The sequence below is a fragment of the Terrapene carolina genome, unplaced genomic scaffold (genome assembly GCF_002925995.2).
Source record: "Terrapene carolina triunguis isolate 2854851 unplaced genomic scaffold, T_m_triunguis-2.0 Scaffold33452, whole genome shotgun sequence".
Taxonomy (NCBI): domain Eukaryota; kingdom Metazoa; phylum Chordata; order Testudines; family Emydidae; genus Terrapene; species Terrapene triunguis.
In genome coordinates this window covers 98,272-159,009 of record NW_020697803.1, presented here as the reverse complement: position 1 = coordinate 159,009, position 60,738 = coordinate 98,272, and the positions used below count along the sequence as shown (strand labels likewise).

The following is a 60,738-nucleotide window of genomic DNA, read 5'->3' as shown; positions in this document are numbered from 1 at the left end:
TCTCTGTACACAGAGAGCTGTTACCCTTCCCTTCATAGTTATGACACCCCTATAGCCTGGAGGACTCCTGTCTACCCAACCCTCTGGCCTCTTAGTTCTATGACCCCTGGAAGCTTCTCACCCCTCCCTCTCTGCAGCACCAGGGATGGGAGGGGAGGGTGAAGAACTCCTAGGGGTGCAGGAGGAGAAAAGGGGCCCTGAGGGGCAGATGTGGGGGCTGTGGGGTCACCATTGGTGGAGGGGCTGGGGGCAGAAGTGATGTGGGGTTGGGTGGGCAGAATTAATGTGGGGCTGGGGACAGGCATATGTGGGGTGGCAGGGACACAGAATTAATTGGGATTTGGTGTTTTGGGAAGAAGCGGGAAGCTCCGCACCAGTCGGGAGCCTGGGAGAAGGAGACCCAGGGACTGGGGAGTGTGCATTCATCCCAATATCCAGTAGAAATGAGTGACTAGCGTAGACACTTCCTACAGCGATAGAAGGGGTTTTTCCATCAATGCAGTAAATCCACCTCTAGGAGAGGCAGTAGCTAGGGTAACAAAGAATTCCTTTGACCTATCTGCGTCTACATCAGGGGTTAGATCAACCCAACTACATCACACAGGGTGTGAAAGTTTTCACAGCTCTAAACGATGTAGCTAGGCTGACCTAAGTTGTAGGGGTAGACCAGGTCTCAGGAAGAATAATAGTATGTCTACACTACAGTTTCTACTACAGCAGAGCTACAGTGCTACAGCTGTGTCGCTGAAGTGCCATAGTGTAGATGCATCCGGAAGTGTTTTTTCCATTGCTCTAGTTAATCCTCCTTTCTGAGAGGTTGTAGCCAGCTCACTGGAAGAATTCCATTGTCTGCACCGGGGGTTAGGTTGATCTAGCTGTGGCACTCAGAGCACACAATGTTTCACAGCCCTGAATAATGTCACCAGCTTTATCTAAGTGTTAAGTGTAGAGCAGGACTAAGAGGGGTTTCCCTCGCGCTAGCTGAAAACACAGGGGCTGAGGGATTGGCTGGCAGCTTGGTGTACGTGAGGCAGAAAGCCAAGAGAAGCAGTCGTGAGTGTGATCATGGTAGGACACTGAGAGACAGAACTTTCTTCAGGCACAGGATTCCCTGGAAAGGCAGATGTGGAGTTCTGAGTAAGGAAACTGCCGGCTTCTATTAGTTTCTACCGTGTTCAGGACACAGACATAGAATCATAGACTATCAGGGTTGGAAGGGACCTCAGGAGGTCATCTAGTCCAACCCCCTGCTCAAAGCAGGACTAATCCCCAACTAAATCATCCCAGCCAGGGCTTTGTCAAGCCTGACCTTAAAAACCTCTAAGGAAGGAGATTCCACCACCTCCCTAGGTAACCCATTCCAGTGCTTCACCACCCTTCTAGTGAAGAAGTCTTTCCTAATATCCAACCTAAACCTCCCCCACTGCAACTTGAGACCATTATTCCTTGTTCTGTCATCTGGTACCACTGAGAACAGTCTAGATCCATCCTCTTTGGAACCCCCTTTCAGGTAGTTGACAGCAGCTATCAAATCCCCCCTCATTCTTCTCTTCTGCAGACTAAACAATCCCAGTTCCCTCAGCCTCTCCTCATAAGTCATGTGCCCCAGCCCCCTGATCATTATTGTTGCCCTCTGCTGGACTCTTTCCAATTTTTCCACATTCTTCTTGTAGTGTGGGGCCCAAAACTGGACACAGTACTCCAGATGAGGCCTCACCAATCTCAAACAGAGGGGAATGATCATATCCCTCTATCTGCTGGCAATGCTCCTACTTATACAGCCCAAAATGCCATTAGCCTTCTTGGCAACAAGGGCACACTGCTGACTCATATCCAGCTTCTCGTCCACTGTAACCCTAGGTTCTTTTCTGCAGAACTGCTACCGAGCCACTCGGTCCCTAGTCTGTAGCAGTGCATGGGATTCTTCCGTCCTAAGTGCAGGACTCTGCACTTGTCCTTATTGAACCTCATCAGATTTGTTTTGTCCCAATCCTCTAATTTGTCAGCCTCTCTAGCCTCACACACACTAGTCTCTATGAAGGGTCGGCAACCTTTCAGAACTGGTGTGCCGAGTCTTAATTTATTCACTCTAATTTAAGGTTTCGCGTGCCAGTAATACATTTTAACAGTTTTAGAAGGTCTCTTTCTATAAGTCTATAATATACAACTAAACTATTGTTGTATGTAAAGTAAATAAGGGTTTTAAAATGTTTAAGAAGCTTCATTTAAAATTAAATTAAAATGCAGAGCCCCCTGGACCAGTGGCCAGGACCTGGGCAGTGTGAGTGCCACTGAAAATCAGCTCGTGTGCTGCCTTCGGCACGCGTGCCATAGGTTGCCTACCCCTGCTCTATGACCTCTCCCCGTGGACTTTCTATCATGCCGCATCTATGATCTGGAGGTTGCTTCTGGTCTCAACTCTGCACCGTCTGGACTGTCAAACTGTAGAGAGCAATGAGTGAGTGAGGTAGAGAAGCCGATCTAATCACTGACCAGGCATTGTGCAGCCTGTTTGTCACGGTCCTCTGTGAGCCAGGAGGACTCTGGGGATCCTGGGTCAGACAGTGCCACTGAGACATCGGGGGGAACAGCCCACTGGGAATGGAAAAATGGACTTCTCTAGCCACAATCATCCTAGCCCCTATGGCCTGGAGGACTCCTGTCTACCCAACCCTCTGGCCTCTTAGCTCTATGACCCCTGGAAGCTTCTCACCCCTCCCTTCCTGCAGCACCAGGGATGGGAGGGGAGGGTGAAGAACTCCTAGGGGTGCAGGAGGAGAAAAGGGGCCCTGAGGGGCAGATGTGGGGGCTGCAGGGTCACAATTGGTGGAGGGGCTGGGGGCAGAAGTGATGTGGGGTTGAGGGGCAGAATTAAAGTGGGGCTGGGGACAGGCATATGTGGGGTGGCAGGGACACAGAATTAATTGGGATTTGGTGTTTTGGGAAGAAGCGGGAAGCTCCGCACCAGTCGGGAGCCTGGGAGAAGGAGACCCAGGGACTGGGGAGTGTGCATTCATCCCAATATCCAGTAGAAATGAGTGACTAGTGTAGACACTTACTACATCGATAGAAAGGTTTTTTTCATCAATGCAGTAAATCCACCTCTAGGAGAGGCAGTAGTTAGGGCAACAAAGAATTCTTCCCTTGACCTACCTGCATCTACATCAGGGATTAGATCGACCTAACTACGTCACACCGGCTGTGAATGTTTTCACAGCTCACAGCAATCTAGCTAGGCTGACCTAAGTTGTAGGGGTAGACCAGGTCTCAGGAAGAATAATAGTATGTCTACACTACAGTTGCTACTACATCAGAGCTACAGCGCTACAGCTGTGTCACTGACGTGCCATAGTGTAGATGCATCCTGCATTGACAAAAGTGTTTTTTCCATTGCTCTAGTTAATCCCCCTTTCTGAGAGGGCGTAGCCAGATCACCGGAAGAATTCCATCATCTACATTGGGTTGATCTAGCTGTGGCACTCAGGGTACACAATGTTTCACAGCCCTGAATAATATCACTGTTAGGATATAGATATTCAGGCCTGTCTGTAAAGGCCTATACTTTAAGAATTTAGGTATGTTTATCACTTAGCTAGTTATAGAGGTATAAAAGAAAGAATCAAAATCAAAATGTCTGCCTGTATAAGGCCTTTTCTCACTGTGACAGACTGAGGCTCTGTTCTTAGGCTAAGGCCTTTGGCTAAGCAGCAGAGGCAGCCATAAGCTGGGAAGCGAACGGTCACATCCTTATATTCCAAACTAGTCACATTGAAATAAGGTGCTATTGGGCTGTTAGGAATACAATCCTGTCCTGATAATGCCCATCACCTCCAGAGAAAGGGAAGAGCCTAGAAGATTTAAAGGAAACTTAGTTTGATAGCATCCTGTCTGGCAAGAACTCACTTATCTATAGCAGGGGTGTAAAATCCTCATTTCTTTGTTGTTCTATCATTGGAGTCTCCACTTCCCTATTGTTTGTCTGTATAATCTCTGTCTGGTTCTGTGATTGTTTCTGTCTGTAATTTTGTTGGGTGTAAACCAATTAAGGCGGTGGGATATAATTGGTTAGATAGTCATGTTACAATATGGTAGGATTGGTTGGTTAAATTTCAGTAAAATGATTGGTTAAAATATAGCTAAGCAGAACTCAAGTTTTACTAGTCTGCAGCCAATCAGGAAGTAAAGGGGGGGGGGGGGGAAAAGGAACAGGGGATGGGGGGGGGTGAATTGGAATCATGTTTTACTAAGGGGGGGGGGAATGGGAACAGGGAATGGGAACAGGAACACAGGCAAGGCTCTGTGGTGTCAGAGCTGGGAAGGGGGACACTAAGGAAGAAATTGGAATCATGCTTGCTGGAAGTTCAGCCCAATAAACATCGAATTGTTGGACTTCGGGTATTGTTACTCTCTGTTCAAGTTAGAAGGACCAGGGAAGTAAGTGGGTGAAGGAATAAGCCCCCTAACAGTCACCAGGTTGATCTAAGTGTTAAGTGTAGAGCAGGACTAACAGGGGTTTCCCTGGAGCTAGCTGAAAACACAGGGGGCTGAGGGGTTAGCTGGCAGCTTGGTGTGCGTGAGGTAGAAAGCCAAAAGAAGCAGTCGTGAGTGTGATCATGGTAGGAAACTGAGAGACAGAACTTGCTTCAGGCACAGGGTTCCCTGGGAAGGCCGATGTGGAGTTCTGAGTAAGGAAACTGCCGGCTTCTATTAGTTTCTACTGTGTTCAGGACACAGACATGTGTGGATGTTCTTTGTAAATAATAAAGGTTGCACCCAAGAAATACCTGACTCCTATAATCAGTTTCTCCTGCCAATGAAAGAATCTAGCAAGGCCCCAAACACTGGGTAACTGCTGAGGTCAAAGGAGCAATGGTGCAACCCGGGTCAGAATCTAGACCTATGGCCGCAAATGTGTTGGTGAGAAATATTTGCTGGGCGCTCCAGCAGCAAAGAGCCTGTGCAGAGGAGCAGATTGCTGCTCATTGTGGACTTCAGCATGTCCAGCTTTGTGTGCCGAGCAGGCCCCATTGTCCCTTCTCTCTGAGCTGACACCTCTCCCCAGAGTCCGGCAAAACCCAAACTATGATCTCTGGCTTGTATTTCCCCCCAGCAGACCCAGTCCCCACAGTGATTATGGGCTCAGTATTGGCCCAGGGAGAAAAAACGACTGGAAGAGACTGGGGCAGCTGGAATGGGGTGGGGGTGGGGAATGGGTAGGATTGTTACTTTCCATTCTGCATTTGGTGTTTTACAAAGTTTAAACCTAAAATCTTCCCAGGTCTTAGCTGGCATTTTGAAGGGGCTGGTCTGTAACCTTTAGATTGTAACATCATAAAGCTTAGAGGATTTACCATGAAATCACCCTTCAGCTCAAGAGTTGCTCTGGATTAATAAGTTGCTGCCATTTTCATGCCTTGTCACTAGCACACGCCAGCTGCCTCTGACCTCAACCCAGGGAGTCCCTCTAGCCTGGCTGGTCCCAGGCGGGTGGTTAGATGTTCAGCAAGACACAGCCAGGCCAAGGCTCCTCTGCACACACATTGTCACTGAAATAACTCAAGAGGGTTTAGTTCCCACCTATTGTTGTTTCAGTACAAGTCTATGTGTGGCTGTGGGTGCCCTCATTGTGTATTAATATAACCCTTCTGCCAAGGGGAGCTGGCAGCAGCCAGGGCTTGGTTCAATATCTAGGGGTTCCTTTTCAACAGTACAACACAGAACCGGCTTGAGCCCCCACCCAGTAACCATGGAAAATTACACACCACCTCCAGGCACCTCTAGTGGCAATATTTCCCCTCTTGCAAGCACAGAGTCCGAGTGTATTAAAGAAACTTTTAATGAAAGGAAGGAAGTAACCCAGCATTAATTTGGGAAAACGCCACAAGCAGGATTCATAAACATAAAACCATGAGCAAACACCCACCTCAGAGTTCATTGGGCAGTGTCCTTTTGCTCAGGTTTCTAAGTCCAGCAACCAAAAGTGCCTTTAACATACCTCTCCTTCTCCCCCTGCCACACTCACAGTAAAGACCCAGAGTTCAGTGGTGCATCTCCAGAGTGCACCTCCCACCCTGGCGGGGGGGAAGGCAGTACACCTTGCTCGCGCTGCTGTCCAGGCATTTGCTCTGGCACTGGCTGACCTGCCAGCAGTTCACCACTCTACTAGCCACTTCTCCAGCCGCTCAGCCAGCTGTCCGCTCGCCACCCCACCTTCTCCGGGAGGTCTTGAGGTCTTACCACTTAGCACAGCTCTCAGTTATTTCAGCTGTTAGTGGGGCAGCCTCATTATTGGCATAGACAGGGCAATCTATTGTATCAGAGACAGTGTCCCAAAGCAGGCCTAATGCTTAGGCCTGGTTATCTGTGATTTCAGTTTTGTTGGTGTGCAACCAGGCACACCCTGGAGTCTCAATCAGCTTTGTTATTATACAGTAGAGAAAGAAAAGATCAAATAGTGTCTAGGGTCTACATCAAAAGGCACAAGTACCTATCCTAACCCTCTCTCAGCTGCACTGGACTTTGGCACCCACATCTCCTGCCCAGCGAGTGCAGTTTAGTTGAGGGTGAGTCCCTCAATCAGGGTATGCCAAGCACAGTTCTGCTGCCCTTGATTCACACAACAAGGAGAACAACCCTTTACTACCTGCCCCACTAACAAAGTGAGTGGTGATCCAACACCAGCCAAAAGTGACCATTTTGGCAAGGCAGCCCCATCATGCTGAGCACCTAGGCAGGGTGGGTGTGTCCACGCAAACAAGGGCAGTTCCTGAAGTCCTCTTCCCCAGCTCATCACTAGGTGTCAGGGGAGAGCTCATTCAGACCCTACTTACATTAAGAATGTCCTAGTTTGATTGAGGGCACATCTACACAGCACCTGGGAGGTGTGATTCCCAGCTCGGGTACATGTACACATGCTGACACTGCTGGAGCGAACACACTACCAAAAGCAGTGAAGTTGCTGCAGCAAGGGGGCAGTATGGGCTAAACACTGGAGTTCAATCCAGCCCGAACCTGTCTAGACATGTACTGTGTAGACAGACCCTGAGTTTAAGCTTTTGTGTTCTTGTTTGTTTGTTTCCATTCTGCTTCTGTGCTGCTGATATGAGGCAAGACCCATTATCAGAAAAACCATTTTTGATGCAGAGAGAATGGAAGCCAAGAGATCCCAGCTGTCATAGCCACAGTGACTCCTGTACGGGAAATCCAAGAGGAAACCAAATGTCCCATCTGCCTGGAGAATATCTCATGGACTCAGCGACCACACACTGTGGGCACAACTTCTGCCGAGGCTGCATCACTCAGTACTGTGAGACATGGACAAAGGGGTGCTGCCCCAGCTGCAGAGCTCTGATCCAGAAAGGGGATCTCTGAAATAAGGAGTGGGGACAGGGCATGCTCGGTGGATGAGGCAGAAAGAGGTGGGGAAAAGAAGCGGAAGGGGTGGAGTGGGGGTGGAAAGATGTGGGGACCTAAAGAAAGGGGTGGAGTGGGGGCAGGGCCTGGGGCTTGGGGGTCCATGAAAAATTTTAAATCAAAATGGGGGTCCTTGGGTTTCTAAAGTTTGAGAACCGCTGACTTAGAACATGATAGCCCCATGGTGAGCTATGAGAGGAGATGAAAGTGCTTGGCAGAACTAGATAATCTATGTGGGTTTTGTTGGAAAATTGGGGTTTTGGTTAAACTAATATTTTCACAAAAAGTGTCTGCTTTCTATTATTATTTTTTTTATTAAAAAAATGCTTCAAAACAGAATTATTTAATGAGAAAAGCAAAATAAATAAATTAATAAATGGACATGCAACTACCGTGTGCCATGGGAGATGTTGAATGGTTGTTTAATGTCCCCATTCTACTGTTTGGGCTAGGGATCCCAGATGGACTTAATCTCCCATGATGCACTGTGGCCATGGGATGCCCATGATGCAATGTCTCACCAAGAGGAGAAACCACGGTGCATCATGGGAGATTCATGGGTGGCAGGTGAAGCTTCCTCTGGGGGAGGCTAGCTCCCTGTCCCACCTCTACCATCCAAGGCCCTGCCCACACTCCAGCTCCGCTCCATCCCAAGCCCACTCGGCCCCCTCCCAGCTCAGCTTCCCTGGACTTAGGCTCCCATTTATATAGTTTTATCAGGGACCCTAGTCTGTACAGGAGGATGGAAGCATGAGAAACCTGAACAACAAGTTCTTTCAGGTACCACAGTGACATTTCCAAATTGCAATATTTTGCGTTTTGGCCAAAATATTTCACTATTCAATTTTTCACTGAAAAATTGAAGTATCTCTGTGTGTGTGTGTGTGTGTGTGTGTGTGTGTGTATGTTCTCACCATTTCTACCTCTCCAAAGAGATTTTCATGAGAAATGCATATGCTGATTTCATTTTTGAAGTGAACATAAAAATACAAGAATGGCCAACGGTCCAACTAGCCCAGGATCCTGTCTTCCGACAGTAGCCGATGCCAGGTGCCCCAGAGGGAATAAACAGAACAGGTAATCATCCAGTGATCCATCCCCTGTCGTCCATTCCCAGCTTCTGGCAAACAGAGGCTAGCACCATCCCTGACCATCCTGGCTAATAGCCATTGATGGATCTATCATCCAGTCACTTATCTAGTTCTTTTTTGAACCCTGTTATAGTCTTGGCCTTCACAACATGCTCTGGCAAAGAGTTCTGTAGATTGATTGTGGATTGTATGAAGAAATACTTCCTTTTGTTTGCTTTAAACCTGATGCCTAGTAACTTCATTGGTGAACCTTAGTTTTTGTGTTACGAGAAGGAGTAAATAACACGTCCTCATTTACTTTCTCCACACCAGTCATGATTTTATAGACCTCTATCATATCCCCCTTAGTCATCTCTTTTCCAAGCTGAAAAGTCCCAGTCTTATTAATCTCTCCTCATTCGACAGCCGTTCCATACCCCTAATAATTTTTGTTGTTCTTTTCTGTACTTTTTCCAATTCCAATCAATCTTGTTTGAGATGCGGTGCCCAGATCTGCACACAGTGTAGTTACTGGAAAGGATTCTATGTCTGTCTCACTGACGGAGGTGCAAAGGAGTAGCTAGAGATGTGGGTACAGGAGTTGAGTCACAGGTCTTTAGATGTTGCTGTCTATGTGGCTAGTGTGCTGGATATGTCTAGTAACATGTATAAGGAGTTGGTGCTTTGCACTGGAGCGGATCAGGAACCAGAATGTCCATTTTGAGGGAAATTCCATTTTTATTTTTTCTACTGAATCAGAATGAAAAAAACCCCTCCCTGCAACACCAAATAAATATTAATAATTTGGGTTGAACTGAAATGTTTCATTTCAGTAAAATTGTACAGTTCTAGTTTGATTTTGACTTTTTAATTGTATATTATAATTGGTAATGTAATGTAAAATAAACTTTGAGACAAAGTCATTTCAAACTGAAAAACCAGAAGGGAACATTTTAACCTTGTGACCCGGGGTGCCTGGGGCAGCCCAGGGTGAAAATACCAAGGTCTGGGCAGGTTGCAAAAGGAGAGCAGATTCTCCCATAACTGGTGGTTAACACTGAAGTTAGACTCACCAACCTGTCACAAACTGTGCTTCTGATCCCTTACACTGGTTAGCAAGAAGCTGAAAAAATGAAATCACAGAGCCTGCTTTACTGCATTCCAGCTCTCCGGCTCCCAATCAGCACCTAGGTCCAGTACAGTGAGAAGTTATTTGAAACTCTGCTCACAATACAAAATGTTCTTCTGAACCCCAAAGGGTCAGTCACATTGCCAGGTCAGTATTAATTTGGATCTTACCCAAAATACCAGGCTGCCAACCAATCCCTTAGTGTGTAAAACTAAAGGTTTATTATAAAAGAAAAGGAAAGAACAAGGAGAGAGTTGTTAAATGGTAAAGAAATCAGATACATACATAAGACTTCAAAGTCCATATATCAGGTTCTTAGCAGTATTGGTGAGTTTGCTGGCTTGAGAGTCCCTCTGAAACACATCCACAGCTTAGATAGGTCATCCAGTCCTTTGTTCAGAGCTTCAGTTTGTAGAGAAGTTGCTCGAAAGGCAGGAAGCAGGATTATTGATGAAAAATGGAGATGACGCAGCTGCTTTTTATATTCTTTTTGCCATGTGGCTGGTACTTCCTGTGTCCCAAACACAAGCTTCACAGCACATGACATGGAAAAGCCTTAGCGTTCTGTCCATAGGCATGCCCCTACATATCTTGCTGACTCATCAGGTGTAGCCCCTTGATTCTTTCAATGGATCCAGTGTACAGCTGATGGCCCTTGATGGACCATCCAACAGGCTAACTAGTGCTGATACCAATCTCTCTGGGGGTGTCACCCAGATACACAGCACAAGTTTGAAATAAAGATACATCACACATATTCCTAAGTCACGATACAAAGATGATACAAACATATAAATGTGATTCCCACTGATACCTTACAGGGTATATCTGATAAGATTCATTGCACTTTTATAATTTTTGTATCAATACTATCGTAAAATGTCCCAAATATTCCATACAGTGTCACAAACCTTATTGAAATGCTTCCCTGAAAAAAATCATCCAAGTGGACACATTCCCATGGAAAGTTTTGATTTCAACAAAATGGCATTTTCTGACAGAAAAATTATTCCCTTAGAAATTTTTTTCACCAGCTCTAATTTTTACAAGTGAGTGACTAGAGGACAGGGCAGGCTGCATGGCAGTGGGGTATCTGCAACATTTTGGAGGAGTTAATGTCAATTTGGGCTCGTCACTAGGGCCCTACCACATTCAGGGTGCATTTTGGTCAATTTCACGATCATAGATATGGTCAGAGGTTGGCTGCGTGTGTTTATTCAGTGTGCTGTCCCAGCTCTGCGCAGATAGCAGAGACAACAGAGCTTAATTAAACTACTCCATAAATCCACAGCCTCGGTTTTCAGTGAAAGCACCCGGCCAGGTTTATTGTCGACGAAGCACAGTAATATCACCTGGCAGATTCTACAAGGATACTAAGACATGTGTGCTCATGACAATGGATGTAGCTCAGTCAGTGGCGGGACTTTCCACTTGTCCCTAGGCTGGTCACAGACACTCCTTCTGAGATACATCTGTATACACCAATACAAAGAAGTTGTGTATTGCCTCTAACGTATCAGGGTGCCACCCATTGCCTTGTACATGCTAGTTTGATTAAAATATCTCTAACCATCATGCTGTCATCCTGACCTTATCTATAGGAGGGGTCAGTGTGTTCCTGTTCTCTTTGGGGAATGTGTTGGTATCTGGGTGTTCTGGTACCACCCGTCTGGAATGTGCCTGAGTGAGTGCTCTGTGCTCAGCACCTCTTAGGAATATGTGTTTCTGCAACATCAGTCCTGTGCTTGCCAAATTCCATGAGCAGGGCCTGCCTCTTGCTTACAATTTAACTTTGCTTTCTGTCAGCAAAGTTTTGACTGCTTTAGTTCAGGCCACAGGCCTCATACCAGGCCTCTAATACAAGGCCTTATGTTTCATGTCCTCTCTTACTACATTAGGATTTTTCAAATGGTCAATTTCACAGTTTCAGGTGTTTAACTCTGAAAATTTTATAGTGTTGAAACCATGGGGGTCCCGACCCAAAAGGGGGGTGATGGAGGGGGTCACAAGACTACTGTATGGGACTTTTGGGATTGCCACCTTTACTTCTGCACTGCTGCTGGCAGGGACGCTGCCTTCAGAGCAGAGGAGCTGGAGAACAGCGGCTGCTGGCTGGGCACACAGTCCTAAAGCTAAAGCCAGGGCCACCACCAGCAGCAGTGCAGAAGTGAGGGTTGCAGGGTATGTGTGTGTGTGTGGAGGGGGGGGGCAGGTTACCATACATCTGGGTGTTCATGGCAGCCTTCCACCCTGGTTGGGGGTTGACAGCTTGGGCTGCAGCCTCTCCACCCTGGTCAGGGGCTGACAGCCACCCTTACTTCTGCGCTACCTTCAGAGTTGAGCTTCCAGCCAGCAGCCACAGAGCTTCCTGCAGCTGGGAGAGGTTCCCAGAGGTGGGTCTGAGATGGCTTTGGGAGCGGCCCCTGCAGGGGAAGTGAAAGTCCCAGCCTGGGCTGGGACTAGCAGCTGGCAAACGGTGCATGGTTGGAGCCCCCAGCTGCGATGCCCCCAGCCCTGCTCCTCCTCTACAATAGCCAGATTTCATGGTCCGTGGCGCATTTTTCACAACCATGAATTTGGTAGGGCCCTACTCATCACTTCATTCAAAGGTTCTTCACAGTCTACAAAAAAGAAACAGCATGTGACCGCACCCAGAAAAGAAACGCCTAATGAAAATGCAAACTTCAATCAAACCATTTCTGAGCAGAAGGAAGTGAAACTAAACTCCTCTCTGGTCTCTTTCCTGCACTAGAAGCCATGGCTGCTGTGAATCCAGCAAAAGCTCTCCAGGATGAAGTGACCTGTCCCATCTGTCTGGAGTATTTTAAAGATCCGGTGTCTCTAGACTGTGATCACAGTTTCTGCTGAGTCTGCATCACCCAGTGCTGGGAGGTATTCAATACAGACGTCTCCTGCCCTCAGTGCAGAGAGATCTTTCCCCAGAGGAACCTCAGGCTGAACAGGCAGCTCAGGAATATTGTGGAAGCAGCCAGAGAACTCAGGTTGCAGACAGTGAGGGAACCAGAAACAGAGAGTCTGTGTGGGAAACACAAGGAGCCTCTAAACTGTTCTGCAAAGAGGACAAAATCCCCATCTGCCTAGTGTGTGTCTAGGGTGACCAGATGTCCTGATTTTATATGGACAGTCCCGATTTTGGGGGCTTTTTGTTATATAGGGACCTATTCCCCCCCCCCCCCCCCACCCGCTGTCCTGATTTTTTACACTTGCTATCTGGTCACCCTATGTGTGACAGATCCAAGGAGCACAGAGATCACACTGTGATTCCTGCAGAGGAAGCTGCCAAAGAATTCCAGGTAGGAAATGACCAACCGTTGTTTTTTTGGGAAACTCACCTTCCCCAGCATTAGGGTTTCCTTGAGCCCCAGACAGCCACTCAGTGAGCCTCCACTGGCGAAGAATGAGGGTTTTCAGGCCTAAATAGGTTTCCCAGTGACTGGGAATCCTCCAAAGGCTCATGCAGGTGAAGTGTGGCCCTCAATAAACGTCCTATGGCTAACTCACTGGAGTGAGGGTTAGTGAGTAACCCGCACCCCACCCCTCCTGCTCCCCACACATGGAGTCCTGGTCACTGAATGACCCCCCTTCTCTGCCCCTCACCACTTCCACCATCTCCCAAAGCTATAACCACCATGTCCGTGCTTCTCCTCTCCTTGGGGCCCAGGAAGCAGTAGAATGCAGCTGTGGTTGTCCTCTTGGCATACATCCCCTTCACTCTTTTCCTCTAGAGCTCCTCACAAGGACCAGAAGCAGGGCCATCCTTAGGCTGTATGGGGCCCTATGCAGTATTATTAAACTGGTGCCCCTTTGTCCGACAGCAGCCCGGGCTCGCGTGTATATTTTAGATAAGGGTGGTCTTTTGAAGGATTTATTTAAAAAACTATATGTCTCAAGATCCAAGCATTTAAGGCTAAAGATGTATACTCAGATTGTGCATCTAAAAATCTATACAAGGATTCCTTTAGAGATGTGATTTTATAATCTTCATCAACACATTAATGAAATATTTTTAAAGCAAATTTTAAACTAAGGTTCTGTAGACTGACATGTTCTGAGTAAATATTACAGAGATGCACAACTGTTTTTGTCAGTAAATTCAGAAACTGACGGTATATACCTAGGGGTTGGCAAATGCCTGTTAAATGACTTCATTACCCCTTGAATGGCTCTTTAACAGTTTCAATGTTATGCTAATAGGTCTGGCAGGCTGGAGGCTTTTTCACTTTTAAGTACAAGATCCCCTCTGGAGGAAGACTCACCAGGCTGCAGCAGCCAGCTGTGGTGGGAGCCTGCAGGAAGGGTCAGAACAGAGATGGGAAGAAGAGGGAGGGTGGACACTAAGACCCAGGGGTGCCCCAAATTTTCGGGTCCCCTACGCAGCCACGTATGCTGCGTATGCCTAAGGATGGCCCTGACCAGAAAGGAGTCCCACCCTCATGAGACTTAGGACGGGCACTGGAGTGGAGCTCAGGCAGACCCTAGCAAATCTGTCTGATGCAGGGACTGGGTTGGAGGGGACAGCAGAGCAATCAGGCATGTAGCAGGGTTATTGCCTCCAGAGGGCACCGTCATGGCCTGGGGTGGCTCTGCAGAGGCCCTGCCTCAGTCCCTTTTGAGAAAAATAATCCACAATGGCTTTTTGTGGCCACTAACACCCTTGATCTCTCAGCAGGGACTCCCAGGACTCCTAGTCTGGAGTTCGGCCTTATCACCCAGAAGAAGATCCAAGGCCTCCTCTGCCTTCTCCACAGGCCTCTTCCCTCTGGCCCTCCATAGGCCTCTGTTTTACCTACCCCAGGCCTGATTGGATGACATGATCCCACCAGTCACCACTCCCCATTTTCCCCACCAGGGGAGGAGAACTGGCTATATTACAGGCGGGGCTGAGACCCCTCTGCTTTTACTGGGCCAGCCACCCTGTGACCAGCATCATCCCTCATCCATGTCTCCTGAGGCCATGGGGAGAGAGTCCCAGTCCTGCAGATTTCAGTTGGGAAATTATGGCCGTAGATTTCAGTGTGGAAACCTTGTGCCCATAAAGTTTCCATGTTGACATTAATAATAATAATAAATAATAATAATAATAATAATCAACAGAATGCACTGATTTCTATTGCAGTGGCATCTCTGGGCCCCAATGAGAGATTAGGGGCCTGTTGTGCCAGGCACCGTACAGACAAGTCCGGCAGAAAGAGCTCACAGTCACAGTCTAACAAAGACGATCTGCAGCAGGTGGATAAAGAAACAACTGGGGGTTGGAGTGGGGGACAAGTAAAGAGCATTGTGTTTGCATACACTGGCAATCGCGATACTTAGGTCATCATGGGTGGCCACCATTCCAGATTTCAAAGCTGTCCATTTTCTCTGGCGCAGACGTAGGTGCCCATACTTTTCTATGGGGAGTGTTTTAGGTGCTGGAGTGTCAGCAGGTACGAGGGGAAGTCCACGGCCCAGTCTCCAAAAGGCGGTGGGTATAATAGGCCAAGGGTCACACCACCTGCAGTCTGCCTCTTCCCTTCCTTTCTCTGCCCCTTCCCCAAAGTCCACCCAGCTGCCTTGCTGACTCCCTCCTCTTTTCCACTCCACCCCCACACCTGGAGGTCCCCGCCTCTTGCCACGTTCCTCCTCTCCTCCATTCCCCCTCGAGGCCCCCCTCCCGCCGCTCGCCACGTCCCTCTTCTCCTCCACCCTCTCCCCCATGAGTCCCCTTGTGAAAGTGAAATGAATTATATTAAAGAAATAGAATGGATTAAAGAAATGCTGTATGTGCCTTTAAGTAGAAATGAGGAATGCTGCGATCCAGGTGTCAGGAAAGCAGACATTAAGGTATTAAGAGTGATTGGTGAAGTATTAGCCTTAGATCGATAAGAGTTAGTTAGGAAGCAGGATATGCATGTTGTGCCCCAGGTAAACTTTACAATGTTGCTCTCTTTGTCCCTTTGTTTAGTTCACGCCCTTCTATCTGTATAAATAGCACAGTTTGGGTCTTGCATGGGACTCACTTTATCATCTGTATATGTTGGCATAGCGCTGTGTCAATAAACGGAGTGGTCATAACAAATTGTGAGTCCAGATTCTAACTTTGACACCCTCCACCCACTGCTCTCTCCTCTCCTCCACCGCCCTCCTCACCGCTTAATTAAAGTCTCTTTATAGGTAACAATTTATATTTATGAACTAACAGAATTAGAAAATCCAATGGACTAGAACAATCTGCCCTCCCTCATGCCCCCACTGATACACGTTCACTCTGCAGTTTCACAGTTTCCAGCGTCTGTCAGCCCAGAGTTTGGAGGACGTTTAGTTTTGTCTCAAGGAATCTTCTTGTGTGATCTTTGTTTCCTGTTCTGAGTTCCAGCTTAAATAAAGCCACGTATTCCTGAGTGTGATGTGTTGGGTTCTATCCCTCTGCTCCCTTCTGGCTTACAGTCCCTTTGTGCTCTGACAATTTCTCCATTCCTGTCATTCCCCTTGTATGCCTGAGGGTGCTGTCCAGAGATGTTGTTTTACAGTCCTTACTATTTTCTTATTTTCACTACAGCTCACACCCTGCTTATTTCTTAAATCAGTTTCTCTTTATATTTTATTACAGGTTATTTCCTTCACATGTCACTCTTGTGAATGATTGCTTTGCCACCCTGGGGAATGTGAACTTTTGTCTGCTGCTTCATGATCCTGGGATACTATGTGCTGTGTGTGGTCTGTATGTGTATGTGTGTGTGTGTGCGTGTGTGTGTGTGTCAGTTCCGGGGTTTACCATGGCGCTGGGCCCAGAGTCAGAAGGGGCCCTGGCCAGCCCCCACCCCTGCTCTGCCCCCACCCTGCCTCTTCCCCAAAGCCCCCACCCCTGCTCCGCCCCAGCCCCACCCCTCTTGGGGTGGTGGCCATGACGTCCACCTGTCGGTTTTCAGGCTCCACTCTGGCCACAGCAGCCATCAGATGACCCAAGTGAGCCCAGCTAGCCTAGGACTGGTGGGTACAGTGGTAGTTTAGGGGGAGGAAGAGCCCCAACCGGAGCTGCGCTGTGGGGGGAGGAGTAGTCCCGATCCCGGCAGGAGCTGTGCTGGGAGGGAGTGAGGAGGAGGTGAAGCCCCGACCCTGGCAGGAGCTGCGCTGGGGGTGGGGGGAGGAGGAGAAGCCCCGACTCCAGCAGGAGCTGTGCTGGAAGAGGGGGAGGAAAAGCCCCGACCCCGGCAGGAGATGCGGCGCTGAAGCCCCCAGCTGCCTTAGTGGCAGAAGCTGAGGGGCTGAAGCCCTGACCCCACTCTGTGCGGAGCTGGCCTGAGCCCCTCTCTCTCCCATTCCCCCTATGTGGAGCTGGCTCTCATTCTCAGGCTCTGGAGAAATTAAGCCCAAATTTACCAACCTTGGTATGTTCGTTTCCCCCATCATGACACAGCCATTAATGGATTTAGCCTAGGAGGCAGGGTCAGCATTAGCCCCATTTGGCAGGTGGGATCTAGGGCACCCAGAGGTGAAATGACTTTCCCAAGGCTAAGCAGGGAGTCTGTGGTAGAGGAGAGACCAAACCCAGAACACCTGGCCCCCAGGCCTGTGCCTTAACTGCCCACTGGCAAAACCAAAAGTCAGCACCTATGGTGGGATGGGGAAGAGAAGGGGATAGGGGAAGCGGGGGCCCAGCATGCAGATCCCCTTGGCAGTAGCTGGGGCTCCCCTGTTAAGCAGGCCCATCAAACCTCACCCTGACAAGCCCCACCTCCCCTGCATCTGTACCACCCCGATGAGCCCCCCCAGACACCCTCCCCACTGAGCCCCAACCACCTACACCTGGACCCCCACCCAAATGAACCCCACCTCTCCTGCACCCAGACCCCTCCCCCCTGCTGAGCTCCAACCACTTTCACTTGGTCCCCCGTGCCAACTCCCATTGCCCGTGCACTGGCACCTCCCTGTGCATCCAGATCCCCCACTGAGATGCCTGCACCCAGACTGCCCCACATGGAACCCTCTTACCACCCCTCACAGACCCCTCTTACCCCCATCTGGATCCCCCCACACTAAGTCCCTCTGCACTTGGATCCTGCTGCCAGGCTGAGCCTCCCTGCTCACATCTGGTGGGCCTGGCGCAAAAGGAGCAGGGCCCCAGGGTGTTTCTGGGGCAGGCCTGGCCCTTGTGCTGTGTCAGGGTCAGGTTCAGCCTCACTGCCAAGTCCCTGTCCCAGGTGGGCGGGGGAGGCTGCAGGGTAATCTCCCACCTCAGTGGCCTGTGCTCCCCACTGCCATGGTGGAGCTTCCACATTTATTTATTGTAAAAAAAAAGTGCAGAATTTAAAAATATTATGCACAGAATTTGATGCAGAATTCCCGTCGGAATATGGGGCGCTGTACAGCTGTGATGGTGGGACTGTGAAGGGGGTGCTGGAGAGTAGGGGATCTGTGGGTGAGGGAGCTGGGCAGAGTGTGCAAGGTGCTGAGCAGTTGTGGTGGGAGGTCAGCGGGAGGGGTTTCTGGGCAGAGGGTGCTGGGCATAGCGGGTCTGGGGGCATTGGGCATAGGGATCTTTGGGGGAGGTCTCTGCTTGAGGGGGTGCTGGGCATAAGGGCAGGGCACTGGGCAGGGGGGCAGGGCTGGGTGGGCCAGTGTGCATCTAGCAGTTGTGGGTTTGTAAACAGTGCCCTTGTGCTGGGCTGAGTGGGGCCACTCCCACTATGCTGCACCTCATTGCTCCCAACTGGCCCCTCACTCTGTGGACCGCCCCCCATCACATGCCCTATTTCCCCAATGGGGGCCCACAAATATGTTTGGCGCCGAGCCCACAAAAAGTTAATCCGGCCCTGTGATACAGACTGAAATCACCATAGCTTTGCAGTTCCTTTTCTACTTTCGCTTTCTATCTTGGTGACGGCATCGAGAGAGACACATTTCACTTCAGCGTCCAACAAAAAATAAACGCCATATTGGCAGAAATACGGAAGGAAAGACCAGGATTCAGCTCTTTGTCTCTGTAATTTCTTACTAAGAATTAATTTTGCAGTCTCATCACTGAACGAGTCACTGACAATGTAAACTAATTAGAGGAGAATGGATGAGGATTTTAGAAAACCTGGGAACACCAGAGAGAGCTCAAAACTGTTCCAAAGCTTATTTCCAGGATGTGTCAGGTAAGTGAGCTTCTGTCACTTGAATACCATCTCCCTTGTTCTTTGATATCGCCTAGTAGACATTTATTCCCTGTGTGAATTATTACCTGCAAAATGATCCAATAATCCCAGGATAAATGTGTCTTACTCTGAATATAAAGTTTGCTTTTGAACTATATATTCAAAATGATATATGAGCTATTTTTCCCTCTCCTTTCATTGTAGTGTAACTCCAGACTATTCTGGTTATTTGGTTTAAGAATTTATTTCTTTGCTCCTATACTTTATTCAAGAAAACTGGACCTGATCCTGCTCTCAATGCATTCAAAGGGAGATTTGCTATGTATTAACTTATTGTATATTTCTGTTTTGTAAAGTAAGTTACAAACTCTTGTAAATCCGAATTTATGGGAAGTGTCTTTGTGTTCCCTGTTACTGAATAACTTTGTTTATGGGACTGAATCATTTTGCCTTGGATATTTTGAAAGAAAAGAAATGGGTAAAAAAAACCACCCAAGAATCTTTCTCTCTCTCTCTCTCTCTCTCTCTCTCATACACACACACACACACTTTCTCATTTCTTAAAACTTTTTTTTCTCCATTGATGGAATCACTACCAACTTTTACACTGGTCTGACTTTTTTTTAATGTGGATTTTGTAGAGATTGGACAAAATCAGAGTTGTAAAGGAAACACATTTTCAACTGTAATTGAATGGCTGTTCTCACTCCATAACATGAAAGAGTTCACTTAACAATGCATTTGTCCCTTTTTTATTTAATGTGGCCTCTTTAATTTTGACTTTAGTGATTTAATGTTACTCAGTGTTATGCTCACTATGATGAGTTTTTTTTCTCCTCCTTCCTGTTGTCTAGATCAAGTTACAGTGAAGATGAAGATTCTCTCATTCTGCCACAGCTCCAGAGCCAGCTCCCCTCTCCCTGGTTTTATTGTTTTCTTCCTTATTTGTTATGTTCACAGGATGGAATCAGGTAGGAATCCGCCCTGTGTCTGCTGTTTCTTAGAGGATTTATTTAGGCCCCTGAAGTGTCTTAACAACATGCTCCACTCAAAGTCAATGTAACTATTCACAGTGTGTAAACTTAACCACACAGCAAGATCAGCACCTTCATTATTCATTTTTTGCCCTGATTGTGTTGCTGCTGGGTTATTTTATTTGCTTCTGGGATAGTGCCCAGGTCTGTTTCTTCACACACGTACTTTTTTTAAATTGGGCCTGTTAGCTAATACATATATGTTAGGTGCAGTATACACCATATGATTAGGCATTATGTGCACGGTAGTCTTATAATATACATTACAGAGAAAGAGAGAGAGAGAGAGTGTTGGGAAGTTAACTGAATGTATTATGCTTTTCCCACAATTCTCTTCACCAATATCTAATATCCCACAACACTTTAAAATCTGAAGTTAGTATTCACAATAGAAAATAGGAAGCCTAGCAAAGCCATGAAAGGTGTGTCCTCGCACTGGTTGGGATGTACCTCTACACCCACCTGGTTTGGAACTTGGTATCCAAAACAGGGTTAAGGAAGGTACAGAACAAGAAGTTAAGAAACTGGTGGGCTGGATCTTAGGTGATGTTTAAAGTGCTTTCTCACTTGTAAACAGCCACGGTATAAGTATAAGTTGGTTTAGGGTGTATTTTCCAAGCACACCTTGTGTGTAAGGTCAGCACACTGCAAGATAAAAATTGCTTTACAGGAGGCGGGTACAGATGTCTCCTTTTTGTAGTTTACTGTTTTGTCTTTAGGCAATAATTTTCGCTAAGTTTGGTTATTTGGTCTCTTGAGCATGTGAAGTATTGAACCATAATAGTCCAAAAATTGGCTCTAGCAATATGGCTATGTCTCAGGAACAACACCAAATGTGGCCCAACAACCCTACCCTTATTCCCGGTGAGGCCCAGCAAATTTCATGGCAATGTTGGTAAGCGTGTCAATTTGAGAGCACTTACAAAAACAGGCTGTTGAATAGTGTTTGTCTCAATTATACACTGAGCACGTCCATTCCCAGTTCTCTGCCTCAGTTTCTCTGATGTGTGACTGTGACATGGACTGAATACAGCTGTCTTCAGCTTCCCACCCCGTGTCAGCACTGCGTGCCTGTACCAATTCTCACCTCCCCACTGTGCCCAGTGCTCTGTGCCTGAGCCATGCACCAAACTTGCCTGTTATCAGCTCCACGCCCCATCTCAGTGCTGTGTGCCTGTGCCATACACTGAGGCTGAGTGTTCTTCTAACAGAGCCCCAGTCCTGCTGCCCATGAGCGCTGCTCTCTCTCAAACATTCAGGCTGAAATGTTCCATGTCAAGTGTCTGCCTCTGCCTGAACTTTTTGGAAAGTTTGTCTGAAATGGAACCTGTTGGATGTGTCCTTCATATCAAATTCCCACTTTCCTCTGAGCTGCTTTTTGTTGTTATTGTCCTGGTGCATTTTCCAGCACAGTTCACAGTGATTGGACCCCATGACCCTGTCACTGCCATCCTGGGTCAGGAAGCTGTGTTACCCTGTCACCTGTCCCCCAGGATGAGCGCTGCAAACATGGAGGTGAGATGGTTCCGATCTGAGTATTTATCCATTGTGCACCTGTATCGTGGGAAGGATCAGTATGATGGGCAGATGCCACAGTATCAGGGAAGGACAGAGCTTTTGAAAGCCGGACTCACAGATGGGAATGTTTCCTTGAGGATTCTCAATATCAGACGCTCTGATGAAGGACAATACCACTGCTTTGTTCAAGATGATACTTTTTATGAAGAAACCGTATTGGAACTGCGGGTAGCAGGTCAGAGGCTTGTGACAGTTTTAACTTTGTGCAGTTTGCAGGCTTTGTTCTTTCCTATTATAACAACTGTAACTCCCTGCTTGTGAAATATTTTACAATAACACAGTGTATCTAACTTTCAGCAAACAGCCACTTTCATACTAGAGAAAATATGCTGGAAACTTTCCCAACATGTTACTAAAAACATTTCAGGATGGCCAAGGCACTTTCTTGCCCAATATTAATTGCCCCCAAAGTAGTCTTTAGTTAAGAGGAAAAGGACTTATGCACAAATGTGGCCTTCCAGTTGCTCTGCAGTCATTTCTAGGATGTGTGGCTAAGGTGCGAATGCCAGACTTTTATGGCATTCTCATCGGTTCACTGTTGGTTGTTGCTTCGGGGTGTAGTTAAAATCAAATGCAGTGTTTTTATTTGCTGAGACTGTATAATGGTGATGATTGTCGTGGGTGTGATGGGTTCTCCCCGGGGTGCCACTTGGAACTGGGGTACAGCAGAGCCCTCTGTCTCACCAATCTGGGTTCCCTCTTGCACTGTGATGTTGTGACAAGCTGCAAAGCCCTCCACACTTGCACTCACACCAGCATCCACAGGCAGGGACCACACCCAGCTGTATTCATGAATGCATCTGTCCAGGCACTCATGAACCAACAATAGCGAGGCTTCAGCCAAAGCCCCCCCCCCCCCCCCCCAGCTGCCCAACCTAGGACCCTGGAGCTGTACCGTCCTGCCCTGGTCAAAAGCCTGACCAGTAAAGATTATTACAATTACCCAATTCGCCCCTCCCTCGATGTGGAGAGGAATATGCACAAAACCTTTGTTAACTGAGCTGAGATTTTCCCCCAACACTTCACTCAAACCACACTGTTTTAGGTAAAAAATATAAAATAGATTTATTAATGACAGAAAGATAGAGATTTTAAGTGAATATAAGTGATAGCAAACAGACCAAAGCAGATTACTTAGCATAATCTAAGCCTAATATACTACACAGGATTTGAATCAAACAGTGTCTCACCCTGTTAGATAATATGAGCAGTTTATAGATGTTTCACACACAGGCAGGTTTCCTTCTTTCCCACCTGGGACCAGCACTTCCCCAGTTCAAAGTCTGTGCTCTTCCAGAGGTATATCCAGATGTTGGGTTGTGGGGAAAGTGAGGCCTGTTGGTGATGTCATTTCCCCCTTTTATAGTTTCTTCCATATGGTGGGAACCCCTTTGTTCCAAGCCCGCTTCCCAGCCCAGTTTGTGGAAAAATACAGGTACCAAAACGGAGTTCAGTATCATGTGATCTAGTCACATGCCCCTGCATGCTTGATGAGTCATGGCAGCCATTATCCATAGGCTGTCTGAAGTGTCCCCTGGTGAGGACAAGACTTTTCCATAGCCCATTGTTTTTGCTGATTGGCCATTAGCGTTGTCTAGCTTCTTCACTGTTGTACCTGACTAGTTGTGGGTGTTACCCGGGACAAGCACATTTGAAATATAGATACATAGTCAATAGTCATAACTCCAGATACAAAAAGGATACATGCATATGTAACTTTAGCACCCTCATGGCCAAGATGGAGTCTGCTCTGCAGGCAGCTCTGGCCAAGAGAAGGCATGCGCAGGAATGCAGCAGGAGAAATCCCTTCCACCCCAGGGGCACCTGTTCCAAACCCCCCAGAGTGAACACACCCACCCACGGGAAAAGTACCATGGATATAACAAGGGAAATATTTATTTACAGAGGGATGAGAGGAGAAAAACAACAAGGGGAAATATAGGGGGAGCAGTAAAACAGGGCTGCATCCAAGCCTAGGCCCCACGGGCCCAGTGGTAGCACAGTCTGGAAGGGCAGACACTGAGCAATGTGTCTGCACACAGAGTTCAGAAGTCCTGAGCAAAGTTCCAGTCCGGTGGTGAGTCTTGGGTGCTCCTGGTCGTCTTCGGTGCCAGTGAACTTTCCCCCAACAAACCCCTCCAGTGCCCTCTTCTGCCGCTCTCTGCAAAGCCACCCAGAGCGACCACCTCCCCACTTAACTAGCTACAGCCTCCCTCCTTGTTCCCAATGCAGACTCCCAAGCTCCAGTACTCACAGCACCATGCAGCTCTGGGCAGCAGTAATACTGGGTCCAGCTCTGGCCTGTCCTTCTCGGGTGATATCTCCCTGGCACAGTGCTCCTCCTGGCTCCTGTCCTGGGGTGTCCCTGATCGGCCCTGTCCTTCCCAGGCTTCAGGCAGGTTCTCTCTGCTGCTTCACTTTTCCAGGGCCTGCAGGCTGCCTCCCCCTCTCCTTGGAGCTCCAGCGCTGCCCCCTGGAGTTTCCCTCCTTTTTGCTTACTCTCCACCTCCCCCTTAGGAAAAAGATTTAAAGAGGCCATGCTCTCTAAACCCCAAAGGGGTTACACATACAAATAGGATAATCATACTCAGCAAATCATAACATTTCCATTGACACCTTACATGACACATCTTGTATAAGATGCAACATATTTATATCATAATCATACCACGATAATATTACTATGGTGAAAATGGAGTGTATAATGTCACAGTGGGGAGGGGAAATTATGTATTTACCACTTTTAGATGAGACTGAGCATTTCTCCCCTGCTGCTTTGACACTGTAACCATGAAGCCAGTTAGACTTTTTAAAAAATAAATATATCTATCCAATGCACTAATGATCAGATTTTCAAAAGTTCAGGAATCTACGTTGTCATATCTGCAAAGGTGCTCAGCACTCAGTTGCTCCTGTGTTGAGACAACAACATCTCCCACTGACTCAATGACACTATTTTAAATATTTGTTTACGTTTTTTGTGTCCATGAGTATTGGGATTTCAGACATTCCAGTATTCATTTATTCCTTCTACTGACTATCTCCATGAATAAGTGCTTTCTAGTGTGAGTAAGGGATTCACAAACTGTCCCTCATTGCTTATGCTTTATAAATTAATTCATGGAATTGACACCTTTATGCATTTTCCCTTTAGATCTGGGCTCTGCTACTCTCATCTCTGTTGAGGGTCATCAGGATGGAGGGATCCGGATGGTTTGTCGATCAGCTGGTTGGTACCCAGAGCCTGAGGTGCTGTGGAAAGATCTCAGTGGACGACATTTACCATCACTCTCTGAAACAAAATCCCGAGGGAATAATGGCCTGTTTGAAACAGAAACTGCGATCATTGTAACAGAACATGCAAACCAAAACTTGTCCTGTTGCATCAGGAACACCTTTCTCAATCAAGAAAAGGAATCAGCAGTTTATATAGCAGGTCAGTTACCATCCAAATCCCACACTGAACTCACCACCACCAGAAACAAAACAAAACATAGGAAAACAAAGAACTGAAACGTCTGTGGTGGATATTTCACAATCCACATACAAACACAGAAGATGGGAGGCTGGTATCTTTACAGGGTCACAGCTTAAGCAATTTGATTCCCTTCATTGTGAGTATTCAGTCTATCCAAGTTTTGGGTTTCATGTTGTGACGGGTTGGATCACAGAAACCCCCTTGGGAGCTGCCACCCGATGGGCCAAGACTACTTCTATTCCTGTTTTCCCTGCCAGCTCAGGACTCCAGCACCCTGTCTTGCTGAGCCAGACACTCCCGTCTGCTCCAACACAGACCCAGGGTCTGAATCACTTGTCCCAGAGCTGCAGGTTTACCCGAAAACAGCTCACAAAAGTGTGCTTGTCTTTAGCACTCAGATGCTCAACTCCCAATGAGGTCTAAACCCAGATAAATCCATTTTACCCTGTATAACGCTTATACAGGGTAAACTCATAAATTGTTCGCCCTCTATAACACTGATAGAGAGATATGCACAGTTGTTTGCTCCCCCAGGTATTAATACATACTCTGAGTTAACTAATAAGTAAAGTGATATTATTAAATACAGAAAGTAGGATTTAAGTGGTTCCAAATAGTAACAGACAGAACAAAGTAAGTCACCAAGCAAAATAAAATAAAATGCACAAATCTAAGTCTATTTAAACTGAATACAGATAATCTCACCCTCAGAGATGCTTCAGTAAGTTGTTTTCTCAGACTGGACACCTTCCAGGCCTGGGCACAATTCTTTCCCCTGGTACAGCTCTTGTTCCAGCTCAGGTGGTAGCTAGGGGATTCTTCATGATGGCTCCTCTTACTTCTCTGTTCTCTTCCGCCTCTTTATATATCTTTTGCATAAGGCGGGAACCCTTTATCCCTCTGGGTTTCCCCCTCCCCCACCGGAAAAGCACTAGGTTAAAGTTGGATTCCAGTTCAGGTGACATGATCACATGTCACTGCAAGACTTCATTGCCCACTTGCCAGCACACACATACAGGAAGACTCACAGGTAAAACACAGCCATCTGCAGACAATGGTCCTGGTTAATGGGAATCATCAAGATTCCAAACCACCATTAATGGCCCACACTTTCCATAATTACAATAGGCCCTCAGAGTTACATTTTATATTTCTAGTTTTAGATACAAGAGTGGTACATTTATACAAATAGTATGATCACACTCAGTAGATTATAAGCTTTGTAATGATACCTTACAAGAGACCTTTTGCATGAAGCATATTCCAGTTACATTATATTTACTTATGTTTTTATAAAACTATTCCAGTTACATTATATTCACTTATTATCATGTTTTTATAAAATCATATAGACTGCACAACATCACACATGTAAATTTAATGTTAAGTCTGACTTTCCGAATATTCTAGCATGCACACACGTACAGACACAAACTTCCAACCTTTTGATAAGAAACTTTCATGCAATCCACTGACACAGTATGTTCGTGCAACCTTAACTCCACCTTAATGATGTTTTTGAATATGGTAAATTCTGTACTGTGGCTTCTTTGTGGTCTTCTCGATCCCCCAACTTTTGTTCATTACTTGTGTGAAATGTCACCTGAGTCATGTGTTGTTCTTTCTACTGACTTTCAGTGGGACTTGTGCTCCTTAAGTCACTTTGGTCTGGATCCACAAAGGGACTCATTTTACCCTTGTCTACACACAAAAGTTGCACTGATTATTTAGTTAATTGATGACACTTGCTTGGGTGAACACTCATATCAGTTTCAGGGGGCCCTTTATAGATTTAGCTCCAGTCAATTCCTTACCAACTTCAGCTAAATGGAGGTAGGGCACTCTTAAGCCAATTTATGATTTAAGGTTTTGTGCATCAATTTATTCATATTGGTGCAACCCCCATATGTTGTCAACTCTTGAACCAATTTAAGAATGGCCACATAAGAGGGTTGCTCCAGTTTCACTGTATCAGAGCACAAACCCTGTGCAGAGAAAGCTTTAGGTACATTTCCAAAATTCCATCCTGGGTGGATGTCTGAAACACTGTGAACAAAACAACAGTAAATTAAGAATAATTAGTTTGATACAGAATTGTTTGGAGAAATTGTGATTATGATTCCTTCAAATATTTGGAGGGTAATAGTGGATTTTTCAAAAATATTCGAATTGATCTGACAATTTCTGAATGTTGCTGAACACTAAGGATTAAATTCTTTGCTGGTGTTACTCTATTGAAATCAGTGTGGTTTTATAAGCAGAGAATTTGCCCCTGAATTCTATGGCTCTCTGAATAGCAATGCCTCAAATCAGGCCTGTTTTTTCCAGGATAAATCAGTGTTAAAACTGTGTTGATTGGAGCCATTTTTAAAATCAGTTTCTGGTATTTTATGAAGTGTAGACATGGCCATTCTTTCACTCTTATCTCAGAGAAATCCTGCTGGGTACTATTTATGTACTTGTATGGAATAAAAGCATCTGATTTTCATCACCACTTCCAAACAAAGGCAAGCTCTTGGTGTGGTTTTTTTCAGATCCATTTTTCCCAAGGGTGAATTCCTGGATGGTGGCTCTCAGTGTGATTCTGGTGGTTTTGTTTGGTTTCATTGGACTCACTGTTTATCTCTTTAAAATAAAAGGTAAATATCAGAGGGAGAAATATACTGTATATAAAGGTTTTATTCTAATAAATAAATAAGAGGAATTTTGGAATTTAATATTAAAAGAACATGAGACCTGCTGATCTTGTCCTAAATAAAGAAGAATTCATGTGAATTTATTGATAGAGGGTGGGGGCAGAGATGTGTGTGTGTGCCGGGCAGTTTTCAGTGCAGACCTGCCCTCAGTCTCAGAGTCTTTCAGAAGAATCTATAGATGTCTGGCTTGTCAATGAAGGTGTGATGAAGTGGGAATTTTCTGCACCATTTTTTATTAATTCTATGTTTGCCTCAGTTTCCTCTATATGTTCCTCTTTTTGTTTGTTTTCTTGCTTTTTATTACTATTCTTTTTTTGGAGGGGTTAGTGTAATTCTGTAAAATGTGGGGAAGTGCTAAACTGGACAGATTTCACACCAAAAGTTAATTTGAAAAACTGATGAGCAATTGAGTCATGGAGTCACAGAGTTTAAGATCAGAAGGTACTACTGGATCCTCTCATCTGACGTCCTGAGGAGGAGGTTGATTTCTCTCAGCCTTCACTGTCATATAGATGATAAGGAGAAATAAAACATAAGAAAAGGGAAATGCCTAACAAAATATATATTTATTTCTCTTTAATTTTTAGACAAACGAGATAACGAAATAAGTAAGTGTCATTATCCTTCCTCTGAAAAGAAACATTTTGTACCATTCTGGAGTCTCATGTGGCAGTTTGTTTAATTGTGATAGAGTTTTATTTATTTATTTATTTAACTTTTAAAACTGTTGCAGTAGGAAACCTTTTTTCATTTGTTTGCTAGCATGCTTTTTTCATATTTTTATCATCTTTTGGGAGGGTGTATAGGGGTTTGTTTTGTAATGTAACTTTACAAAATGTGGGAAATGACTAAACTGGATGAATTTCCCACCAAAAGCTAATTTGAAAAACTGATAAGCAATAGTCATCGAGTCACAGAGTTTAAGACCAGAAGGGATGACCGGATCCTCTAGTCCCATGGTCCCCAAACAGTGAGGCGGGCCCCCTAGGGGTATGTGGAGGAATGTTTGGGGGGGAGATGCAGAGCAGGGCCTTGGACAGCCTCTACACAGAGAAAGGAGGGAGCGCAATCCAGCCCCACTCTGCTCCCTCCCCAGCTCCGGTCCTGGAAGCAGCTTCACTCCACCCCCTGCTCCACCCCCAGCCCAGCTCTGCCCTCATTCCCTCTCCACTCTCAGGGTATGTCTACACTACGAAATTAGGTCGAATTTATAGAAGTTGGTTTTATAGATATCGGTTTTATACAGTCGATTGTGTGTGTCCCCACATAAAATGCTCTAAGTGCATGAAGCCGGCGGACCGCGTCCACAGTACCGAGGCTAGAGTCGACTTCCAGAGCGTTGCACTGTGGGTAGCTATCCCACAGTTCCCGCAGTCTCCGCCGCCCATTGGAATTCTGGGTTGAGATCCCAATGCCTGATGATGCAAAACAGTGTCGCGGGGGGTTCTGGGTACATGCCATCAGGCACCTCCCCCTCCATCAGAGCAACGGCAGACGATCGATTCGCGTCTTTTTACCTGGGTTACCTGTGCAGACAACATACCACGGCAAGCATGGAGCCCACTCAGCTCAGCTCAGCTCACCGTCACCATATGTCATCTGGGTGCCGGCAGACGTGGTACTGCATTGCTACACAGCAGCAGCTAATTGCCTTTTGGCAGTAGACGGTGCAGTATGACAGGTAGCCTTCATCGGCTATCTGGGTGCTGGCAGACGTGGGGCTGCATTGCTACACAGCAGCAGCCCCTTGCCTTTTGGCAGTAGATGGTGTATTAAGATTGATATCCGTCATCGTCGTATTCCAGTTCAATCAGAGGCACCTGGGCAGACATGCTTTGTCTCCTGGAGACTCAGTCCTGCCGGCAGTCCGATTGAACCGTCTTGACGATGATGGCTAGCAGTCGTAGTACAGTATCTTCTGCCAAGCACCCAGAAGATGCCGAGGGCTATCAGTCATGCTGCACCGTCTGCTGCCAGCTTAAGATGTAAAAAATAGATGTATTCATTTGCTTCCCCCTCCCTCCGTGAAATCAACGGCCCGCTAAACCCAGGGTTTTGAGTTCAATCTTTGGGGGGGCCATTCTGTGTGACAGTTGTTTGTGTTTCTCCCTGATGCACAGCCACCTTTGTTGATTTTAATTCCCTGTACTTGTACGCCATGTCGTCAGTCGCCCCTCCGTCCCTCCATCAGTTTCGTGCCTTTTTTCAGACCAGACGCCATAGCACTGGGATCATGGAGCCCGCTCAGATCACCGCGGCAATTATGAGCACTATGAACACCACGCGCATTGTCCTGGAGTATATGCAGAGCCAGGACATGCCAAAGCAAAACCAGGACCAGCCGATGAGGCGATTGCAGCGTGGCGACGAGAGTGATGAGGAAATTGACATGGACACAGCCCTCACACAAGGTATGGGTCCCAGCAATGTGCAAATCATGGTGTTACTGAGGCAGGTTCATGCCGTGGAATGCCGATTCTGGGCCCGGGAAACAAGCACAGACTGGTGGGACCGCATAGTGTTGCAGGTCTGGGACGATTCCCAGTGGCTGCGAAACTTTCGCATGCGTAAGGGCACTTTCATGGAACTTTGTGACTTGCTTTCCCCTGCCCTGAAGCACCAGAATACCAGGATGAGAGCAGCCCTCACAGTTGAGAAGCGAGTGGTGATAGCCCTGTGGAAGCTTGCAACGCCAGACAGCTACCGGTCAGTCGGGAATCAATTTGGAGTGGGCAAATGTACTGTGGGGGCTGCAGAGATCCAAGTTGCCAGGGCAATCAAAGACCTGGTGATATCAAGGGTAGTGACTCTGGGAAACGTGCAGGCCATAGTGGATGGCTTTGCTGCAATGTGATTCCCAAACTGTGGTGGGGCGATAGATGGAATCCATATCCCTATCTTGGCACCGGAGCACCAAGCCACCGAGTACATAAACCGCAAGGGGTACTTTTCCATGGTGCTGCAAGCCCTGGTGGATCACAAGGGACGTTTCACCAACATCAACGTGGGATGGCCAGGAAAGGTACATGATGCTCGCGTCTTCAGGCACTCTGGTCTGTTTCAAAAGCTGGAGGAAGGGACTTTCTTCCCGGACCAGAAAATAACTGTTGGGGATGTTGAAATGCCTATCGTGATCCTTGGGGACCCAGCCTACCCCTTAATGCCATGGCTCATGAAGCCGTACACAGGCAGCCTGGACAGTAGTCAGGACCTTTTCAACTATAGGCTGAGCAAGTGCCGAATGGTGGTGGAATGTGAATTTGGACGTTTAAAAGCGCGCTGGCGCAGCTTACTGACTCGCTCAGACCTCAGCGAAAAGAATATCCCCATTGTTATTGCTGCTTGCTGTGCGCTCCACAATATCTGTGAGAGTAAGAGGGAGACATTTATGGCGGGGTGGAAGGTTGAGGCAAATCGCCTGGCCGCTGATTACGCGCAGCCAGACATCAGGGCGGTTAGAAGAGTACAGCAGGGCACGGTGCGCATCAGAGAAGCTTTGAAAACGAGTTTTCTGACTGGCCAGGCTACGGTGTGAAACTTCTGTTTGTTTCTCCTTGATGAACCCTCCGCCCCCCCGACCCAGTTCACTCTACTTCCCTGTAAACCAACCACCCCACCCTTCCCTCCCCCCTTCAAGCACCGCTTGCAGAGGCAATAAAGTCATTGTTACTTCAAATTCATGCATTCTTTATTAATTCATCACACAACTAGGGGGATAATTGCCAAGGTAACCCGAAATGGGTGGGGGAGGAGGGAAGGAAAAGGACACACTGAAGTTTAAAACTTTAAAACTTTAACGCTTATTGAAGGCCAGCCTTCCGATGCGCGGGCAATCATCTGGGGTGGAGTGACTGGGTGGCCGGAGGCCCCCCCACCATGTTCTTGGGCGTCTGGGTGAGGAGGCAATGGGACTTGGGGAGGAGGGCTGTTGGTTACACAGGGGCTGTAGCGGCGGTCTGTGCTCCTGCTGCCTTTCCTGCAGCTCAACCATACGCTGGAGCATATCAGTTTGATGCTCCAGCAGCCAGAGCATCGACTCTTGCCTTCTGTCTGCAAGCTGATGCCACCTATCATCTTCAGCCCGCCACTTGCTCTGTTCATCCCGCGATTCAGCCCGCCACCTCTCCTCTTGTTCATATTGTGCTTTTCTGTAGTCTGACATTGACTGCCTCCACGCATTCTGCTGTGCTCTTTCAGCGTGGGAGGACATCTGGAGCTCCGTGAACGTATCATCCCGAGTCTGCCATTTTCTCCTTCTAATCTTTGCTAGCCTCTGCGAAGGAGAAACATTTGCAGCTGGTGGAGGAGAAGGGAGAGGTGGTTAAAAAAGACACATTTTAGAGAACAATGGGTACACTCTTTCACGTTAAATTTTGCTGTTCACATTACACAGCACATGTGCTTTCATTACAAGGTCGCATTTTTCCTCTTATATGGAGGGCCTGCTGGTTTGGTGTGAGACATCACTCACGCAGTGCCAGGCAACAGATTTCGGCTTGCAGGCAGCCATGGTAAGCCACAGTCTTTTGGCTTTTTTAACCTTCATAACGTGGGAATGGTTTCAAACAGCAGCGCCCTCATTTCCCATACCAAGCACCCGTTGGGTTGGCCATTTAAAATGGGTTTGCAATGTAAAAGGAGGGGCTGGGGTTTCTGTGTTAACATGCAGCACAAACCCAACTACCCCCCCCCCCACGCACACATACCCAATTCTCTGGGATGATCACTTTACCCCTCCCCCCCCACCGCGTGGCTAACAGCGGGGAACATTTCTGTTCAGCCGAGCAGGAACGGGCACCTCTGAATGCCCCCTTAATAAAATCACCCCATTTCAACCAGGTGACCGTGAATGATATCACTCTCCTGAGGATAACAAAGAGAGATAAGGAATGGATGTTGTCTGCATGCCTGCAAACACCAGGACCATATGCTGCCATGCTTTGTTATGCAACGATTCCAGACTACGTGCTACTGGCCTGGCGTGGTAAAGTGTCCTACCATGGCGGACAGGATAAGGCAGCCCTCCCCAGAAACCTTTTGCAAAGGCTTTGGGAGTACATGAAGGAGAGCTTTCTGGAGATGTCCCTGGAGGATTTCCGCTCCATCCCCATACACGTTAACAGACTTTTCCAGTAGCTGTACTGGCCGCGATTGCCAGGGCAAATTAATCATTAATCATTAAACACGCTTGCTTTTAAACCATGTGTGATATTTACAAAGGTACACTCACCAGAGGTCCCTTGTGTGCCCTCAGGGTCTGGGAGCATGCCTTGGGTGAGTTCGGGGGTTACTGGTTCCAGGTCCAGGGTGATAAACATATCCTGGCTGTTGGGGAAACCGGTTTCTCCGCTTCCTTGCTGTGAGCTATCTTCATTGTCTTCATCATCGTCATCATCTTCCGCGAACCCCGAACCCGCTTCCCTGTTGCGTGTTTCTCCAGTGAGGGAGTCAAAGCACACGGTTGGGGTAGTGGTGGCTGCACCCCCTAGAATGGAATGCAGCTCATCATAGAAGCGGCATGTTTGCGGCTCTGCCCCAGACCTTCCGTTTGCCTCTCTGGCTTTGTGGTAGGCTTGCCTTAGCTCCTTAATTTTCACGCGGCACTGCTGTGCGTCCCTGTTATGGCCTCTGTCCTTCATGGCCTTGGAGACCTTTTCTAATATTTTGCCATTTCGTTTACTGCTACGGAGTTCAGCTAGCACTGATTCGTCTCCCCATATGGCGAGCAGATCCCGTACCTCCCGTTCTGTCCATGCTGGAGCTCTTTTGCGATCCTGGGACTCCATCATGGTTACCTGTGCTGATGAGCTCTGCGTGGTCAGCTGTGCTCTCCACGCTGGGCAAACAGGAAATGAAATTCAAAAGTTCGTGGGGCTTTTCCTGTCTACCTGGTCAGTGCATCTGAGTTGAGAGTGCTGTCCAGAGCGGTCACAATGAAGCACTGTGGGATAGCTCCCGGAGGTCAATAACATCGAATTCCGTCCACACTACCCCAAATCCGACCCGCAAAGGCCGATTTTAGCGCTAATCCCCTCGTCGGAGGTGGAGTAAAGAAACCGGTTTAAAGGGCCCTTTAAGTCGAAAGAAAGGGCTTCATCGTGTGGACGTGTCCAGGCTTAATTCGATTTAACCCTGCTAAAGTCGACCTAAACTCGTAGTGTAGACCAGGGCTCAGACCAGCTCTGCCTCTAGCCCCAGATCCTCCCCCATCCCCAATTCTGCCTCCCGCTCCACTTTCAGCCCAAGCTCCTCTGCTGAGCCAACTGTGCAGTAATGGGGGGAGGAGGGGTCACACATGGATTCCATTACTGTTAATGGGGGGAGGGGGCAACAGGAAAAGTTTTGGCACCACTGGTCTAGTCTGACCTCCTTAATAGGCAACTGAATAAAAATAATCTCTCTGTTTTATCTGTTGTAGCGATGATAAACAGAAATAAAATATAAGAAAAAGGAAACTCCAAACAAACAATATGTGTATTTGTGTTTAATTTTTAGGCAAGTTACATACAGAAATTGGTAAGTGTCATTATCCTTCCTCTGACAGGAAGTATTTTGTACCTAATGGGATCCTCATGTGGGAGCTGGTTTAATTGTTGTGGAGTTGTTCGCTTTTAAATTTAACTTTTACAATTTTGTTGCAATATGAAACCTCTTTTTGTTTGTTTTCTTGCTTTTTATTATTATTCTTTTTTGGAAGGGTTAGTGTAATTCTGTAAAATGTGGGGAAGTGCTAAACTGGATAGATTTCACACCAAAAGCTAATTTGAAAAACTGATAAGCAATAGAGTCATGAAGTCACAGAGTTTAAGATCAGAAGGTACCACTGGATCCTCTTGTCTGACGTCTTGAAGAGGAGGTGGATTTCTCTCAGCCTTCACTGTCATATAGATGATAAAGAGAAATAAAAGAAAAGGGAAATGTCTAACAAAATATATATTTATTTCTCTTTAATTTTTAGGCAAACGAGATAACGAAATAAGTAAGTCTTATTATCCTTTCTCGGAAAAAAAACTTTTTGTACCATTTTGGAGTCTCATGTGGGAGTTTGTTTAATTGTTGTGGAGTTGTTTGCTTTTAAATTTAATTTTTAAAATTGTTGCAATAGGAAACCTTTTTTGTTTGCTTGCTTTTTATTATTATTATAATTCTTTTGGGAGGTGTGGGGATTTGTTTTGTAATGTAACTTTATAAAATGTGGGGAAAGGTTAAACTGGATGAATTTCACACCAAAAGCTAATTTGAAATATTGATAAGCAATACAGTAGTAAAGTTGCTAATGGCCAAGAAAATATGGCCCGGGAGGAATTGTGGGAAGGCACTGGAGGACTATCAGCTCCTAAGATGGTTAACCTCCCTCCACATTGCAAAATGGGCATGTAACCAACCTGAATTAAAGTGGTACCTGGGCTACAGCCTATACTCAAAGTCTTGCCAGCCAGCCTGGGTGTAAAGAACCACCAAACCTGAGTCAGAGTTTTTGTGCTTGCGCAATAAACAGGTTGGGGCAAGAGCCAGGTAAGATCCTGGGCTAACTCTGCAGTGAAGATCCACCCTGGGAGAGAGACACACAGGCAACCCAGTGGAGGTTCTGATGAACTTATAACTTTCTTTTTCCCTCAGTGTATTAGTTTGTACAATATCGAATCATGCAATACTAGTTCAGATCAGCTCTCATCTCTAATCATGTGGTTGCTTTTAGGGTGGAGAAGATCTGTGGCACCTATAGAAGAAGGTAATTAAAGATCATATTTTATCAATGTCCAAATATCAGTTCTCATGAGGCAAAATGTGCCTCTTTTTCCTTGAATGTGGGAGTGGATGTGACAGTTCAGGGCAGATCTCCCCAGCACCCTGCATTTCATGGCGCATCACAAGGTGAGACAGGGTTTGTGCCTATGTCCTACCACAGCATACTGAATCTACAGCATATTGCATCTACTCTTCCTGCCCCTTCACCGCCTGCATGTGCACTGCGCCCTGCAGAGATCTGTGAGAGCAGCTGCCACTCATTGTACAGATTCAGTGGGACATGCACCTCCACAGCCACTTCTCCAGGGGGAGTTTGTTTTATCTCCCTGCGCTGATGGCCGACCTCCAATTTCTCTCTGTTTCTTTCTTCATCTTTTCCCCTCTGAAGAAAGCCAGGAGCTCTGCAATGACCCCACGCTGATGGGATGAGCAGGGACTGTGTCTGTGTGCGACCCTTGCTCCAGTCTCCAGCAGAGGAACAGAGCCTTGATCACAGACAGGGGCTCTTCTGGCTCCATTATGCACATCTGGGGAGCTCCTTTGATCAGAGCTGTGAGCTTGTCTCTTTTCTCCTGTCTCCATCCACCATGATCTCAGCATTCTCCCGTCTCTGGTAAACAGGACATCACTTTAGCCTCCCCATCACTAGCATGACCCTCTCCCTCTTTCCACCAGCCACCTATTCTACACCCCCCCCCCTCGCCCCAGTGGTGTATTAGCCACTGGACCAATGGGGCCTGTGTCCAGGGGCCCTGGCCAATTGGGGGGCCCATGAAAAATGGGTGCCTCTGCACCCCGACCTGCTCTGCCTGCCCGGCGCTCCTGCCAGAGAGTGGGGTCAGGGCTCAGGGACTTGACGGGGTTGCCCCGCTTCACCCACCCAGCACTCCAGCCGGGGTATGGGGCCGGGGCGCGGGGGCTTGCCCTACTCTCCAGCTGTAGTGCCATGCAGGTGGGCAGAGCAGGGCAAGCCCCTGTGCCCCGACCCCATTTCCCTAGCAGAAGCGCGAGGGGGTGGGGGGACTGCAGGCAGAAGGTGTGGGGAGGGTTCCCCACTTGCTGTGGCCCTGGGCTGCACAAAACCCTAATTCGCCCCTGCTCCCCACCACACTTGTAGCTTCTGCCTCATTCCACCATGAACCCCCTTCCCTTGTGTTAACCCCTCGCTCCCTGCCTCATGCTAATGTACTTTTGTGCTGTGACTGCTGCTGAGAAGTGAATGTTCAATCTTGGTACCGTGTGGCCTGTTGCTGTCCGGCTCAGGGCCGGCTTTAGCAAGAGCGGGGCCCGATTCCTGGGGGCAGGGAAGCCCCAACCCCAGGAATTGGGCCGCACTCCAGCCAGGGTTGCGGGGCCACGGGGCATGCCGCGCTCCGGCCAGAGCTCTGGCCAGGGCGTGGGGCCATCTTATGCGCGGGGCCCGATTCCTGGGAATTGGGCAAATCGGCCTAAAGCTGGCCCTGGTCCGAGCTGTGACATTTCAGAGCAGGCCGGATGCAGTGGGGAGGCCCCATAGCAAAATCCAGCACAGGGGCAGCTGGGTCACAGTGAGATTTAGGATAGGGAGGGGGAAGAGAGCTGAATTGTACCATCTGCTGGGGCTCCCAGAGTTTCTAGTCCCCTCCCTGGGGAGAAGTGGGGGCAGGAGGGGAAAGATTCTGAGTCTCAGGCCTGGCCTAACTGTTCCTTTCACTGACCCATCACTGCCAGGGGAATGACTCCCCTCAGCACTGTGCTGAGATCTGAGCTGATGGGTACATCCTGGAGGAAGAAGATTCCCTGAGTCACTCTCCAGCTGGGGCAGATTCTGTCATTGATGCCATCAAACCCTTCCCCAGGGCTGAGCTCTGCCCCTAATGCTCTGATTCTCTCTCTCCCCAGCGAACGTGACTCTGGATCCAGACACGGCTTATCCAGAGCTTGTCTTGTCCGAGGATCGGAAAAGTGTGAGATGGGGAGACACACGACAGCATCTGCCCGACAACCCTGAGAGATTTGACACTGAGCCCTGTGTGCTAGGCTGTGAGGGATTCACCTCGGGGAGACATTGCTGGGAGGTGGAGGTGGGGGATGGGGGATACTGGGCAGTGGGGGTGGCCAGAGAGTCTGTGAGGAGGAAGGGATGGATCAGTCGTAGCCCTGAGGAGGGGATCTGGGCTGTGGAGTGGGGGGGTCAGTTCCAGGCTCTCACGTCCCCTGTGACCTCCCTGCCCCAGCGCCGGGCCCCCAGCAGGATCCGGGTTTGCCTGGACTGTGACCGGGGGCAGGTGACATTTATCGATGCTGGTGACGAGGCCCCGATCTTCACTTTCCCGCCAGGCTCCATCCCTGGGGAGAGAATCCAACCCTGGCTCCGGGTGGGGCCAGGATCCCGGCTCAGACTGTGTCCCTGAGACATGGGGACCATGAAATTAGCATGTCTGGCCTCACACACCCCAGTCTTTATGACTCTGGAGGACTCCCATCTACCCAGCCCCTGGCTCCTCATCTCTGTGACCCCGGGAAGATCCTTCCCATCCCTGCAGCCCCAGGGATGGGAAGGGGAGGGGGAAGAACCCCTGTAGCTTCAGGAGGGGCAGAGGGGCCCTGAGGGGCAGATGTTGGGCTGGGCAGGGGGCAGAACTAACAGCCGGGCTGCGGACAGGCAGATGTGGGGTGGCAGGGACACAGAATGAATCAATCCGCGTTTGGGGGGTTGGGGAGAAGCTGGAAGCTCAGCAGCAGCAGGGAGCGTTTTATACAGATCAGTGGGATTAGAGCTCACTGGGGTCTCCCAGCCAGAGCTCCTGCCACAGGGGCCCAAGTCACCTTCACCTGTAACTAGGGGAGAGCTGGTAACACTGAAATTGTCACACGCATGGGGGATGGGCAGGGAGAGTTCAAAAATCAGAAGATAAAGCAGGATGCGTTATATATTATTTTGAGCCCTCATGTTTTGTGGGGTCAAGTTCATGATTTTTGGTTCTGACTCATGATTTCTAAGTTCTGGGATTGGCAACACTGTGAGAGTCACAGGTTGGGGGAGGGCAGGCTGGGCTGAACCAGAGGGAACAGAGAAAACACAAGGAAAAGATAAAGTAAAACAAAATAAACAGAGTCCTGGAGAAAGGGTGAAAATTAAATATACAAGGAAAACACTCTGAAGAGGAGAACAGCCAGAGGCAACGAGAGGGGAAGGGATAAACTCCGGGGAAAGAATGAAGAACATGAGGGGGAATGATCTGTGACAGGGATCAGAGGAGAGTGGAAGACACAGAGAAATAAACAGGGATGGGAAATGAGTGCTAGAAAAATGGTGAGTAAAAATGACCAGTATGACAGAGAAGGGAGAAGAAAAGGGACAGAGATTTATAAAACGTCACTGAAGGTGAGACTGTCACTCATTTATTTCATTTGTTACTTCCTTGACTTTGTTGCCATTTTAGTTTCATTACAAATAACTGTTCCCAAAACCTGTGGGTCTGTTTTCCATTGTTGGGGTATTAAAGCTGCTTCTCAACTCCTTTGCACTCTGATGGTATTTACAGTAAATAAAGCATGAAAGACAATTCTGATTTGTTCCTTTTGAATTTTCCAGCTGCAGTTGTTAAGGGCGGAGTTGTGGGATTTGCTTCCCTAGTTGGTTGTGTCCCCCCAGCACCAACAGGGGCTACACCAGCATGTCCCTCTGATGAGAGCTGGGGTTTTACTGTGATATGCTGCTATCCAACGTGCGCTCTGTCCCTTGTGCTGTCTATAGCCATGTCAATCAGGAATTCCTCAGCTGGGCTCTGTGGAGAGGGGGCTGAACACATGGTGCTGAGTCTCTTCTTTGTTTCCAGAGGTGCTGAATTTGTTCAGAGGTGGCTAAAGAGATATGATCTATGCAGTTCATATTTTTTCTGCCCATCAGCAATTGCTGTGGTGTCCATGGGGGGGGGGGGGGGGGTTCATGGGATGGGACCTGCTCCTAGATACAGTCTCTGGGGGTTTGTCTACACTAGGGTGTAGGTTTCTCTCTCTCATTGTACAATCTGGGTGTAGACAAGGCAAGTGGTGGTTTCACCTCAGTGAATTCTGTGGGGCTGGGGGCTGTTTGGGAGGGTTAATGATCACCTTGAGTAGCTACACGGAGGTGAAAGCATCACTTGCCTCATCTCCTCTGGGACTGTATAATGAGATCATTGCCTTGTGTTTGCTACTGCATTGAAAAACCCCCACCCCTTCTCTTAGGGCGGCCATGAGCTAAAAAATGGGATCAAAGTAAGAAAAAGGAAACACCCCACCTTCGACCAGGTCTGTATTTTTGCTTTCTGTGAGCTTCTAATGCAGAGGTAGGCAACCTATGGCACGCGTGCCAAAGGCGGCATGCGAGCTGATTTTCAGTGGTACTCACAGTGCCCGGGTCCTGGCTACTGGTCTGGGGGGCTCTGCATTTTAATTTAATTTTAAATGAAGCTTCTTAAACATTTTAAAAACCGTATTTACTTTACATACAACAATAGTTTAGTTATATATTATAGACTTATAGAAAGAGACCTTCTAAAAACATTGAAATGTATTACTGGCACGTGAAACCTTACATTAAAGTGAATAAATGAAGACTCGTCACACCATTTCTGAAAGGTTGCCGACTCCTGTTCTAATGTAAATGACTGGGGGTGGGATCCATGAAAGGACTTAGGTGTTACAATGCTGAGCATCAACCGCACCTCATTTTTAGGTGCTTAGAACATCACAGGAAGAACACTGCAACCCACACAGCCTGATTTAGGAGCCTAGTCTCCCGGCACGATGAATGGAGACAGGCAGGTGCCTTACAATGCCATCAACAAGAGCCAGCATGCTAGGTGGGGAGCCACCTAAACAGGCAGATGGGAGATGCTAACAATAGGGGTGTATCCTGAACTATGCTCCTCTCCCAAAGAGAAGCGCCTGAGGCTGTGTCCAGCCTACAGCTGAAGTCGGCAGAATTTATGTTGCTCAGGGGTGTGAATAGACCAACTGACATAAGTTACACGGACATAAGCGCCATTGTGCACAGCACTATGTCAGCGGGAGAGCTTCTCCCATTAACAGAGCTTCTGCTGCTCACAGAGGTGGTTTTATGATGAAAGAGTTCACTGAACAATGTATTTATTCCTTTTTTATTTAATGGTCCTCTTTAATGGCTGACTTTAATGATTTAATGTTAGTCAGTGTTATGCTCACTATGAGGAGGTTTTTCCCCCCTCCTCCTTCCTGTTGCTTAGATCAAGTTACAATGAAGATGAAGATTCTCTCATTCTGCCACAGCTCCAGAGCCAGCTCCCCTCTGCCTGGTTTTATTGTTTTCTTCCTTACTTTTTATGTTCACAAGATGGAATCAGGTAGGAATCCGCCCTGTGTCTGCTGTTTCTTAGACGATTTATTTAGGCCTCTGAAGTGTCTTAAAAACATGCTTGACATAAAGTCAGTGGAACTACTCCCATTGTGTAAACTTAACCACACAGCAAGATCAACACCTTCATTATTCAATGTTTTCTCTGATTGTGTTGCTGCTGAGTTATTTTATTTGCTCCTGGGATAGTGCTCAGGTCTGTTTCTTCACACAAGTATTTTTAAAACATTGTCAAAGATGCCCAAAGCATTGACTGGACACTTATTGAGGAGTTTACTATATAATAATAATTAATTAATTAATTAATATGTAAATACATTAACTTAGTGGGTTTCAGATGTAAAAAAGATATCAGAGCCCACATGTGCACAAAAATGTAATAAGAACCAGAATATTTTGATGTCATGTGACTTTTTTATTGGACCTGTTAGCTAATACAGTAACTCCTCACTTAACATTGTAGTTATGTTCCTGAAAAATGCGACTTTAAGTGAAACGATGTTAAGCGAATCCAATTTCCCCATAAGAATTAATGTAAATAGGGGGGTTAGGTTCCAGGGAAATTTTTTTCACCGGACAAAAAACTATATATTATATAGATATACACACAGTATATGTTTTGGGAACTTAACTGAACGTATTATGCTTCTCACACAGTTCTGTTCACCAATATCAAATATCCCACCAAAGTTTGCAAAACTGAAGTTAGCGTTCACAATAGGAAATAAGAAGCTCATCAAAGCCAGGATACATGAATGGTGTGTCCTAGCACTGGTTAGGCTGTGCCTCTTCACCCACATGGTTTGGAATGTGGTCTCCAAAACAGGGATAAAAAAGATACAGAACAAGAAGTCAAGGAACTGGTGGGTTGGATCTTAGGTGATGTATAAAGAGCTTTTCCACTTGTAAACAGCCACAGTATAAATATAAGTGAGTTTGCGGTGTATTTTTGAAGCACACCTTCTGTTTAAGGTGAGTAAACTGCAAGATAAGAATTGCATCCCAGAAGTAGGGTATGGGTGTCTCTTTTCTGTAGTGCACTGTTTTGTCTTTAGGCAATACATTTGGTGAAGTTTGGTTATTTGGTCTCTTGATCATATGAAGTATTGAACCATAATAGTCAAACAATTGGCTCTAACAGTAGGGCTATGTCTCAGGAGCACCTTGGTGAAAGAACACCAAAAAGGCCCACTAACCCTGCCCTTATTACTGGTGAGGCCCAGCAAATTTCAGGACAATGTCAGTAAGCGTGTCAATTTCAGATCACTTAGGCCTGGTCTAAAGTAGTGGGTTATTTCTGAATTAGCCGAGTTAATTTGGAAAAAAAAAGGATTCCGTCCACACGACCAAACCGTTTTTTTTTTATTTAAAGGGCTCTTTACTCCAATTTCTGTACTCCACCTCGGCAAGTGAAGTAGCACTTAAATCGAGATCGCAATCCTGGGTTAAAGGTATTGTGGATGCAATTCGACGTTATTGGCCTCCGGGAGCTATCCCAGAATGCTCCCTTGTGGCCGCTCTGGACAACACTCTCAACTCCAATGCACTAGCCAGGTGGGCAGGAAAAGCCCCGGGAACTTTTGAATTTCATTTCCTGTTTGGTCACCATCAGCACAGGTGTCCATCAGCACAGTCTAGCATCACAGGCGACCATGCAGAGTCCACCATCACAAGAGATCACGCAGTCCCAGATTTGCAGATGAGCTCCACCGTGGTCCGAAGGGGAGGTACTGGATCTCATTGCATGTTAGGGAGACAAATCTGTTATGGCAGAACTAAGTTCCAAAAAAAGGAAGGCAAATACATACACTAAAGTCTCCAGGGCCATATCAGAAAGAGTCTACTCCAGGGACACAGAGCAGTGTCGTACAAAAATCAAGGAGCTCAGGCAAGCGTACCAAAAAGCCAGGGAGGCAAACAGGTGCTCTGGGTCACAGCCCCATGCATGCCGCTTCTACTGTGAGCTGCATGCAATTATGGGGGGTGATGCCACCACTACTCCACCATTGTCTGTGGACATCTGCAACGGGGGAGTTCCATGGAGCAAGGAGGATGAGTTATTGGAGGACAAAGAGGAGGAGGAGGAGGAGGAGGACAGTGCACAGGTGGCAAGTGGGGAATCCGTTTTCCCCCCTAGCCAGGAACTATTCTTAATGCTGGAGCCAATAGCCTTCCCCCACTCCCAAGGCGGGCTCCTGGACCATGACCCTGGAGAAGGTACTTCTGGTGAGTGAGAGCCTGATCAGAGCCACATGATGGGGGGCAGGGGGGAAACGCAGACACACTGGGCTGTTCGCGTTTAGTTTAAAGGGCTCATCCCTGCTCAGAGACTCATCAGAGCCATGCTGTGGGTTCGGGGTGTGTGTGTGTGTTGTGTGAAGCGATCATCCCAGAGAGCCCGCAGGCCTGCCTTTTATATGGCAAACCTACCAGGCATTGCTTACTATGGGAAAGGGGGTCAGGCAGTTTGAAAGCATTGAAATGAAAGCAGAGGAAGCAGAACCCCGTGTGCCCCTAGGGCTTACCATGGCTGCCTGCAAGCTAAATTCTGTTGCCCGGCTGTGTGTGATGGCTTTCTCACACCAAAGTGGCAGGCACTTCAGTATAAGAGGCAAAATGCTAACTTCTACAGAAAGAACATGTACTGTGTCCTGCTTCACTGAGAAAGAGTGTCCCCTTTGTTCTCCGAAATGTATCTTTTACAATACTGCCCTCCCTTTTTCTCCTCCCACAGGTGCAAATGTTTCAACGCGGTCCCTATCTGCTCTGTCCCAGAGGCTGGTCCAGATTAGAAGGCAGAAAAAATGAACTCGGGACAACATGTTCGCCGAGCTCATGCAGTCCTCCTGCACTGATAGGGCCCAGCTGAATGTGTGGAGACAACCAATTGAGGAGTCCCGTAAAGCATTACAGGAACACGAAGAGAGGAGGGACGCGCGCGATGAGAGCAGGCAGGATGCTATGGTCAAGCTCATGGGGGAGCAAACTGACATGCTGTGCTATATGGTGGATCTAATGCGGGAACATAGGCATGCACACACAGGGTTTGCCAGATGTGCCCAGGCACACCCTAATGCAGGGGTGTGGATAAGGGTCAGCGCAGTTAGGGGACAGGTAGGGGGTAGGATCCTAGGGGGGCAGTCAGGGGACAAGGAGCAGGGAGGTTTAGATAGGGGGCAGGGTCCTGGGGGGCAGTTAGGGGCAGGGGTCCCAGGAGCAGGTAGTCAGGGGACAAGGAACAGGGGGGGTTGGGCATTCTGAGGGGGGCAGTCAGGGGGTGGGAAGTAGGAGGGAGTGGATGGGGGCAGGGTGGGGGCAGGGCTGGGGCGGGGCTCCCTGGGTGCACACCCTAATGAAATGTGCTGCACACACCTATGTGTGGGTGTGATGAACTGGGACTGTTCTTAATGTGGTCTTTGAATGCTGACAGGGGAGTGTGGCTAGGATAGTCTGCATTGGGGGATGGGAGACTGACCGACGGAGAATACCTGAGCATGTAACATGAGAACCCAGGAAGGGGTTAAAGGCCAGGTGACACCTTTGCCCGGGAAACTGAACAAAGGCTGTGGGAGGGGTCACTGAAGGCAGAGTCTCAGGGCTGGCTGGTGATGTGGCTGGGAGGGAGACAGGGCTCTGACCTCCCAAGGGGGCTGGGGTGCCCTGGGACCCCAAGATGGACCTAACTGAGGGGGGTCCTGTTGTCTGTGCCTGCAAGACCTGTCTTGGACTGTATTCCTGTCGTCTAAATAAACCTTCTGCTTTACTGGCTGGCTGAGAGTCATGGTGAATCGCAGGAAGCCGGGGGTGCAGGGCCCTGTGTCCCCCCACACTCCGTGACAGGTTGGGCGTTCTGAGGGGGGCAGTCAGGGGGTGGGAAGTAGGAGGGAGTGGATGGGGGCAGGGTGGGGGCAGGGCTGGGGCGGGGCTCCCTGGGTGCACACCCTAATGAAATGTGCACACGCCTATGTGCGGGAAAGGCAGCAAGACCACAGACTGCTGCTGCAGCCCCTGTATAACTGCCCTCCCTCCTTCCCAAGTTCCATAGCCTCCTCACCCAGACGCCCAAGAACATGAGGGGGGAGGCTATGGGGACCCACACAATCAACCCAGAGGATCGCCCAAGCAGCAGAAAGCTGGCATATCCGAAATTTTGATTTGGTTTCTGGACTTGTCCTTCCCTCCTCCTCCACCCCCCTAACACAATACCCGCCCCCTTCCCCGGTCTACCTTCTGATTTCTCTCAATGTGTTGTGCAACAAATAATAAAGAATGTTTTTTAAACAATTGTGACTTTATTTCCTTTCATATATATGGGGGTGGGTAACTTCAAGAGAAACAAACACAACTGTCACACCGTACCCTGGCCAATCATGAAACTGACTTTCAGAGCTTCTCTGATGCGCAGTACGCCTTGCTGTGCTCTTCTAATCGTCCTGTTGCCTGGCTGTGTGAAATTGGCCACCAGGCGAGTTGCCTCAACCTCCCACCCTGCAATAAACATCTCCCCCTTACTCTCACAGATATTGTGGAGCACACAACAAGCAGCAATTACAATTGGAATATAGGTTGTGCTGAGATCTAACCGAGTCAGTAAACTGCACCAGCGCTTTTAAACGTCCAAATGCACATTCCACCACCATTCGGCACTTGCTCAGCCTGTAGTTGAACAGGTCCTGACTACTGTCCAGGCTGCCTGTGTACGGCTTCATGAGCCATGGCATTAAGGGGTAGGCTGGGTCCCCAAGGATCACGATAGGCATTTCAACATCCCCAATGGTTATTTTCTGGTCCGGGAAGAAAGTCCCTTCTTCCAGCTTTCAAAACAGACCAGAGTGCCTGAAGACGCGAGCGTCATACACCTTTCCCAGCCATCCCACGCTGATGTCGGTGAAATGTCCCTTGTGATCCACCAGTGCTTGCAGCACCATTGAAAAGTACCCTTTGAGGTTTATGTACTCGGTGGCTTGGTGCTCCGGTGCCAAGATAGGGATATGGGTTCCGTCTATCGCCCCACCACAGTTTGGGAATCCCAGCGCATTAAAGCCATCCACAATGGCCTGCACGTTTCCCAGAGTCACTACCCTTGATAGCAGCTGGTCTTTGATTGCCCTGGCAACTTGGATCACAGCAGCCCCCACAATAGATTTGCCCACACCAAATTGATTCCCGACTGACCGGTAGCTGTCTGGCGTTGCAAGCTTCCACAGTACTATAGCCACTCACTTCTCAACTGTGAGGGCTGCTCTCATTTTGGTGTCTTTGCACTTCAGGGCAGGGGAAAGCAAGTCACAAAGTTCCATGAAAGTGCCCTTACGCACGCGAAAGTTTCGCAGCCACTGGGAATCGTCCCACACCTGCAACACGATGCGGTCCCACCAGTCTGTGCTTGTTTCCCGGGCCCAGAATTGGCCTTCCACGGCATGAACCTGCCCCAGTAACACCATGATTTCCACATTGCTGGGGCCTGTGCCTTGTGAGAGGTCTATGTCCATGTCAATTTCCTCATCACTCTCGTCGCCGCGCTGCAATCGCCTCCTCGGCTGGTCCTGGTTTCGCTTTGGCATGTCCTGGCTCTGCATATACTCCAGGACAATGCGCGTGGTGTTCATAGTGCTCATAATTGCCGCGGTGATCTGAGCGGGCTCCATGATCCCAGTGCTATGGCGTCTGGTCTGAAAAAAGGCACGAAACTAGTATCTGACGGACAGAGGGAGGGAGGGAGGGGCGACTGACGACATGGCGTACAGGTACAGGGAATTAAAATCAACAAAGGTGGCTATGCATCAGGGAGAAACACAAACAACTGTCACCCAGAATGGCCCCCCCAAAGATTGAACTCAAAACCCTGGGTTTAGCAGGGTGTTGATTTCACGGAGGGAGGGGGAAGCAAATGAATACAGAACAAATCTATTTTTTACATCTTAAGCTGGCAGACGATGGTGCAGCATGACTGATAGCCCTCGGCATCTTCTGGGTGCTTGGCAGAAAATACTGGGCGCTTGGCAGAAAATAGCATACTACGACTGATAGCCATCATCGTCATTGGGAAGGCAGCGACTGGGGGACATACGGAGTTTCAGCCACTGCAGTACGACGACGACGGATACCAGTCGTAATACACCATCTTCTACCAAAAGGCAAGGGGCTGCTGCTGTGTAGCAATGCAGCCCCACGTCTGCCAGCACCCAGATCACCGATGAAGACTACCAGTCATACTTAGGGTGACCAGATGTCCCGATTTTATAGGGACAGTCCCGATTTTGGGGTCTTTTTCTTATATAGGCTCCTATTACCCCCCACCCCCTGTCCCGATTTTTCACACTTGCTGTCTGGTCACCCTGGTCATACTGCACTGTCTACTGCCAAAAGGCAATTAGCTGCTGCTGTGTAGCAATGCAGTACCACGTCTGCCGGCACCCAGAGGACATATGGTGATGGTGAGCTGAGCTGAGCTGAGCGGGCTCCATGCTTGCCATGGTATGTTGTCTGCACAGGTAACCCAGGTAAAAAGGCGCGAATCGATTGTCTGCCATTGCTCTGACGGACGGGGAGGTGCCTGACGACATGTACCCAGAACCCCGCGTGACACTGTTTTGCATTCAGGCATTGGGATCTCAACCCAGAATTCCAATGGGCAGTGGAGACTGCGGGAACTGTGGGATAGCTACCCATAGTGCAACGCTCCGGAAGTCGATGCTAGCTTCGGTACTGTGGATGCGGTCTGCCGACTTAATGCACTTAGAGCATTTTATGTTGGGACACACACAATCGGCTGTATACAACCGATTTCTATAAAACCGGCTTCTATAAATTCGACCTAATTTCGTAGTGTAGACATACCCTTAGAAAGTTTTTCCTAAGATCTACTCCTGACTGCATACTCACCACTCCATTATCCAAGTTGTTAATATAAATACTGAATAGTACCAGACTGGGGACAGACCCCTACAGGACCCCACTAGCTATACAAACTTAAGCACATTAATCTGTCTTTGTAAGATCAGGACCTATGCATTTAGTTTTGCTCCCCCTGAACTAAGTGGGAGATTTGCTATTGACCTCAATGGTTGAATGATCAGGCCTTTTTTACCAGGTATCACGCAACATAACTGTATAGTGTCAGTGATGAAACTGTATCAGAGGGGTAGCCGTGTTAGTCTGAATCTGTAAAAAGCAACAGAGGGTCCTGTGGCACCTTTAAGACTAACAGAAGTATTGGGAGCATAAGCTTTCGTGGGTAAGAACCTTCTTCAGATGCAAGTGGTGAAACTGCGATTGTAATGTGTTAATAGTTACATAGGTAATGGGACTTCTTATAATAGAAAAGTATTTTAAACCTGTAGTCACTAGAGGCCCCTCTTCACTGCAGAGTTAGTCCTGATGATCTACACCTTTGTCTGAGCAACTGGGTTAGTGTCACCCAGGTGTGAGTGTCCCCGGGCAAAGCCCCACCCAAGTCATACCCGTGTTGCTGTGTCCACAATGGTGCTGTACTCACCCAGGGCTTCGCATGTACTTGCTATCTAAGCTGCCTCCAGAAATCTTTTAACGCTCGTGTCAGTGTGAGGTCATAGAAATGTAGAGCTGGAAGGGATCTGAAGAGGTCATCTAGACCACCCTTCCTCCCCCCCCCCCCCCGCACTGAGTCAGAATTAAATATACCTAGGTAAAGTCCCCTACTATATCTATAACTATCTATGCTTCTGCTGCCCATTTCCCTATGTTTGCAAGCGATGCTGGTTGTATTGCTTGCATGCATGCAGCAGAGGGTGCTACAATACATCACTGGTTTCGTGCATATTCTCCCTTCTCCTGCCCCCACCCTTGGAATTCACGTGTCAGGGAGGAGTGGGCAAGAAAACCTGCTGCAAACCCAGACCCAGGTCTGAATCACGTCCCCTAACAGCTGTAGGCTTAATTGAAAGCAGCTTAAGAAGTGTTCCTGTCTTTAACACTCAGGTGGCTTAGGTGCCTATGGTTTTTCCCCTCTTGCTGCCTCCGGGCTGGTTCCCCTGTCAGGGATTGTGACAGTGCACCCCATAAGGCACCTTACAATGCGATTCCCAAAAGCCAGCTCAGTAGGCGGGGAGCAGCTAAGCTAGCCAATGAGAGAGGCCAGCAAGGGGGGAGGGGTGTCCTAAGCCCTGCCCCTCTCTCACAGACAGGTACCTAAATTTGGGCTGCAGAGGGGCGTCTATCTCTGCTTAGCCACCCACAAACGGGAACCCACCACCTGACATCAGGTGGCTCAGGGGCCTAAGGTTTTTCTTGCTGGAATGAGGTAGGCACCTGCCTTGCTCCACACACAATGTGAGTATGGGTGGGGGGGAGGGAGAAGGAGGTGGTTTTGATGATGTCACCCAGCTTGTAACTTTTACCCCGTGGTTGGAGCACTCAGCTGGCATGTGGGAGACCCCGGTTCAGTTCTCCCGTCACGCTGTCTAGAGTAGCTCAGGAATGTGAGTACCAAACTCAGGGCAAACAGTTACAAAGCAGGGCACAATCCCGACACTGGTTGCATAATTCTATATTTAGATTTCACCTACCAGGTATCAAATGTGAACCCCTCAAGCACTAGAACAGCCTGAACATGGAGTCACAGACAGTCCCCTTGGGTACTCCCATCTATCTTACTGCTTTTCTACCTCCTCCCCTCTTACATCTCTCTGCTCCTCCTGCTGGGGCTGCCGCATTCCCAGCAGCAGAGTCGGGGCAGCCATTGGCCACAGGTATCTATGGTTAAAGCCACCAGCTGCTGTATCCTGGCCAAAGAGAACGGTGGAAGACATGGAACAGCAGACAGCCTCTCCCCAGCCCAAGAAGAACCATTAATAGAAACCTTCGCACCCCAAGGCAAAGGGAGCAGGAGGTGGCGGCACTGGAGGGAGAGCCTCTGCCTAATCCAGAAACAGGGAGCAGCATCCAGGAAAGAGCCCCCCTCAGTCCAAGGCAAAGGGATGTGACAGCCCTGACGGGGAGACCTCTCCATTCATGTCTCTGAATTTAATATTTCAGACATGTAGAAATATTCACCAGAACCCATGTGGTCAGAGTTAAGGGTGTTTGGATGCTGGCAGTGAGAAGGTTTCTGTTTACTGGTGTGTGTGTGTATCCCAGAACCCGTTAGGTTCCACCACTCTGCTGTAAGGGTAATCCAAGCATCTGAGCCCCAGGATCCCCACATAAGTCAAGCTTCTGGGACCGGAACAGAGCCCATCCATTGGTCCAGTCTTGGGGTCCCTAGGCACATTCTTGGAGTGCTCTCTAGCCCCCTATCCTGAAGCCTGGAACCCACTGCCTAACCCCCTGGTGCAGAGCTGACCCTTCAGACTCCCACATGTTTAAACACACCATCTCCCAGAACTCCACGCCAAGGTGAGAGCCTTCTGGTTTTCAGCTGAACTCTCTCCAGAGGCACGCGGTAGTTGTGAAGCATTTAACATACAAACAGAGTCTTTGCACAAGTTCAACACATTATTGCTCTTTCACTTAACCAGAAAAAGCACAAGAGAATTTAGATCACGTAGCACAAAATGACCAACCTAACTGCAGTGCCTCTGACTAGCTGACCCTTCCCTTGGGAGTCCTTGGGGCCATCTGGGCTCAGGAAAAGCAGACAGGACCACCTCACCTCATGAAGCTGCTGCATGCTGGGAAACTTTGCTCTCTCCTTTTGATTTGGAGACAAAGAGCGCGATCCATGAAGGGACCCAGTACTCCTGGGGGAATTCTACACCAAAAAGCTAAAAATTCTGTGCACAATATTTTAAAATTCTGCATATTTTATTTGTCAAAATAACATGATATAATCATGCCAATTTCAATTATTTTGGTAATTTATTTCAAAATACCTGTAGGCAACTATGTCCATAACAAGACAGACCAAAAAAAAGATTCTGTATTTTCTTTTTTGACAAATAGATTCCTTACTGGGCATATTAATTCAGAACTCTGAGTAATTCATTTAAACTACAATACAGAAACGTATTTCCCACACCTGTCAGAAGCAGTGCAACGGCTTGGGGGAGTCAGGGGTAACAGAGGAGCTGAGGGAAAGGGAAAGAGCCTGGAGTGACCCTGGAGAGTTGTTGGTGTGGGTGAGAGAAGTATGGAATAGGGGTTTTTTGGGGGGGGAAGGGATTTGGGGAGCCTCCCCCATGAAGACCCTGGCTGACCCCAAGCCTCTCCCATTCAGTCAGGCACATCTGCCCCTGTCCCCACACCCCCCATCCCCAATGTCTCTGCAGCCGCCTCCTCCATCCCCATGTGGCCTTGCACCCCCACTCCCATTCAGCCCCTGCTTCAATGTTGTCACTCCACTAGTTCCTTAGCCCAGGCCCCAGTCTGTCCCGCTCACTAGCCATTCTGAACCCCAGTCTGTGACCCCCTCAGCAGCCCCGTGTGCCCAACGCTGTCTGTCCTAACCTGGCTCCGCGGGCAGGGTGCTGTGATGAACTTCTGCTCCTGGGGGAATTCTGTGTCACTCAGGCAGAATATTTTTTGGGGGGGGGGGGGGGAATTCTGTGGCTAGACATGAATTCTGCGTGTGCACAGTAGTGCCAAATTCCCCCAGGAGTAATATTGCAATGCTGAATATCACTGCATCTAAATTTTAGCTGCCTAGAAAGTCACTGGAACGACTCTGTGAGCCACAAAGCCTGAGTTATGGGGAGATGTAAGGGTCTTAGAACGGGTTCCACAAAAGCCAGCATGCTAGACAGGAACCTGCCTAACCTAACCAACAGGAGCTGCCGACCAGAGGGGTCTTGTACAGGTAGTCTAGGGCCCTAACTCAGCTTTGCGGATTGCAGGGCTGTTCCTGTAACTGTCTAGTGTACATTATCTCTTGATAAATTTTGTTTCTTATGTAAAATCCCCAAAATACAGAAAAAACAAAAGCAACTTTTCTCTTCTCAGGATCAAATTTGGAGCAATTGGAGAGTTTGAAGAAAGGGGGAGATGAGAATCTGGTGTTTAACTAGAGTGAGGAGAAGGAAAATCTAGGAACTGCTGGTACGTGCCATTGTTACTCATGAATAAATATGCACAGGGATGTTATCAATGCTCGGATCTCTGTGAGTAACAGGAGAGTAACAGTGAGTAACATGCTGCCCACTGTGAGAGACTATTTATTATTTCCTCTGTGCAAAGCAATTTCTGTTCTGGTTTAATGGAAACTAAACAGGAGAAAGGAGAATGGAGGAAATTATATTTACTGACTGAATAATCCATATTGTTTTCTTAAAAACATGAACAATTTGAACAATCTCTATTAGAAATCTCTATTCCTCTGTAGCTAAAACTCTCCATAATTACAGCTACTTGACATTTTTCACACAAAAATGTCTCTCACCTGAATGTGTGGCAACAGCAAAATCAGGGTTTCTCTGGAAATGTTGATTTTTACAACATTGCTCTAGATTCTGATCAGGAGAATCAAAGTGTAATTTCAAATAATTGAATCATTTCAGTTTCAGTCTAAAATATCCACATTTTCTGTTTCCACATTGCTGCAGGAAAACATTTCAGAATATTTAGTTCAGGGGTAGGCAACCTATGGCACACGTGCCGAAGACGGCACGCAAGCTGATTTTCAGTGACACTCACACTGCCCAGGTCCTGGCCACTGGTCCGGGGGGCTCTGCATTTTAATTTAATTTTAAATGAAGCTTCTTAAACATTTTAAAAACCTTATTTACTTTACATGCAACAATAGTTTAGTTATATATTATACACTTATAGAAAGAGACCTTCTAAAAACATTAAAATGTATTACTGGCACGCAAAACCTTAAATTAGAGTGACTAAATGAAGACTCGGCACATCACTTCTGAAAGGTTGCCGACCCCTGATTTAGTTCCAGGAACATTTTCAGTATCTTGACATTTCAGTCTGATTCAGAAAGGGGAGTAATTTTGAAGGTTCCAAATTTCACACCCCGGGAAAATTCTGTTTTCTGACAAGCTCTGCCATCACGGTGCAGTTATCAATCATGGTGACAACTTCCCCTTGAGTCTCTCCGAGATTGCCCAGCAGGAGAACGTGTGCTGCTCCCTGCCTCCCACAAGTGACCTACCCCAGTGATAGTTCTAGGCACTGATGGGCTGGTGACCCTGCGCATGGTCTAACTCTGCTGCTCTCACTGGTGTTGGGGGCTGGGAGTGCTCCAGTGCATCTCTAGGGGACTCTCTCTACGGAGCTTACATCACATCCCCAGGAAAGGTCCAGTGTTAAGTCACAGGGTTGCAGTGAAACGCTTCCTCCTGCAGAAAAGGGTCTATATTAAATAGCTATTGGAGTAGGGTCCTGCACCTGCATCTTCTACCTCCCAGTGCCCTGATCCCCTGGCAATAGAGTCATTGTCACTTTCTCGCTCTGATACAGGGGCTAATTATTTAGTCAACATGGAGCAGCTTGATCAGAAGAGATTGAGGGAGCCCCACATCAGAATATCCCAGACCCCCGTGGTTAGGGCAGTCATCTGAGCGGTGGGAGACCCGTGTTCAAACCCTTCCTCCCCATCAGGCACAGCAGAGAGTGGAACCTAAGGCTTTGTCTACACTGGTAATTGAAAGACAAAACGTTTGTCTTTCAGAGATGTGGCGACACAGCCATGTCACTAAACGCTGTGTAGTGTAGCCATAGCCTTAGTCTCCCATATGCCAGGCGAGTGCCCTAACCACTGGGCTCAAAGTTATAAAGGAGCCTCTGCCGGCACCTCCTCTGGATTTTGTCTGAGCCCTGATCCAAAGGGGTGCTCAGAACACTCCTACATCATTGGGCCCCACAGGCAAGACAGGCTTTCCACTGCCGGCCTTCTGGTTTGAGGAGCCCTCTGGGGTTTAGGTGTGAGGCAGGTGTCTGGGCACCTAGAGTGAGGCAGCAGTAGTGCCCAGGCTCAGAAGTGGAAATTTAAGAAGTTGGGAAATTTTGCCATAGAAATGTTGGCGGTGAGTGAGTTTAGCTGCCTGCACAGTTAGGGGCAGCCAGGCAGAGGTTTTCTGGATTTCAGTGGCACCTAATTCTGGGAGTTCGGTATCTAAACCTGGGCTTTAGTCACCTAAGTCTCGCTGTGGAACTGGGACATCCTGGCTGCGTGCCTCAGTTTCCCATCAGTAAAATGGGGATAATGTCACTTACCTTCACTGTAAAATACTTGAGATCTACTGATGAAAAGTGCTATGTAAGCGCTAGGGGAGGAGGAGGAGGATGAAATGGCCCATGACTCTCCAAATGTTCGTGACCTGCCATTACAGGGAAAGACAGAAGCTTAGAGGCAGGAAATTTTTTCTCATTTTGACTCTCTGGGCTGGTGTATCCAGCACCAAGAGTAATTCCTGCTGGCTCAGCTGGGAGAACTGGATAGGGAGATTGTGAAGAAACGGGGTGAAAATGCCACCAACTTTTCCAAGCCAATATCTCATCACAACAAGCTGATCAGTGAGCTGGAGGGGCAGGGCCAGCAGCCAGTGAGTGAATTCCTGCAGGTGAGACTGTTCAAGACACCCAGATCACTGCACAGAGACAGGGCACTGCCTGAATCATGAGCACTGGAGTCCAGCACTCTGAGATACAGTGTAACTCGGTGTGTGCATGGCAGAGACGGGAATTATTATTGTTCTTTGCAGTTACAGACGTGCAGATGTTAGAGATGAAAAGCCCCATTCGCTCAGAGAACTCATGGCTTTTAGGCCAGACCAGGGCCTCTATTTCCTGTATTTGTAAAATCCCTTCTGATCCCTGTTGACGCCTGGCCGTTTCAGTGGTTTGCTTGTTTTGCCCTAATTTTTTTCCCTGCAGCCTTTACTGTCCCTGAATAGCCTTGTTTCTTTGGCTGCCTCCCCCTTTCCATTCCCAGGGCAGGTTGGTTTATCCTCAGACCTCGGGGCAACCCTTAGGGAGCCACTGCCTGATTCTCATTCCTGCACTCAGTGTTGTCAGGGCAGTTACAGGCTGGTGGTGGCCTTGAGCTCGGTGGGCCAGATCCAACCATCCATTTTTATGCAGAACTCCCCAGTGTGGTGAGAGCTGCATGATAACACATGTATCCATGTGGTCTTCTGTGCTGGGGCCTTTCACTGATTGGATTCTGCAAGTGCCAGTGTGTGGTTTGCTGAAATCTCATCCCCTGGTGCTGCTTCAAACTCTGATCTCGTCTCTCAGTTCTGAAAAGAGGGTCTAAACGTACCATGCACTGGGCAATCACCCTGGATCCCAGAGTGTGACAGCCCCAACCCCGGCATGGAGGATGGATCCCCCTATGTGACATATTAGACCGAGCGCTCTTTTCTCTCTTCCCCCGCTAGGACGTCAGAGGCACTTTGAGCAGACACGCGGCTCCTTCTCACACCCCCTCATAATTCTTGAGACTGGGCAGGGGGTTGGACACCAGGTGAAAGCCACGTCTCCCCAGGGCACCTGAGCACAGTGTGCGGGGCAGGGGTCACATTTCAGCTACTTTCACTTTGTTCAAATTCACCTTGAGGTTCTCGTCCTATGAACAAAATGGTGGAATTACCCATCCTGTGGGAAAGGTTATGAACTTGTTGTTACATCCTAGGGGGACTGGCTGGCTCTGGACACTGGGAATATACTTCTAGGTCTCTGCTTACCATAGGTGCTGGTAAGGGTGCTCCACCCCAGCTCTGCCCCGAGGCCCCACCCCCCACTACACCACTCTCCTGGGGCCCCGCCCTCACTCAACCTCTTCTCACTGCTGCTCCAACTCCTCCCCCAAAGCCCCCATCCACCTGCAGTTAGCTGCTCTCCCCTCCCCCAAGTGCCTCTCCCAGCCTCCAAACAGCTGATCGATGGCCCCATTGAACAGCTGTGGCTGGTGGGTGCTGAGCACCCACTATATTGTTTTTGTGGGTGTTTGAGCTCTGGAGCACCCAAGGAGTCGGCACCTGAGCTGTGACCAAGTACAAACAGCAACTTATAATGAGACTTAGCCCATGTACTGTTGTTAATGGCCAATCTCTAAGGCCTAAATTCACAACACTGGCCTAATTTTGGCTGTCTCAGTTTATCTCTTCGAAATACAGGACTTCAGGGCACGTGTTCCACCTGCATCCACAGCTGCAGCCGGAGTCAGTGGGCGCTGCAGGTGCCCAGCCCCTTGGAGAACCAGCCCCTAAGTACTCAGGTCAGTATCCCAAATTTGGACCCTAAATTAACAAAAAGAACAGGAGTACTTGTGGCACCTTAGAGACTAACAAATTTATTAGAGCATAAGCTTTCGTGGGCTACAGCCCACTTCTTCGGATGCTGTAGCCCACGAAAGCTTATGCGCTAATAAATTTGTTAGTCTCTAAGGTGCCACAAGTACTCTTGTTCTTTTTGTGGATACAGACTAACACGGCTGCTACTCTGAAACCTAAATCAACAGACATTCTTGACATTTGGACCCAGCCCATCATTGTGCTCTGGCTCCCGAGCTGGCTAGTGTGGGCCAAGTGGGTGTAGAAAAGGGGTAAAGCCCTCCCCCACCCTGGGAAATCCCTCCAACAAAGGAGTCGCTTGTGCCTCCTCCCCTACAGCTGCAGGCACAGGGAGTGCTCCTGGGAGGGCCGTGAGGGAGTGGGGTTGGGGCATGGACAGGCTGGAGGAGAAGGGGGTGGAGTAGGGATAGAGGGGTGTGGCCAGGGTGAAGCTGCACCTCACCTCTTATACTCTGCACCCTGGCAAAGCCCCTTAGGGCCATCAAACCAGGGATGCAGCTCTGCCTGGAGCTCAGGACTTACTTAGTTGTTGCCAAGGTCTGCATTGTCCTTGCAGCCACTGAATGGGGGCCTATTGAACCAGCCCTCTCCCAGACTCAGTTTCCCCATTGATATATAAAATTATTCTTCTTAACTGCCAGTGGGCAAATTTGTCACTTACACATGGAAGATATACAGCACAGCTATGTCTTAACTCAGGAAGTTCCTTCAAGAGGAAATGTAGCCAAACTCCAAACCTGGAGACAATGGACCTTTCTGTGCCTGCGTCCTGCAGATAGCTAACTGCTTAGTTTGCAACATAAGCAAGGAGGAGGGAGCAAGCAGATGGACAATAAGGGGTCATAAGAGGGACAGATACATGTAACTTGCTAATTACGTATGGTAATGATGGCAAATTTTGGCCAATCATAAAGCAATAGATTATCATAGTCAACTGCATATAATGCTTTGGTGTAAGTGTTTTCTTTGTTCTTGCTGACTTATGAGCTCAAACCCAATTGCAATTGAAATAAACGGATCGCCCCTCCCGGGGCTCCTTGCTTGGCTAGCTGTGTCCGTCTCTCCTTATTCCTCAGCTGGAACGGACAGAAATTTCTATGACACCATCTACACAAGGCTTGTGTGGCTATTTGCATTACAGTCTATGGAGGATGAGGGCCCCATGGTGCTAAGCTCAGAGTAGATGCTGAGAAAATAAACCCAGAAAGGTTATGATTCAGAGTCTGGATCCTGAAAAGTCTCAGCGTCCCAGTGATGCCAAAGGGACCAGAGTGGGTAAAGTTACAGCCACCATTTACCGAGAAAGGGGCAGAGCACAAACATGCTACCCCAGCTGTCTGAGTGTCCCTAAGTAAACAGCTGGGGAGGAGTTTGGTCTCCGTACACCACAGAGTCCCTGGTCTCTCTCCTGGGAATGACAAAAAGGGAGAAAATGGGTGCAGGCCTTGCTGGGTGTGGTTCTGTGAGATGGGGTCACCTGCCCCACTAGGGCCCAGGCTGAGATCCCAGCACATTCCACGCTGGCCCCTGAGCTGCCATCAGATGGACTTTCAGCTTCTGTCCATGTGGTGGTGGGGGAGGAATTGGGTTATTGCCCTGGGGGAGCTGCTGGGGGGAGATTTAGCTGCTCACAGACAATTTTAACAGCTATAAAGCGTTAACTTTTTGAATCTCAGTGTCCCGTGTCATTAAATAGTTATTGTCGGACCAAAATATTGTCTGATCCCCCCATAATTCCCCACGGCTGTGAAAATTTAAATTGGTAACAACTGGAATGAAATGCTGAAACCCAGATTTTTGTGCAACTGTGAAAGTTTAAATCAATAAATATAAAAATTGTTTAAAATAAACATCGGTCAAAATTATATATTATATATAAAAAAAAAAAAGAATTCTGCCAAGTCTGACTATCGCTCCTTAGACACACAGACCCTGCTCCTGCAGGCTCATCCTGACAGGTGGATGCTGATGTCCATGTGAAGCCCCAGTGACCCTCCCCACCAGCACAGGGGCTGATTGCAGGACCAGAGCCCTAGTGGTACATTTTTCACCAAAGCCTCCAGGGCTGTAATGTTACTGGTGGGCTCCTTCCAATTCAACAAACACCCTGCGTCAGTTCTAGGAAGGGAAACACCCCCTTGCTGCTGCAGGCGGGGCATAGTGTGAACTCAGGAAATTGAAACTTACCCTGTTACACTGCCCAGAGGGAGCCATGGCTGCAGAGAACCCCGTGGAAAGTCTCCCGGAGGAAGCTACATGTCCCGTCTGTCTGGAGTATTTCACAGAACCTGTCACTCTGGAGTGTGGGCACAATTTCTGCTGAGCCTGCATCAGCCAGTGCTGGGAGGGATCAACTACAGCCACCTCCTGCCCTCAGTGCAGAGAAACTGTGCAACAGAGAAACCTCAGGCCCAACAGGCAGCTGGCAAATGTCCTAGAAATTGCCCACCGCCTGAGTTTACAGGCAGCAAAAGGAACAGGAGGGGACGGGGTGTGTGGGGAACGCCAGGAGGCTCTGAAACTGTTCTGCGAAGAGGATCAAACAACCATCTGTGTGATCTGCAGAGAGTCCCGGGCTCACCGCGCTCACACGGTGGTTCCCATACGGGAAGCTGCCCAGGAGTACAAGGTACCGAGTTGCTGTCCAGTCTAATGGGTAATAACTCTGGATTTAATGACAGGTTAATGGCATCACAAGTTGCCCGAGACAGGTGTAACTGTGTCATTCACTTATGTGTAGCCTTCATTGCATGAAAGATGCTCTACAAATTAATGATACTCCAGCCTGGCAAGAATGACAAGAGATGAAGATTTTAAAATTGTCTGATGTGGGAAAGTTTTCTCTGAGCAGCTGAATCCTTTTCAAACTCAGCTCCCACCAGTGAAATAAGGGAACTCTCTGCAGACTGGAAGTTATTAAATGACCAGTGAGATTTGATTCACAAGAGCTGCAGGCCAGTCTATGGGACTGTTGCCTTCAGACCGGAGAAGGGGGAGTTACAAGCTGTGGCTGTTATTACTGATTGTATCACAATGTTTATTATGGTTATTTGCGTCCCAGCAGCCCCTACAGACCCCAGATGAGATCTGACCTCGATTGTAGGGGGCCCTGCACAAACTCCAGTGAGGGACAATCCCTACCCTGAGCCATTCACAGTCTAACTGGACAAGAGAGTCAAAAGGTGGGAGGGGAAACTGAGGCACAAAGCGGGGAAGTGACTTGTCCAAGGTCATTCAGTACATCAATGGCAGAGCTGGGTATAAACCCCCACTTTTCAAAGGCCAATCCTAGTGCCCTAACCACTAGGCTACGCTGCCCCCCTCAGCAGCACTGAGCAGTGATGAAGTGCGGACAGTAGGAGGAAAAGACTCCTTGATTAAAGCCGCAGTGTCAGCAGGGAGATGAGGTTTCCCACTGGGATTCTGAACTCCTGTGTTGCTCCATGAAGGGTTAAATTCAGATGCTGCCGGCCTGCACTGGAGGAGACTACTGAGCTAAACGCTGTGTGGACCCCGAGCACCTTGAGTCCGCACACAAAAGGGCTTCAGGCAGCACAGGTCCATGCCAAGTACCACTGGGATTACACTGGATTGTATCAAAACTAACCCCAGGCTGGAGCTGACTGGTGCCAGTCTGACCTGTTCTAGTGTGTACGTGGGCAAGGAGCAGCCTAAGTGGTTCCATTAGTCCCACCATGCAGCCTTTTGAAATCTCCCAGAATCCACTGCTTCCAGGATCTTTACTAGGGAATGGGACAGTGGGGACCTACCCAAAGTGTATTGTAACTGAAAGGGTTTAGGGCAGCACTCGGGCAAACCCCAACCGTTCTTTATACAAATCTGCCTGTCTAATTAGGGTGGCCACTGAGGCATCCCCAGAACATAGGACATCCCCACGCCTGCCTGCATGGGCCCTCCTGCCCCTGAATCAGTCAACCTGTGTGAGCCTCCTACCACCTTTGTCAGCTCGCCCCCACCTGCATCATTCTGTATGGAAGTGCCACCTCCACCCCTGCCCCCGCCCTCACTAGTGTCCTCCTGCGTCCTCAGTCTTCTCCTCCCTCTTTTTCACCGGACAAAGCCACATCCAGTGCTAGGTCCCCAGAGCAATCCCCAGAGCTTCAGGGCTGAAATCCTAGCCCATATTTAAACCCTGGTGGCTTCTGGGATTTGTATCACTTTGTTTGTTAAACCTTCTCAAAAACAGGTTTATTGATTCACCCCCATGTGACTTCAGTGTCCTGTTATGTGCTGTACCACTAATCAATTCACAAATACCAATAAAACTTGGTTATAATTGAGATCTCTCTCTAATTACTGAAAAGACTGAACCTGAATTGGTAGCAAGTCTGAATATGACACACTCCCAGTCTGCATTGATAAGGTTTCATCTCCTTGTTGGCCCTGATGTCACAAAGCGATTAGGACCAACAGTCATCTTGGGTTTGGGAGGAAAAACACCCAACTCCACACGCCTCTCAACCCTCAAAATGAAACCTCCTGAATCCTTTCTGTTTCTTCAGAAAAAAAATTCAGGCCCATTTGAAGGCTCTGAGGGAAGAGAGAGAAAAGCTGCTGGGATTTAAAGTGACTGGAGAGGGGAAACGCCAGGAGTACCTGGTAGGTGCCTGTTGTTATTAACCAGCAGGGACTGGCAGTGGGAGATCTGTTTGGAGCCAGACTCCTGTGTGGCCTTGGTGAATTTGGACTTGTGTGTGTTTCTCCATGATCATGGATTGCTGGGTTAGATTCGTGTGTAGACAAGCCCTAAGCTTCCATTTCAGCTGATGAGTTAATGCAGGCCTGCACAACTCGTAAAGCGGCGAGGGCCATATTACTCCAAAGAAAATAGCTGAGGGCCGAAACCCCCC

General features: G+C 48.1%; 1 protein-coding gene across 1 annotated transcript; it reads left to right on the top strand.

Moving 5' to 3' along the window:
* The first annotated feature begins 19,623 nt into the window (after positions 1–19,623).
* Positions 19,624–37,680, top strand: LOC112120189 (butyrophilin subfamily 1 member A1-like). Its single transcript, XM_024219168.1, has 7 exons — positions 19,624–19,723; positions 21,195–21,539; positions 24,519–24,800; positions 27,377–27,507; positions 34,039–34,054; positions 35,238–35,270; positions 37,169–37,680. Exons 1-7 carry the CDS (start codon positions 19,624–19,626, stop codon positions 37,678–37,680), a joined length of 1,419 nt encoding a protein of 472 aa, XP_024074936.1.
* Positions 37,681–60,738: the final 23,058 nt, after the last annotated feature.

What these genes read in the sequence shown, in the direction of transcription:
- LOC112120189 (XM_024219168.1), top strand. Translation starts at nt 19,624, where the DNA reads ATGAAGATTCTCTCATTCTGCCACAGCTCCAGAGCCAGCTCCCCTCTC. An exon ending in ATTGGAACTGCGGGTAGCAG is followed by an intron (nt 21,540 to 24,518) that starts GTCAGAGGCTTG and finishes TTTTCCCTTTAG; the next exon opens with ATCTGGGCTCTGCTACTCTC. An exon ending in ATCAGCAGTTTATATAGCAG is followed by an intron (nt 24,801 to 27,376) that starts GTCAGTTACCAT and finishes GGTTTTTTTCAG; the next exon opens with ATCCATTTTTCCCAAGGGTG.